This window comes from Neopelma chrysocephalum, unplaced genomic scaffold (assembly GCF_003984885.1).
Source record: "Neopelma chrysocephalum unplaced genomic scaffold, ASM398488v2 Primary Assembly neopelma1_60, whole genome shotgun sequence".
Taxonomy (NCBI): domain Eukaryota; kingdom Metazoa; phylum Chordata; class Aves; order Passeriformes; family Pipridae; genus Neopelma; species Neopelma chrysocephalum.
In genome coordinates, this window is record NW_020897715.1 from 7064310 (window position 1) to 7125257 (window position 60948).

General features: G+C 38.9%; 1 protein-coding gene across 1 annotated transcript; it reads right to left on the bottom strand.

Moving 5' to 3' along the window:
* Nucleotides 1–30853: 30853 nt before the first annotated feature.
* CUNH3orf85 (chromosome unknown C3orf85 homolog) lies at nt 30854–41223 on the bottom strand. The gene is made up of 4 exons (XM_027681434.1): nt 41092–41223; nt 33784–33932; nt 33501–33586; nt 30854–31709 (listed from the first exon to the last, which is right to left on the bottom strand). The coding sequence occupies exons 1-4, from the start codon at nt 41138–41140 to the stop codon at nt 31631–31633; spliced, it is 363 nt and encodes a 120-aa protein (XP_027537235.1). The 5' UTR covers nt 41141–41223; the 3' UTR covers nt 30854–31630.
* Nucleotides 41224–60948: the final 19725 nt, after the last annotated feature.

The following is a 60948-nucleotide window of genomic DNA, read 5'->3' on the forward strand; positions in this document are numbered from 1 at the left end:
ACAGCAAAAATAATACTTGCAGCAAAGGATGGACTTAGAACATCTAACATATTTAAAAGAGGAAGTGTCTCCCACTGGTAACTCTAATGTTTTCCATTCTGAGAATATTAACCAGGTTGACTCAAAGCTTTATTTTATCTCAACCATGTCGCAATGTATTATGAGATATGTGTTATTTTTCATGTAGTAAACTGGAGCATGCCTATGTATGAAAGGAAACTGTCCATCAAAACAAAATTTATTATATATTATTCTCTTATTTTCTGTTTGAATTATATTTACAAGTGTTCACTTGTTTTGAATGATCAAAAATATAGCAACAGTTCATAATGACTCTATTAATTCTGTTAATGAAGTTATATGGAATAATTTTTTATTACTGATTAGCTGAAACAATTACTAGGAGGAAAAATAAGTACCACTGTTCTTAAAAAACTGCACAAAGATTTCAATCTGATTATTTTCTGCATTTATTTTTATTATCTTACCTGTTTTCACCATTTTTGTTCCTGTTAGGTCAGTAAAGGGGGGGATGTCTAGCCTAGCAATCAGGTCTTACTGGCGAAGTAGCTGGGAGCAGCGATCCTTTACATCATAACTGTCTTTGGCATTGAGAACAGGGGTGGTATTCTCAGTTTGTGGCCCCTGTCTTGGGCACCTTGTCCTCAGCCAGCATTTATTTAGAATATTTTGGAGATACTTTGGCTTTCTTACTGAATCCAAGCAAGGGGGAGCCTGATGGACCCCTTCCTCACATACAAGTTTCTAAGATTAGATTGAATTTTCTTAATATTGAGTGCCTTTTATGTTGCCTGAAGGCTTCCAAAACAACCAAACAACATTGTCTGATGTGACACAGAGCCTAGAGAAGAACCTTGCTTTCCTGAATCAGCAGATGGAGCAGACATAGGGTTTAGACATAGTCCATGTTGAGTATTCTCCATACTGATTATTTATGATTCCAATGCTATTTTATTAAACTTGGTGTACTTTCCTTACTGTATTTTCTTATCCTGCCGACTTCAGAAATATTTATGTAGGAGATGTAGATGTCGTTTTTTTAGCAACAGTTTTCTAAAGACAACAGGTAGAACCAGATGTGAACATTGGGATATCATTTTTTATTTAATTGGCTGGCATAATTTGGAAACGTAGACAAATTTTCAGGCACACAAGCCTTCCTCAGGTCTGAAACAGAATTAGCAGACTTCAGAGCTAAGCACAAAATGAAAGCAATTGCTCAGGTATGTAGCAAGCAAACTGTCTCTGACGGCAAGTGTAGTTAGTATGTGCAGAGTAGAGAAAGTTGATAAGGCATTTACGTCTCTGAGGGAAAGAAAGAAAAAATAATTTTTAGTCTCTGCAACATGGAAAGGTTAGTGGAAAGGAAAGGAAATTATACTCTGCCATGAAATCAATATCTCTGTTGAATCTCTGTTTTCAAGTGACCAATAGAGTTTAAACTGTTAGCTCTAGGCTTGTCTTGGAAGGCATTTTGGAGACCTTTAAAGATCAGGACTGTGAGATCAGCAGTGGCATGGTTGTGAAAAGTGTTCTTTGTATAAAATGGGGATATTAAATCTATGTCAGGAGTCTATCACAGAGCTGAATCTCAGAAATATTTCATTCAGCACTTCTAGACCTTTGAGTGTGCCATGCTGAGTCCCACGGGAGGAACTTTTGAGATCGGAAAGGATCTTTCAGGTCAGATGTATGTTTGCTTTTGTCTGCACTCTAGCAGATAGTGTAATTTATCTTGTTAAACAGGATTTACTCTTGCTAAGTCTATTGACATCTCCCTTTCATCTGTGAAACAGCTGTACCTAAGTGCTACTGCTGTTGTGTTCAAATCCTCAAGTCTCTACTAAGTTTTTATTGGCTCGTTTCTGAAATTCCATGCTGTTCTTAAAACTTAAGTCAATCTACTTCACTGTGACAGTACATTACAAGTGGGCAGGGGAGTCCTAGAGCACACACTGCTGCCCCCAACATGAGATCTGTCCCTGGTATGCTGTCCTTGCTCTGGAAATATTTCAATAAGAATAAGGACTTCTTGACCCCCTGAAATTACCTTGCAGTTGCAGCCATACATGACAAACCTGGTATCTTCTTATTCTGCGAAGTTCCCTGCTAGCACTGAATCTGTTTCCCTTGCCTCCCTTTAATCTTGACTCCTTAAGCCTGAAGAAAGGCCAATATATCATAGAAGACTCATAGAATGGTTATGGTTGGAAGGGACTTTGAAGGTCGTCTCGTTCCAACACCTTCCACTAGACCAGATTGCTCAGAGCCCCATCCAGCCTGGCCTTGAACACTTCTGGGGATATTAATCTACAGCTTCTCTGGGCAGCCTGTTCCAGAGTCTCACCACCCTCACAGTGAAGAATTTCTTACTTATATCCAACATAAATTTCCCCTCTTTCAATTTGAAGCCATTCCCCCTTGTCCTATCACTGCCTGCCCTTTTAAAAACTCCCTCTCCAGCTCTTTTGCAGGCCCCTTTAGGTATTGGAAGGCTGCAATGAGGTGTGCCTGGATCCTTCTCTTCTCCAGGCTCAACAACCCCAGCTCTCTCATTCTGTCCTTATAGAAGAGCCCTGTAACCATGGCCCTCCTCTGAACTCACTCCAACAGGTACATGTCTTATGTTGGGGACCCTGGACCTGGATGGAGTATTCCAGATGAGGTCTCACAAGAGCAGAGCAGAGGAGGAGAATCACTTTCCTTGGCCAGCTGGACATGTTTGTTTGGGTGCAACCCAGGATGCAGTTGGCTTTGCTGGGTCAGTTGGAGCTTCTTGTCAAACTGCACCCCCAGGTGCTTGGCAGTGCTGCTTTCAATCCATTCTCCTCCAGCCTGTATTTGTGCTTAATGGGACTTTCTTGCTGCTCAGGTGAGTCCCGGTCTCTTCTCCCTTCCAGAAGTTCCATTGCTATGGTGGCAGGTCTGTTATTACCACACCTTTTCTGGCCCCGCACATGCAATGAACAGTGGGGGAAACAGCCACCACATCTGTGACACCAGATAAATCATCTCAGGATTATGACCTTACAGTTGGGTGACAGTTAGTGAAAGATCTGAATAGCTTTTCCTTACCGACACTCCTTCAGGAGTTAGCTGTCAGGAAGGTGGGATGACAATTCTCTTATTTCTTCTTTTCTTCTCCCTAGGAATCTTCTTGGCCTGTACTGTTATTCAAGAAGGTGTGCTTACCTTAAACTAACATCATGTCAGCAGCCAATGTCAGATGTTTCAAAGGGATGCATAGAACTCTGAGGGTAGATATTTCAATGTGGTTCTGCTGCTGCTGTGTGGGACAGGCATTTTACTGAAACAACAGCCAAGGAGCAGTGGCAGGGTATTTCCCCGAGCAATAGTGAAACGAGACTACTGAAGTAATTAAAAAGTTGTTTTACTACTCTGGTGGCCCCTTGAGAGTCTATTGCCATTTTCACATTAAATAAGGCACAATTAGGTCTGACATATTGTCTTTATTTAGATCTCCTACCTGAGCTGATGACAGGGAACAAATTAATCCCAGTTGGATCTAGTTTAATTAAACCATCTCAAAGGTGTTACAGTGCTTTGGGTGTTTTGATTTTGTTATTATTTTTATTTATTGCAAATAGTATACCATTCTTTGTCTGCCTCTTGCCACAAATAGGATTATTAAGTCAAAGTTTATATTTTTAAATAAGAGTATGTGATACTTTAGTTGAACAGTATTGTTGTGTATAGATGGTATAACTGAGGCTGGTAGAGATGCTTCCAGTCTAGGTTTTCAAAGATTCTCAATCAGTCTGTTACTATTCTGTTCCTTGGGAAACTAAGCTTGTGATAAGAATGCCACACATGGAGCATTTCTTGTTCCTTTATTCCAGACCTTTTGTGAGCATACCTGATTATTCTTTCATTACTGCAAAACTAGTGTTATTACCTATTCTTTAATAAGTTAGATTGAAAGTAAAAAATTATTTTATTGAAATATTTTATATAATTTTGCGAAGATGGAAAGCTTAATAATGAACTAATCACTTTGGCACACTCATACAGGTTAATAATTCAGCAGTGCATTAGCTATGCCCATGTTAAAAGAATTTTTTTCTCTTATGTAGCAGAAAAGCCATACTCTGGCCAACTTTGTACCTTTTATATTTGGTGTTTATATGGTTATTATAGAGCCTGTAGTTATTGTAGTGCCTTATGTGGTTGCTGTAGTGCCTTATGTAGTTGCTATAGTGTCTCTGAGTGCCTTGAAATCAATACTATCTGTTTGCTTTGATACAACTCAAGTGGTTTTGTTTCCATTTTATAGACTGAAAAGTGAAAAATGGCAAACCTGTAATTCTGAGGTGATTCAGCCTCTGTCCATCGGTTTTTATCCATCTTGATCTGTGGCTTTGGGCCACTTTTGATGACACAGGATAGAGAAGTTGAAATAGGTCTTTATTTTGTTTAATCCTACTTACATGTTGGACGTCCGCAGCAAGTGTTCTCACTGAGTGTATCAGGTAAGTCGCTTGCTGTTCAAGCCAGAAGCAGAACTTATCATCTCTGAAGACACTGGTTCCTTCATAAGGCTAATGAAGGTGCAGAGAGTGAAGTTGCATCCCAAGAGTTATCCTTGCACCTCGATTTTGGAGAGGTCCATAATCAGTTTCCTTACTCCTTCTTGCAGAGTTTTCCTAAGTGCTGTTGAAACTCTGTAGTCTGCATTCCCTCACTCAGAGCAACACAAGAGCTATGACTCAGAAGTTCATTCCAGTTTGTTTCAGTTACCTTAAATCAATGTATCTCACAACTAAATTTGGTTTGGAAGTGCAAAAAAAAGGTAAGGCTGAATTATTAAAACAAGTCCAAACACATTGTTTGACTAGAAACAAAGTGTTTTGCTCTATATTAAAATTCTAAGGTTAATGTTGCTTATCCTATTTTCTAATAATATTATTTGACTTCAACAACAAAACCAAAAAATATAATTTCTAAGCACAGAATTGCCAATCATAGCACTTCATTCAAAACAGTTATTCTGAAATATATTTTTTAAAAATTTTTACCCCCACTGCTTCCTGTCCAAGAAAGGTTTTGGTCTGTTCAAAACTGCATGTTTTGGAAGACTGTCAGAAATGCTTCTCTCAACTCAAATTATATGAGTCTGGATATCTTTTTCCTTAGCCCAGTCTGGACCCAGTAAGTGAAATACTTTGCTTCTTGTGGTACCAGTGGTGAAAAAAGTGACAGTAATAATGCATAACTCTGTGATGGGAGGGCATTGGCCAATTTCTACAGCCAGTATACCCCCTTTTTCTGAAGCTGTCAACTTCATCCAAGTGATTTCTAGATCCATCTGTGCTGTTTGTTTCTATCTGTTCAGTATCTTCTTCACAACCCTGTAGAGTTTTCTTTTAGTCCCACCACAATAACTCAATAAATGCTCTCTTCCTGCACAAAACCAGGTGATGCTTAGCTTTTAGATGTTGCTACCAAATTACACATATTCTCATGGCTTTCAATTTTTTTTCTGAGTTTGACAGGTTTTCAGCTTCGGTAGGATGTAAGTATTCAATGAGAGCACTATAGCTCCATCTTCATTTTTCTGTGCTTTCCTATCTCTCGTCCTCTCTTCTGATTTTCTGTTTCAAAAATCAAGTCACTTCCACAATTCTGTTGTAATGTGTTCTGTCCACCCCTTGCTCTGCACCATTTCTAGGAATTCATGCTGCCTTCCTAATTGACCTGTCATTTATGGAGTGTATCTGTAATTCTTGGGTGGATACTTGGTAACCATTCTGAATTCTGATGAAAAAAGCAGAACATTTCAGATCTGCAATACTTTGTAGACAATAACCTGTCTGCAGGCAAGATGCAATTATTGTTATTCAGACTGGTTACTAAGCTGTACTTGCTCACCAAACATAAGGAGCTGTGTGTTTTGAGTGTGAGTCTAATTTGGTCAGCTCAATCTATTACATCAATGCTAGAGCTAAATTAATCTTTTTGTGCAGGCAGCTACATTTCGAGATAAATTGAAACTGCGTTAGTCAAGGGCAAGAAGCTGGCAGAAAATGCTGGCCTGTCTCATTGCTTAATTAAGTTATAAATATTTATTTTTACGAAATTAAGACAATGGTATTGAAGATCTTAGTCCTTTCTCACTCCTATGAAGTTGTAATCCAAGCTTATCTCTCATGAGTACAACCACCTCTTTTTGTTCCTCTTTCTCATGCATGCCTACTTCTTCAACTCTAGGTTTATAAGCAGATCATTCTAAATGACTGGTCTTAAAAAGCAGATATGTAGGTGGGAGTAATTGCTTCTCAGAAGCTGAGATGGTTTGCTAAAGCATGTGTTTTAGTTTTTTGTTTTACTGTGTATGTTACTAATGTATCATTTCTATTTAGTACACCTATTGACAAGTTTTCTTCCAAACTTAACATTATTTTTATGTTAATGTTGCCTACAGCATCCATAGTTATAGTATTCCTTGCCTGACCATAGTAAATAGGGCTGAAAGAGTTGGTATGTTAGGTTGCAGGTGCCCAGTTGTTTTATTAAAAGCAAAGCTGATTAAGAATCAACATTTCCCTGACATTCCTTCGCTATAGTCATTGTACATGATCTGTCAATAATAAATTTTGCTAGATCTCTACCAGAATACTCACTATTCATCCTTCTTTCTTCCCTCAAAAAGAATATGGTAATATCTGTTCAAAGAGAAACCTGCACAAGTTCACAGGAGGCACAGTTACCCACTGGAGGCCCTTAAGAAGCTATTTGCTTGCTAGTGTTCAGATATTCCCATTTAAAGGATCATCACAATGCTATAAGGAGTGCCTTGCTGTCAAACAAATACCCAGGAGTTATCCTTAAGTCAGACCAAGCTCAGATGGACGAGAAGTTTCTTTACAGTGGCCAGAATAGACAGTATAATTTAAAATATTGAAAAAATATGCATGTGTATTAAAAAGGAAGCTGTTCTGTTAATCTGTTCACAGTAAAACCGAACAGAAAACAACCTCTCCTATATTAACCAACTTGTTCATACAGGGGATTTTTTTTACTCAAATGCTCAGGAAGGCATTATTTTCCTGTGTGCTCATGAGTACCAGTAGATGCAGGACCTTCCAAGTTAATCGCATCGACTTTGTATCTATTTCCCTGGAGTCTCTTGAGTTTCCACTTGTATTCAAATTTGCCTCTCCTTTCCTTCCCCATCAAGTGCACACTAATGCAGCAAAGAAAGAATCTAGCCCTTTTTCCAGGAAATGATTACTAAACACTTACCCCGTTTAGAAAGACTAAAGCAAACTTTCGACATATCAGGTGCTGTCTTCTAAACGTGACTGCCTCTACTGCCCTGAGTAAGGGCATAATACCTGCTCCTGGCTCACCCACTCTCACAACCTCTCAGCAAATACATTTCACTGGGAAACATCTCAGGCCATTGAACACTGCCTTATCAACTACTAAATGGACAGACGTACTCCAGGCAAATAATACCCGTTAAGCCTTCCATGACTGGTTGTTGATTTAGAACAGATACTCTATAAATCAGTCACTTTAGAAAGACACTCTGTGGGTTTCAGGCAGACAGTCTTACAGCTGGGGAAAACCATAAATGAGGTTTTCATACAGGGGGAATTATAATGCCAAAAGACAACTGTTGAGAGAACTCCAGTGATCTTAAATTGCTCTATCTTCCCTTCATTGGGAGATTGGTCAACATACAGAATTGGAACATCACAGCAAACTATGCAGATTTACGCAGTTGCAGAGGCTGTAAGTGCAATGTCCCGCTTGACAGTTGAGGCAGAAATGCCTGTGACTTTATGATTCCTTTCACTCCACAAAAGTGGAATCATATTGACTCATAAAAACATAAATAAAAATAAAAGGATCATTCCAGTAAAGCGTGCTCTTGAAAAAGTCAACAAAATTAAATACTGGTCTCGTCTTCATGCTGAACACTGAAAGATTTCCAGGTTCTCCTGTTTATGAATTGAAGTCTTGGTTCTGGCTGTGACTCTACTCTGTGACTCTGCATTTGTATAAAAATGCCTCCAGCAGATGATTTCACTGTAATTCCTAAATCAAAACAAAGTGGGAAATACACTGCTGTTTGTGTTGATGTCTAACACTACACAGCATGTGTGAGTGCGCAACATTATTTTACATGCTGGCACTAGCAATGAATCAGACTACAGAACAATTACCTTTACTCTAAAATTGTGTCTTCTTTTATAGTGTCTTCAGTTTTAATGAAGATCAACTGTGACAAAGCTACATGGAGTAATGGAAGTACCAGAGAGAAATTGCTTTTTGAAAACAAAAAGCTTTTTAAAAAGTCACAAAAGGACTGGGGGAGCCATGATTGCATTTTCTACCCTAATATTTTGGCATTGCTCCGTGGAACCTTCTGCTATCAGCAGGGAATGAAAAATTGCAGTTGACATCTACACCTGGCATTTTTCTCCATTAACAGTTAATGCAGGGACTCTGTTCTCCTGGCTTAGTCTCCACCTGTCAGCTACTCTTCAGGAGAAAAGAGAACAGAGAGAAACCAAATAGATTTAGGTTTCCTTATTTTGAACCAGGGTTTCCAGGGGAATGTATAGGCAAGGGTTATATCCGCATCCTTAAAGAAACAATTTCATGTTGGTCCTGCTCGTCTCATCTCCTTCAGATCTGCTGTTCCGTCCACTCGTCTACTATGGAAATTTTCTGCCTGTCTTTTTATATCAGGAGTTAGAAATCAATTTTTAAACTTGGCCCATCATTCAAAGGTTAAGAAAAGTCTGTGGCATGGGGGTGTTTGATAGAGAGAGCACAATTCTGTGTCTCTGACACAGGAGGTAAAACAGGGCTGGAAGACAGAGCCTGAAGAGTGCTTCTGTCTGCTATGGGAACAGCAGCTTCTTGGTGGAGACTCAATGAAAAAGTAAAACTGGAAGGTGGTTCCTCTGCATGTTGCTTCACCCTCAGAGAAACATTGCACACTCTGCCAGTAGTGGGCCTGGTGTGGATGTAACTGGTTTCAGATTCTCCGTCTTCCCCTAACCCAGGGGATAATGTTCAAGAGCTTTGTCCTGAAAGCTGGTGGGATTTTTCTTGCATTGAGTACAAATGACTGCAACTTAAGAAGGCAAAGCAGAAGTATCACACCAACTAGCTTGTAAACACATTGATGTCAGAGGTTATCCATATCATCTTTCTGGCATGCTAGGTGCACAGACTCAACCTCTGCCTGTTGTAGCTCCCAGGAGCGCTCCTGAACTCCGAGAATTGGATGCATGCTACGGCAGTATCCCAGCTCTGTAGTAGTTTTGGGCAATTATCCCCACCATACAATGTAAACCTGGGCTCAGTTCTTCCAAGGGTGCTGGGGGATGCTCTGGTCCTCTTTCATGGCTGAAACTTATAATTGTACAATGAAAGGTGATAGTTTGCTGTTCCATTATGGTCAGTTGAAATATCTTGGAAGAAAACACAGAATGCAATAAAAGAAATAATAAGACTAAAATCTGGGCCAAGGCTGTTGTTGAGTAGAAAAGCAAGAGAGTTGTTATAGCAACAGATGAAGATTTTTTTTTTTAAAGAAGTGCACACATCTCAACCTTAGAAAGCTAACATAGCTGTAACTGTGAAAAAATCTAAATGGTACACCTCAGGCTTATGTGTGTTTGCTGTGCTTGCACTTCAAGCTGACCAAAGCTGAGTGCCTGCATTATTGTTGTCACAGGTCCAAGCTTTTAAGACCTGTTGAGGAGCCAACCATATTTAAGCCCAGCCCATGGTCTGCTTTAATCAGGACATGCATCTTTTGGACTACTCTGGAGAACGTGTGGACCAAGCTTGCATCTGCCCACAAGGTACTCTGCAGGCACACCCTGGCTGAATTTGCTTTGTTTTGCTGTCAGCAGAAGCACTCCAAAGATCACAGTGATTTAAAGTGGAGTGGCAGCTGCTGTTTCTCACTGTGCCATCTCTCACTGGTGCAGGGCTAGTCTAACCCACTCACTAATAACCAAACACGAGCCGACTGAGCCCCTATTTGAACTAGCATTCCTGCCCCTAGTGATGTTAAAAAAGTAGTTATCACAAGACTAGGAGTTTCTCTCGCACACACAGAACTAGGGGAAAGAATTAGAAACAGCCTCAAACAAGGCATAGATGAATACACCTACTGCTAGAAGCCAACCAGTTATTTGACCTCAGGTTTATATTTCTGTAAACATGTATCTTGGCAACGTATCATTCGGTTTCTCTATACAATGCAATGAAAGCCCTTTCTCATTTATCTTGGCTGTCTTGTTGTGTTATGTTACAAATTATTACTGTTAATTCTGTGTTTAATTGTGCTTAGCATAATTTATTTGTATCCAGTGATTCTAATTGTTGGACATAGCAAAATATGGTTGATTTCTCTTCTGCTTCCTTCTGCTTCTCATTTGTGGATGCTGAAAGCAGCTGGACCTGTTCCATGTGAATGGGAATAATTATGGGCATGTACAACAAATTCATTAATCTCAAGAAGGCATCTTGTGTGGAGCTATTCCTGGAGTATTCATCATGAATTATCTTCCTCTTTCCTGCCCTTACAAAATTCCTTTCTTTTAATTTTCCATCACAGATCTGCTCTCTGAGACTCTACCTCCTTCCTCTTACTAATGGGGATTGAAAGCAAAATACATTTCAACTAAAATTGGCAAAAATGACATGTTTCTTAAACCAAGACGCCTGTCCCAGATGTTCTGGAGAAAAGAAAAGCTGCAAGTCTTTCAAATGCAATTGGAGCACTGGGACCATTTTGTACAATGGGAAACCAAAAGAGAGTAATTTTGTTCCATGTTGTTGTCCCTTACTTTTTAAATACATTTATACTGGGTTACAATGACAGAGTAGTTTAGACTCATATATTTTATTTTGTGAAGTTTAATATTCTGAAAATAACGCTTTTTTTTTTCTGCTATACTCACTTTTATTTTCCCCCAGGTTTGCATTTTTAGTCCCCGTGAGCAATAGTCCTTTATCAGACTAGAAATAAACCTTTTTTCTACTGGTGCCTAATGATACTTCTTGCCCTTGAAGTCACTGTCTGATGAGTCTTTCAAATCTCACCCTCCAAAGCTCCTGAAGTGCTTGAGTAGGAATCCACATGTAAAACCAAATACAGGCCAGAGTGCTGAAGCCAGGCAGCAACTGTGAAATGAGTCATGATGGCTTTCAAGGAGGATAGCAACCATGCAGCCACCACAGCAACATGTGTGTACGTGTTTCATTACCTACACATTTGTGTACATATATCAAGAGGTTGGTTGCCCGTACCCTTTCAAGTCTGAGCACAGGGACTTGCGTACATAAACTTATGGTATGGTTAGTGAATTTCCTGAGATATGTAGATGAAAATTGCTCCTCGGTCTCAAAATCAAAGCTGATAAGGCCTACATCATTGCCTTTTAAATAAACTGTGTTTGATCCTATCAGGGAATGTTTCCAGCTTATCCATGATCAATTTGAGTTACTTCTATTTCTTATTTACCGCAAATACACTCGTCTGTGTGAAAGAATGAAGTCAGCACTTGATCAGCACTTAGGGGATGGGAGCTTTTGAGGATGTCTTAGCTATGGTTCACTGTTATCTGCCAGCAGAATAATGACAAAGTAGAAGACAGTGCATGCATTGTATCCAATGTTATTAGTCTTCTTATGCTGAGGACGGAGGGAAGAACACAGTCAGCAGGTAAAATACACCTCTGGGTAAATACATAAAGAGTGCAAGACAACTCTGAAATACAACCCCGTACAAAATCAGCAGCTATAGATTGAGAGTTCATGTACATATAGTACCAATTTACCTTGAGGAGGAGTTGCAGTGAGATCACATGGAGATGGAGTATCAGGAGAAAGAATGTGAGTTTGGTATGGGAAGTTATGATTGAATATTTACACCAATTAGATTTTGCAAGGGTGTACTTCTGGTAGTAATCAGAATTGTGAGAGTTGAATGGTAGTAGAAACTCAGGAATGTATATATCTTATAATGCAACATAAGGCCTACCTGCATCACATATAAAAAAATCCAGCCAAAAAACTAAAGTGAACTCAGTTAAAAGATGAGTTATGTCTGCTACTCAGAGTTAAAAGAGCAGTTGGTATTTTATCTGAATTCTGAGTTCTTACCCACTTTTCTGTGAAGGGTTTGGTGTTGGAACATAGAGGTTTCTGTTTGCTTTTGTGAATGGGTTTCTGATCTATGCACTGAACCCATTAGATTGTTAGTGCTTTTGCAGGCATGACCGGGAAATGGATTTAATAATCCAGAAGGTCCATTTGAAGTCTATATAAGTAAAAAACCCAAACCATAATCTACTATCTGCATATGTAGACTGATCTTCACATTTTCTGTTTCACAGAGGATGCTTCTTATGTTTTCAATTTGTCACTATAAATAGGGCTGGTCAGAAACATCTCAAATTTTAAATTATTATAATTTGCTGAGGTTTTAAAACCTCACCTAATTTTTTTTCCTGAAATACTCCAGTATTAGTGCTATGGATATAGAATTATCAGCCCATAATGGAATTTTCACTTGAAAAAGAGACGGGCACAATAGTAGATGTAGTCTGGGAAATCAGCAGACCTGAAGTTTGGTAGAGAGGGGTTTCACCCTCTGTGCTATGAATTGCTAGTCCTTGGTCCAGGTACCTGCATGCAGACTATTTTAAGCTGTGCATAAACATAACCCCTATCGTTCCTAGTGCCCCCTATCAAACTGAAAAGCTGTGCAAAGTCTTAGGTTTATGGATTTAAAACCCTCCTCATCTTACAAATATTTGAGGATGAAAAAGTTCATGTTTGGAAGCAAACTTCAGCTGCCCTTTCCTGACCTATAATCCAACCACTGCTTACAACACTGAAACACTGCAACATGATTTTAATTTGAAAAACTTGTTTATTAATTGAGTAGCTTTTCTAGTGTCATGCTTCTTAATATACCTCATTTTTGGAACTGTGGAACTAGCTTCCTCCACACCTTCAAAAACACATGGAGAAACTTTGAGAGTTGTTTTCTCAACATTTTGAATTGTTCTGGTGTCTCTTGTGAGCAGAGCTCACTGCAAGATCATAAAAATCATAAACAAGTTTCACAGAAACACTTCAGTACTTCATTCAACATTCTGTATTTTCAGCCTAGTCCAAAGGACAGATTTGATTCATGGAGAACAGAGCTGTGTTGGCATTAATTTCTAAATTAAACCTGAGGATGGCAAACTGCGTGTGTGTGTATAGATCCACACCAGGAATTAGGGCAATAGACTATCTTGTAAATTGTCCCCAGTCAATTATAATTTTCTTTAAAAAGTCCTTTGTCTCCACGAATGTGGTATCTTTGGCTAGGTAATATTTTGCAAGCAAGGAAAAAAAATCAGCTCTTTCAGTAGGGACACACATTAATTTAATTGCTGCTATTGTATTTTTCCATATCAGCAAAGTACAACCTGCATTATTTTTCTGGTGTTGTAATTTTTTCTAATATTCTTTCCAATTCAATAGCATTTTCCAAGGTGAAAATCTCAGCTGTTTTCTGCTACAGTCTCCCACCTAGGAAGAACATTTAAAATCAGTTGTATCAGCAGTTTGTTCTTGCTGGCACCAAGATTATATTTTCTTCCCCCTCCTGTGTATCCTAATGCCACAGCTCCGCTTATGAACCAGTCAAGCAAAATTAAAGCTTCCAGGCTTTCTAGCAACAGGAGTCTCCCAGGCAAAGGAGATTGTGTACCCAAACAGCCGTGTGTTACGGGCAGAAATCTTCCTGTCTGATTATGGAGATCTTTGCATAAATTTGGTTATGGCAGGATTTCGCGCTAAATCTGACACACAGTGAGAAAGTTATGTGGGGGAAAAAAGGGTGAGTAACTGCTTATGTGAATGTAGCAGACTTCATTCTGGTTCTTCGCTGACTTTAGACCTTATGACTTGAGAGTGTAGAACTTCATACTGTCCTAATTAGGCTGCCAGGGGAGAGAAATTATTTAGATCTTTGTTTAGTATTCCGTAGAAGTGGTAACTCCTACAAGAGTGTCAGCTAGATCCATGGACCTCTCTAGGGAAGGAGGAGAGCTAAGGAAGCATGATGATAATTTAATGCATACAAATGCTGGACAAGAATATCTAATCAAAATGCTGCTGTTGTGATCGACGCTGTTTTAATTTGTCTCCAGTTATGGATGATATTTCCTGTATTTTCCCTCTTTGTGGGTGTCTTCTATGGAGTTGTAAACGTATAATTAATGTGGTATGGAAATGTACACTAGCCATATTATTAAAATTTAGCATGGCACTAGCTTTCAAAAATGAATAGCAAGTTGAAGTTAAAGCTGTAAAAAAACCCCAAAACACTGTTCAGTGAAGAGCTCCATCATACAAAGAGTTGAAATTTATCTCAATATTATTTTATTAGAACTTTTTAATTACTATAGCAGATAAGCAGGTCTGGCCATTATCTTTGCAGAACATTTGTATTAATAATGTCATACAATTTACAATGATGGCTACAAAGTATTCTCCTTTAAGGGCTTAGTTTAAGCTGATATGCAAAAGCTAATTTTCTGCAGGGCAGAGAGTTCCCTGTTCTCTTCCACTGGGCTCCTAAGTCACAGCTACTTTTCTCAACTGAACCATAGCCCTCCCTTAAGCAATACAGCCAAAGGAAACACACAAAATCCCTCCCTGAGCACATCAGTAGTAACAAGTTTTGAATGCATGCATGGTAGACAGAACATTAGTCACCTTTTGTATTTTAAAACAATCCTGCTGTTTAGAGAATGTAAGACAAGGTCACTTTGCAATTCAAAACTATAGTTTCAGTTATCTTCCAGATACTTTTTTGGATTGTGTTTTCTCTTTTTTTTTTTCTTAGATCCATAATATGAAGCCCAACAATTTATTTATTTCAAAGTGCACCTTTGATACTTTGCTTCTTAGTGGGATATTTGTAGCTATGATAAGGAACGGAAGAAAGAGTTCACATACCATATATTCTAGCTTACCTATCCTCTTCAAAAAATTAAGTGTCAAGTTCTAACACTGGATTTGAATTTGAAGTAGTGACAGTCTTTTTGTAATGTTACAGAACTTACTAAAGTCCTATGCATGCTGTTCATGCTTTGGAATGCTATCCATATTTAAATATTTCAGGTAGGAGTGATATTTTTGGTGAAAAACTAAGCAAATAATTACTTATGGATATCTTTCATGCTACTTTGTTCTGTATTTTATCTCTGCGAGATCCCCTCTCTGTATTCAGAACACACATAATGAAACAATGAAGAAATTCAGGGTTTGCAGTAGCACCACAAGAAATAATACCCATTTCAGCTTGTAATGGGAATTTTAAAGAACTGCTGAGAAGATTTCAAATGTCTGTATTGCCTGCAAACAAGTTTTTGTCCTTGAATTATCTTGACTTCATTTAATTCAGGACAGTTCAATGTTTACATTATAACTTCACAGTGCTCGGAATCAGACATAGAAAAGGGCCATTAAGATACATTGAATTCCCTCTTCTTTGCAGGTCAAGTCAGTATTGTTCCTTAAATAGCATTTTTCTGTCATTTGCCTGCCCTGGATAAAGATTTATTGGGTTGATTTTAAAAAAGGAACAGCTACAGGAAACAAGCCACACAGAATGAAGATAAGAAGGCTTTCAATTCTGAGAGCTGATAAATGTGGATCCTGATATTCATGCTAAAATACGGCAGGAGTGTCTTGAAAAGTAGTTTGAGGGTGACTCCTGCCAATAAGTGTAGAATTGTAAGTAAGGGTGTCCACTTATGTCTTCAGGGCATGAAAATATAAGTACTTTGTGAAACAATCAAGTTTACAACCTTAAGATGCTGCAGTTGTGTGCTGTGAGGAATGAACAATCTTTTAGGAAGCTGATACAAAAGAGAGAGAATACTAGGTTGAACTTATAGTCGTATCTGTTAGGACTTTTTTCTTTGAACTCTGAGTCTTAGACACTAAGCAGCCAGTGAAAAAAAGTACAAGATATTATTCTCCTAATTTTAAAAGTAAAATAGATTGTAGTTTTTATATGGAAACTTCAAGATTTACTCTTTGTCTGCTGACTACAGGGAAGTGCTTTATCAGAGGGAGAAGTTAGGAATTGCTCAGCCAGCAGTAGAATGCTGGAAAATTGGATTTATGCAACTGAGGATACCTTTCCTTTCCAATTCTACTGCAATTATTAACAAAATAATAAGCAGGAGTATAATTTAGCATTTACGAGAAATAGCTAATATGATAAGTGGTTTGCACAAATATCTGTTTTAAAAAGCTTTTGTACAGCTCTTTCTGGTCACAGTCCATGGGTCTTATAAATAATTTGCAGATCAATGTGGAAAATGGCACAGTTTAAAAAAAAAAGAGATAGCAAATGTAAGCTGCAGAGTTTGGTGATGTTAGATGGTTTATCATAAGATATGACTAAAACAGGTTGGGTATTTGCTAATTAGAATGTCTTTACCTAAAATTCCCTTCTTTCAGTATTTTTATTATTATTATTATTATGTTAAATTCTGTTAGCTAGTTTTGCAATATTAGCAACATTCTCCACACTGCCCTCCAAATTTTTAAAGCCACAACTTCTTCAGTGAAATGAAGGAGCATCTCCTACTGGCATATCCGTTCATGTGAGCATTTTATTTTAGTCTTATCTTGTCTTTAAAAACTTTTTCTTCTTGATTTATGCATCCTTTGTCCTCCTCTTCTCTGTAAATCAAGGGCCCCTGTAGGTCTTCATGATCATCTTTTAGTCCTTTGATAAGCACTAGAAAAGGGAAAAAGACTTAAAATACTATCTAAAATCATCACTGATGGCACGTGAGGTAGTGATTTTTGAAATGAGCAGGGCAGCTCAAGGTTGAGAGTTACAGTCCCTGATCAAAATCCCAAGGAAGTCTCTCCATAGCTGAAATCCCTCTTTGCAACTGGAGGAGTTATGGACAGCAAACTGCAGCGTAGTGGGTTATCATGCTCCAAGTTACTCCATTCCAGCTCTGCTGAGGTAACTGTCCTTGTGCTTACACACGGCATATGTGAAGTAGTGCCACTTATTTTGAGGTTTTGTCATCTGGAGAATCCTGGGTCCGTGTTTGCTGAGTTTCTTTGTTTTGCTTTTCCTTGACAGAGAGATTGGCTTCCGAGAACAGGATTCACACTAGTCTGTTAGCACAGCACAACATTCCATATGGCCACACACTCCTCCTCACTGTTTACAAAAGGTTGCCACAAATGAGTTGATGTGTTCATCCATTTCCTCTGAAATCCTGAGAAGAAGAGAAGCCCTCGCCTGGGTAGGATGGACATGAGATACAGCTCCATGATGCACAGCTTCTGAGAAAGGGAGTGGGGCAGGGGCAGAGGCAGAGGGTGAAATGCAACCTTGAAATAGAGCTATTGTCACAAATCCAAACCTCAGCACCGTATGGACTGCCGTGAAGAAAATTAACTCCATCCCAGCTAGACCCAGTACACACACCAGGGATGTTCAATTCACAAAGAAAATAAATAAATAGCTCGTTCCCCTGACCTTGAGGCTGTCTACAGCAGCACTACTAACACCCCTGTGAGATCCCAAACCAACTTGTCCACTTTCTCTGATATGTAGGGCTGGACATTTTCTACAGGCCAAATTCTACCCTAATTGGTGACACCTGTGCAAACACACTTCACAGTGGGGACTGAATCAGATGGGACTGATTTCCTGATGATGTTTACCTAGGGTCATAAATGGGCAAGAAGCAACAGCCTCCTTCCCTCTGCAATGTGGCCTCAGTTACTTGGCAAGCTAGAAAAAAAATTACAGAGAAATTTCTAGTCATGATAGTCTGCTACTATGATGGTTAAGAGGGCATGGATCTGCAACAGTAAAAATAATGATCATAAAGCAGCTCTTCAGAGAGACAGCCTACTTGGAATAATTTTTTTCCCTTTTTTCCCTGTCTCCACAGGATGCCTTACATGAAGAAGCATAAAAATACTAAACACATGTAAACTCGTGAGCTGGAATTCTCTGGCTGCAGTTAGGCATGTAAGTCAAACCTGAAAATAAACCATTTAAAAAATAAGGCCTGTAGGGAAGACAAAACAGGTGTAGAGTGGCCACTGAGAAAATCGTTTGCCTCTTGTTCATCTCCTTTTACACCTGATATTTCCTGTGGGTTTCCTGGGATTCATCAGGTTTTCCTTCCATGGGGACCTGCTTTCCAAAAGACTTCAATGTAAGGATCCAGAAAGAGGAGCTACATAACATGAGTCCTGCTGGCTGCATGTAGAAGGATGCTCTGTATTTTTTCTTCCCCTGCATTTGAGAGATAACAAGCACTAGTTAATATCCTGAAGCTCTCCTTCAATATTAATTACTAATCAACTTTAAAAAATAACATCCCTGACTAGAAAAGATAATAGTGTTGTGAAGACCATGTTTGGTCCAGTGGCTTACAGTGAGCCTTTTTTTTGTGTGATTTGGATTTTTTAAGTTATTAAATACTGCATCAGTAGCTTCATTACATCTCAATTTCAAGCTGCTCTCAGTTCCACTATTTTCTGTAACTCTAGAGGTGACATTTGCATAGAGCAGGATGAAGAATGTTACTCACAGGGTTAATTCTCCTTTTATATGCTTCAATGTGTCCATTGCAGGGGAATTAGACGAGGCTGGAGGAACTGCAAACCAAAGCCAAGTGATGATTGATCTCTGTCGCCTCTTTCCTGCTTTTGTCTCATGCTCTACAGATGTTCAGCTGTGTAAAAGCATCTTCATAACTTCTCCAAGGCCAAGGGTAAGCCTGCATCGAGAACAGCATTACTTCACTTTCTTCACCTGCAGCTTTATTATACAGGTGTACCTAAACACGTATTGTTGAAGTCATATCCCTGATATGTTATGGTTCAGGGAAATGCCTCCTCCAGCCTGCTGTGGACTTGTGCCTGCAAAGATCCTCAGAGCTGGGAAACACGTCAGGGCTGGATGGGAGTTCAAGGGTGAAGTGACTTTTCAGAAGAAACAGAACACTGTGAATTAGTCTGGAAAGTGAATAATTTGAGGTTAGTTTTCTGTATGTTCCTGTGTTGTTGCTTGAGACCATCTTTCTGTGAGGTCTTGTGAAGAAGGATTGTGATTTCTCTGCAATGAACATGTGGTTTGTTGAAGGAATCATGCATCAGGAGTTTCTAATGTGACAGCAGAGATCCAGGGTGGGGTGAAGAAGTCCTTTGAGTTTGGTGGGGGTTTTGTTTTCCTTTGATCAGTTGATCCCTTCAAAACAGTATGGGCTGATTTATTTGTCTGAACTGATATCACTGGTGTTCTGTTTATCTACAGAAAAAGTGCAGCTGAAGCTGCCACAGGTATAAGAAGAGCTTTTCTATTTTAAGCACCTTCCCATCAATGTATTACCATAAAGTCATTTCAAGTATAGAGATCATTAAGTGACACCTTTTCATCACTATCAAATTAGATTTGGACGAAGAACATTGACATAAGACTCATTGATTTTGTCATCGCTTCTAAAGCAAACACCTTTCCTATCTCTGCACAAAATTTAAGGCAATACAGCTGTGTTCTCAAATATAAAATGGTTTGCTTTTTTTAAAAAAAGAAAAATCTGAAGGTTTGGATGTCAGCTGCTCTTTCTCTGTCTGTGAGAAGCCTGCTTATCAACTGGAGAAAGTAGTTAAAATGGCTCTTGTGCGATGGAGATACTGATCTATGGTGTCTTTTATAACTGCTTTTAAAAAAGGCTGGGAAGCCCAAATAATCTGTCAAAGAGCAATTAGTGCTGTGCAGGATTCTTTCTTCACCTCAGACATTAGTTTTTGACAAAATGATGATGGGACTGTAGGTAACACTTGAACTGCAGAAGAAACACTATCATTTCCCAAACAGGGCACGGGGAATGCAAATGGCAGTCTAGAATAATGAGCAAGTGTTAGCTAATTATATTTTACCTGTGCATGCTTTATTCTGATTCTTTTTCCTGTTTTAGATAGAAGACTAAGACATGGATGAGATGCTTAAAATTAAAATAAAAAATAGAACCAACATAGTGCTTTCATCTTCAAACTCAATTAAAAGTAGTTACCATTTTTTAAAAACTTTTTCAAGGCAGGGAATTGCAAGATTACACTTTGCATGTTCTTACAAGTTCCTTTCTCTTGGCATGCAAGCAAGTTGCCAGTCATCATAGAAAATGTTTTGGCAGTATCTTTCTGACATTTTTGTGTGGGAAGTGTAAGAAGAAATAGGGAGTTCACTCTCTACTGTAACCGTTCTTTCAAGAAGTGATTTTTGAGGTGGAGTTGCTTTCTGAGAGCTAAGCAATGGGAGTTGTCAAAGATTTCCAAAGGGAAGAATTGCAAGTGTTATAAAATGGCCTTTAAAAATATATATTTATGTAATATTTTTACTACCTGAGCAATAGCCTGTTGTGAACACTTATGTGCTGTTCATGACCTTTCTTCTACCCAACTCCAGTCTCCTAGGACACAAGTTCAATGCCTCAGATGCCTTCAGTGGGGCTTTCCTGACTTGTGCATGGGTCCTTGGAGCCCTTTGGGTGGGGAACAGCAGGGAAGCCAGAAGCAGAAAGGAGGAGTGATGCCACCACGATGGATATCTCCTTCATGAGGATACCTAAAAGCCCTAGTAAGATAGATTTCTTTGGAAACCAGACTCTGCACAAATCCTGCAAGTTCCAATGAAGGGTGGGTGGTCGCCACTTCCTCTGACATTGTGGGGCCCCCAGCTGCAGATTGAGCTGCCTCTACAGAGCCTCTGCTGGCTTCCCCCTCTCCTGTCTGGGCCAGTGGTAACATACACCAGGTGATCACAAACACTCTGCCTCTTGTTTAAAAACCACAAACCCTGATTTGACCCCATCCCAGTCTCCTCTATCCATGCTGGCATGAAGTCTGGTTTTGCTCAGTCTCAGGCCTGCAAATAAGTGAAATCCCACAGCCCTGCCCCAGTTCCATCATCAAGTAAAGCTCTAGCATGGGGTGATGGCACTACCCATTTCATGGCATAATTTTGGGAGTTACCCTATGCAGGGCCTTGATGATCCTTGTCTCTTCCAACTCAGGATATCCTGTGATTCTATGACTTCTTCTTGCTTCCTTCTGCCAGGAAGGCAGATATTTACAGCAGTGGCCGTGGCCACACCTGTAACCCCAGAGCATGACCTGAGCCCCTTTTCGAAAAAAAACTGGAGTCTCTTCTGTGATCTCTTTCCACCAGGCTTACCTTCTTCCATTAATCCTACATAAGGAAGGAAGTAGCACAGTGACACACTGTTATCATTGCTTGTGTAAAGGTAAACACTACTGGGTGACTAAATTAGTCGGTCTTTCTCAAGTTAGCTTTGAGCCAAAAAAAGAAAAAAAAAATAGACTAATGCAAGTCGCAAGAGGTAGGAGGAAAAAAGGCTTTTAGAAGGACAGCATGCAAACTAATTTCTGGAAAAGAGTGTGCAAGATCCTTAAACTGTGAAGGTTTTAAAGGGCACTGTCACAGTTCTGCCATTGAGGAGTGGTTGGACTGTGGGAAGATGCAGCCCAGCTTCAGTCAAAGGAAACTTTGAGTCTTGCTTCAAACTGATATGAAATTAAATGCCGAAGGCCCAGGACTGTTTCACTACCTTGGAAAGGAATAAATGGAGTTCAAATGCGAGAAAGTCTGATAGTCATGAAACAGTTGACATGCAAAAGAGATTAGTCCAAAATCCAGCCACTTTTTGAGAGAAATATTTTCCAAGCCTTCTAGTTCATTCATTTTCCCTATTTAGTTTCCTTTGTCAGTCATTGTCAAATGATAGTACAATAATAGATTATTAAGACAGTTTCAGGGGAGCACTGGAGCATTTTTGTGTATGTCTGTGTTTTTGTTTTAACTGCAAGCTAAGCATTGGTCTAGGGAACTAGAAGGAGAGTCAACCTGGATCTGTCTTTCATCTACTTTGGAATCAAAACAGAGAGCTGAAGAATAATATTTGTCTTCAGACTCTTGGACTCCAACTGACTTAACATCCTGTGAAGGGCTTTGTCAATTTACTACCCTCCTCTTGGGCAAAGTGAAAGGTGTTTCTTTACACTATAGTGCTGTCAAAGGCAGGAGAGTCCTTTTTTGCCCTGTTCGGTTTGATGCTGTTATACCTGAACTTGGTACTGCTGGAAGCTCAACAGCAAATGCTGCTCATCTGGTTTTATTGAGGTGAAGACAGACGTGACTAAAATCAAGCAGACATATATAGATATGTGAATCTCTGTCAGGGAAAGCAAGAAAACTGGGATTAGGTCATTCTTCTCAGACTTGAGCCCAGATGTTAGACATGTTATTGATCTTATACTCTCATGGTAGGCAGGACTTCTTTGTTTAATCATTACTTTTTCCTGAACAGAAGCTAGTGTGGTCATTTGACTTCTACCATGCTTTTGCCAAGAAAGTTTGGATCAGATGATCCTTGAGATCCTCTTTCAGCCTGCTATTCTATGACTCACCACTTAAGCTATAATATTCCTGGTTTTAACACCTTAAAGCTACTATTTCACCCTAAAAAGTGATTTTGTTTTATTTTTTAAGGCCTTACTCGGCAGCCCCTTTGTCACCCTCTCCTTTACTCCTGGATGGCATTTGAGCCTTTCCCAGCTGTGGAAAAGTTCTTTCCTTTGCCATCATGTCTGTCTTGAGGCCCTGTGAGTTTCCAAATCCCATGAAACAGGATCAAAATCACAGCCTTTGCTGTGACCCCCATTCCCCTCCACCTGCACATGCTGTATTTTGTCTTTTCTCCTCCCTGCCCTCCTGCTCACTGTGCCCTTTTGCATGGGGTGCCTGGACACTTGGCTTCTTTCTCACAATCACTTTCCACACAAACCATGTTCAAATGAACTCTGAATGAAAGAATTCATCTGCAGCATCCAAAAGGGAGAACAATGGCGCAATTATTCATTAAAGTCAGTTCTGGGGAAATACAAGGAAATTGCTGCAAATCTATTAAAATTAAATTTAAAAGGTCACCCTGTGCTTTACTATTTCCAGCTGCCTCATACAGACACTTCCCCTTCTCTGTGCTCATATGTGCCCCAGCAGAAAGCTGCATCTGGCAGAGAGGAGCTCTTCCCAGCCCAACCCACTCACTCCCATGGATGATCTGCTCTCCTGAAAGGAGACACGCTTACTTTTCAATTCAGTTTTTCTTTCCAATGTGTTCAGGAAGCTGTGTTTCCACTAAAGAAGGTCTCACTCTCCTTTTTGGAGAAGAAGCTCCAGGAATATTTCTGTAGTACATTATGTCCCATATTTGGAGTTTAACTAGCTTATTTTACTATTTCTGGAGCTATCAAAGAGTAACACCTTCGTTTTCCTCTGCTGTTTTCCCAGACATAGCAACATTAACCTCTCAATGTGAAATGTCTTTATCTCCTGAAATTTCTAGTACTGGATTGGATACCAGCTCAAAAACTGACCACAACACTTGTCCAAACCCCAGCATCAGAAGAATACGTGCAGCTCACTCTTGAGACTGGGCATGATGGTAATCAGTTGATTCAGGTTGACTATTGGCTGACACTTACTTTGGAGGGGCTTTAAAGAAGGTGTAAGTAATGGAATTCATGTTTTATCAAGTGATGTGTAGAATGACTTTCAGGACTGCCATCATCTTGCAAGAAGAAATTCTTGAGTACTGCTGTGTAGTTTTTAAAATTTTAGGCTCTTTTGGTAAGAATCTTTCTCACTGCTATGATAAAGTTAGTGATTTTAATTCAAACAATCTGGACCTTTATAGGACAAAATGAAGCTCTGTCCAGAAGTCATTATAGCCTGGAGAACCACTGGTTGTGGGTGTCTCTTTTATAGGCTGTTTCAACAATTCATTTTGCAGATTTAAGTTAATTTCATAGCCTTTTGACTAACCTGATCGCCTTTGAAAGTGCTCAAAGTATTTATTGCGTAAATGTGCCAAGTGTGGCCACAAGACTGTGGGTTATTGCTAAAAAACATCTCTACTAGAACAAAAAAGGAATTCAGGTAATTCAGATGGCTATCTATGCATATGTAAGTAAAAATTCAAGTAGCCTGCCTTCATTTTCAAATTTCAGCTGGAGTTAAAGTGACATGAGTGTCCATGCAGGAGTATTTGTGTCTGAAAACTTTAATGGTTTTTCTGCTGGTCAGTAAAATGTGAATGTCCTGTAGGAGCTGTGCTCATTCCACATAGAAGCAAAGACAACAAAATATGGTCTGCTGTAAAAATTGCAGCTAGGCACTCTAGAGTAAAATATGATTCTATGGTTTCCCAAAACTGTAATATTAAAAAAAGGTGTAGAAGCTGTCATCATTGTCATCATCATCATCATGGCTGTAGAAGCTGTATAATTAAAATAAATACATAAAACCAACTGAGAAAAATAATTTTGATTTTCTTGAAGTTATTCAAATCTTCTTCAGTGATGTTGAGCCCCGGAACAAGATGAAACTGGAAAACTGAGCTTCATTCCCTAACGATACACTGCCAGCCTATTAATGGATCTGTCTGTTTTATCAATCATTCTATTCTACCTGTGCAATCTTTGCGTGGCTTCATCACTCTCCAGTGTTTCTACTGATTAAGTACCTGTGCAACTGCTATTGCTAATTATTTCTGGAGGCATAGTCTAGCACTACCATACCAAATTAGCAGGACATCCATACATGCTGGAAAAACTTCAGATCTCATTTCCACCTTCTAATTTATGACACTTTCCAACCTTTTTTGGGAAATCCATATTCTCACTGTGAACTGTTATGCCATCTTAACAACCAAGTTTTCTGTGTTCAAAAAAAAAAAAAATCTATGGTATATATTTACTTGTATTAATGCAAGTTTGAATAACTCTAAAGCCTACAGTTTAGCAATCACTGATTGGTTACTTCTATCTAGGACACTTGTTTTCTGTGCAATCTAAGAAATGGGAAAAAAAAGAAGAAAAGTAATCAGGCATATATGTATAGCCTGTCCTTGAGGAGACTTTCTATAAAACTGTTGTGTAGTCACAAGTTAATTACAATCCTGTCACAAGATAATGAGACAGAAACACTTATAATCCATTATTTGCATTGGACATAACCATTGGTAGTGCTGTTACACATTGTATGATCTTGTACTAGAAAGGTAATGAATTCACATCTGTATTCTTCAGTGTTGTAAGCCATTTTCTGTGAGCCTGAAACATACACACTTCAGGATGCCCAATTTTAGAGCATGGTAAAATCAACTCTTTAACTTGATTGAGTCCTGATTCTGCAGGACTTGTAAGAGATGACATATCAGTTGTATCAGGGTCAAATGCAAAGGACAGATCCAGTCTTTGCCAGCCAATTTATTGACATAGATGAGCTACTTTCAGTCTTTGCTCAGAACTAAAACTGACAATTTCAAAGTATTTCTCTGAGAGTTCCCTTTCTGGACTAATAGTAGCAGCAGTTTCAAGATAACAGATTTCAGGGCAGATTAGTTCAACTTGAAAAAGATTCAGAGAAAACTTGGCTTGCCCAGGCTATCCAGGGAGCTTCTGAGACAAATACAGTTATCTGTTATTGGTTCTCCTGGAACTCATTTCTTCTAATCACCTGGCTACAATGCAGATGATTGCAGTGTTTTTCTGTGTTAATCTCTGCTTATTCATTAAGTGTTCTTCCAGAAGCTGATTTTAGGAGCGTGCACCTAAAATTTTCAGCATGCACTGGTGACTGTCCCTTCATTTTTAGACATGCAGTTTTAAATGTTGGTTAAGACCTGTGAAGGAAGTCTTTGCCCATCTCAAATAAGTCTCTGTGCTCTGTTGACACTGCTCCCACTAGTAATGTAACTTCAAAGCTTTCACTGTGGGAGAGAGGGATCTGATGCACAAGCAATTCTCTGAAAACCCTCAGCTTCCATTTCTGGTTTCAAACTAGCATGCCTTAATTACAAAGTCCATCATTTCAGAGAAAGGGACTTTTTTGTAATTACCTTATTTTGTAATTGCTGCTGCATATGCTGTTCCTGATACAATTGACCTGATAGATCAAGGCAGCTTGAACATTTTAGTGAGGCACAGAGTAATCTTTGGTTGCTATAAACAGTACCTGTAGTTGTACTTTGGCTAGATCTAATCCTTTGGCAATTATTGAGGGAAAGAAAACAGACCTTAGCCTGGAGCAGAGAGGATGAGACAGGAATGGGCCCTGAGTAACGAAAAGGGAGGTTATTTTCTCATTTGTAGAAAAAATATTTCTGTAGTCCACAAAGTAAAGTATCTCTAATTTAATTGTTTGTACACTTAGGAGAAGGTAATTGTTCCAAATGACACATGAGTAAAAGCATGGGGGCTTTTTTTGATTTTTGATCCTCTTAGGTTCACTATGGTAAATGTTTATAAATAGTCCATTCCTCATTACTGCAAGGTCTTAGAAATTATAAACCAAATGTCAGTACAGGTAGCTTTGCTATAATGTAATGGTAGTTGCCTTGTGAAGAACTATGGCAAAAATCAGACTGCATCCTGCCCACAGTGTAATGTGGGGCTGTACAGGTCCCATTCCATCAGAAAGCTTGTGGTAGATCTCTCAACACTGAGCCTTCTACTTGAACTCCACAGCAAGGGTAACACCATAAATACTTCAACATAGACAGCAAGAGGAAGCAGCACGTTATAGTTCTCAGTGCTAGGTTCAACCAAAGCCAGTTTAAAATTGCAGACAAGATTCTTTTTAAGTCATTCTTCTAAATAACTACCAAATCAGTTATATTTCAGTGCCAAGCAGCGACCACCAACACCCATGGTTGTCTTTTTAAGCCACTTCCTTCCTCTGGTTGTTTTCTTGCCCTTAGATAGTCCTTCCTGCCTTTTGAGGATGCTGACCTCATGGCCTTTCTCATCGTACCTTGCATAGCCAGGCCTTGGATTTATGCTAATAATATTGACAGCAACTGTAAGGATGTTTTTTAAGCTTTCCTTGAACGAGCTCTCTGCTGCATAGCAGCTTTCAATCACAACCAGGACATAGCTGAATTATTCAGATAAGATCACACATGCTTATTCAGTTCTGCCAAGGAGGCAGTGACTGGCATGAAATCACCTTAGCAGCGACTGCTATGACCAGGAGTAAGTAGCTGAATAGAAAGTGTCGCTCCAAGCTGACTATCTTGTAATTGCCTCATAGAGAAAGAAGCTTTTACAAGTTGACCCTAGAAGGCTGAAATACACCAGGCAGTCCCTGCTTCCTCCCCCACCCTGTATGGACTGACAATGGCATAGGGAAAGCTCGCTCCCCTAGGGAGGTGATGGTTAAATTCTCATTGCAAGTCTCAATGAGTATTTGTTTTTCTCTAAGGTAGTCAGCCACAGCATTCAGCCTGCCTAGTGCTGTGGGAGGATGTGACTTCGGTTTGGTCTCAAAGGGGACAGGTGTTTACTGATCACCTTTAGAGATATCCAGCTTAATACCACTCGCCTCTCATAAAAAAAATTGTTCCTCTTTTTTCCAGCCAGTGGAAATCAGACTCTACAGGTTTGATGTCACTGTGTTTGAAATACATATCTCTTAACAGCTTTGGGGGTAGAGCAGTAATTATTGATGTTTATATTATTAACATAATAATCACATACAAAGAATGCTTATTTCCTGGATGAACTTTTCTTTTTTTGGATAACTTTCTATCTTTGCATTCTAACTACTGATCTCATTGCTTCCTACGGATGATCCAAAACACAACAATTTATTTTCCACTCTACATGAAGTGGTTACAGTAACACACCTGCCTCAGGTGGGTGGTTTGTATATTTAATCAGCCAACATAAAATTGATTTGAACACAGCTCACTTTTACTGGCCACTAGCAGCAGGTATACAATAGATGGGTATTTTGTCTCAGCTGTTCTGGCTTAAATTAAGACAAAAGAAGATCAAATGCAAAGGAGGGACACAACAGTAGTGTGATGCATTAAAATCATTTGGGACCAGGTTCAATCATATGAATTACAGCAGTGATGAATTAGTGTGTAGAACTTTCATTGAATACCAGTTGCCAATGTTCTGTTTGAAGGAACCATTTCAGATCATAAAATAAATGGTTCTTTCTCATTATATGCTCACCTGTCCTGCTGAGTTTATAGAAAACAGTGTATTTTAGTACTTATCCCCTATTCAGCATTTTTAAATGGTTTTGTATAGGTTACTTGGGTTCTACGGTTGCCCCTACTTGCTCTGTTCAGAATGACTTGTTTTTCTCGTTAAAAGAAAGCTCGTGGAGTACTAATCTTTTTCCTCAATTATTATTGGAGAGATGGGTTTTCTTATTTCTCCTGTGGCATCAGACTAAACTTGAATCTTTCATCTGTTTCTCTCACAAAGCAAGGCTCCTGCAATCATGTTGTCTCAGTAGGTACCTGCTTATCCCCTGTGTTTAGCCACAGTAATTTTGTAACCTGTGGGCTGTTTTCTGTTCAACTTGACAGAGTAGCAGAGCTTGCAAAGGTAGTTTGGTTCTTCTAAACTTTGTAAAATTAGGGATAGAACAAGCTGAGGGAACCGGCAAGTGCTCTGACAGAAGAAGAGGCTGCAGCATAATTCAGATCTGACTTGGCACATCCATGGAAGTAAGGGCCTTGCCTGGCAAAAAGTTTCTGCTGAAGCTAGAAATCACCTATGAGATATTTGGACATCTTGATTTCTGTCATTATGTTGACCTATTCACATGACTCAGAAAACATTTGGAAACTCAGACTGCCTGGCAGATGTTCTCCTGCATCCATCCAGTTAGCATCTATACAGAGACAAACATGACTGCAGCTTTCTGTAAGTCCTCTTCCTCTCTTCCTATTTGCCCTCTCCCCCAGGACCTCTGTTGTCTCTAGACTCAGGGAGCTCCAGTGTTTGTGTGGTTTAGGGGCTTTTTTCCTCAAAAAAATTGCAGTACTCAGAAACTACTTAGAGAAACTGCTCTCCATTGCACCAGAAGCAAAGATACTGTGTCCTGAGGCCTCTACTTCTACCTCCATGACCAGCATAGATGTACTTGAAGTTCTCTTTAGTTTAGCACTTTTCTTTGATTTTGTCACGGATAAGTTACTGCCTGTGTATCTGTGCTGTGTAGAAAAAGCACAGAGATAAAACCTGTAGGTGGCAACATGAAGATGTGTTAGAAAAGGCATAAAAGAAGGGTCCAAAGTCACTTGTGTTAATGTGCTGAAAGAATATGTGAAGATAAATAGGGGGAGCAAATTCACAGGGTAAATATTTTTCCCAGTTATTAATAAATGCAAATGGAGGTGTTTAATATTCAAATGCTGTGAAAGCCATTTGTTCATTGTCATGAGTGGCATGTATTTCATAACATGAAATAAGCACCTCATCCTCTACCGCTACTCATGCATGCACAATCCTTCCCATTTAATTCAGCAAGACTAATTATCTGAATTAGTGACATTAGCTTGAAGCTATGGATTTTCAGATTGAGTCTCTGGCTTTCAGAACAACTTCTTTAAAGGAATTAGTCATGTCTAAGTACAACAGAACTGTCAAATTGCATCCCCTGGCTTTGTCTGATGTTTTTGTTGCAAAGCCAGACTTATGCAAGACTGTCCTCGTGGCAATAGGCAGTGGTTATTCCAATTTTATGGCTCTGACAACCCTAAAATGGCTCATAAAGGTTGGGCAGTTACCTCACTAGCTAATAGCAGATGATAGCTGATAGCGCTTCATTTTACCTTCCACCTCATTATGGACTTTGTCATCCACACTCCAGGGATGTCTGCTATCTGTCTGCAAAGCAACTCCTGAACTAATCCCCATTTTGGTTTAACTTACCATGCAGGCATGAAAACTGCAGCTAATTCACAAACAGGTCACAAACCCCTGCCTTGGCAGCAACATCAATCAGAGAGGCAGGGCAGAAAACGGCAACACTTCAGGAATGGGTGCAAAAGTGGCTTGGGAATCACTGCCTGCAGAGCTGCAATATCCCTGGGACTAGCAAGGTGCACAGCTGGAGCAGGTGCATCTTTTGAGTTTTACTGGATATCCATTAAATAAAAGGGGATGCTTATCCTTACAGTCCTGCATTTTGCTATAAATTGTAGAGTTTCAGTAACTCTGTCATGCCTGCACTGTTACTGAGGAAAATATTGGAAGGTTTAGGATCTGGAACACCAGCTTATCCAAGGTTGAGCAGCACAGGGAAGGGGGACAGAAGAGACAGGCCATGACTGTGTTTAACCAGTGAGGTCTTTAAGTCTATACATCACTTGTCACCCCTTATCTTTGAATGAACTGTTCATAATTAGGTAGTGTGACTGAAGATGTAAAATCCTACATGGCAAATACTAAACTTGCACCTCATTTATCTCTTTCAAGGGTTTAATGAATTTTCAGCTTCAGCTAATGAATAATGGCAATTTCAAGCCCATTGTCCTGTGCAGGGAAATTAATAATGGCCTAAGGAGCCTAGGCCTAGGAGCATGGTAGAGATTGCCAAAAAACCAGAATGTGTGTTTCTTTTTAGAAGATCCAACATTAACTTCAAATTTTTTCCAGTCACTATACAGTGCATATTTGCAAAGAACACTGAAATCACAATATGCAGAATCTTCTCTTGGGGGGTAAAAAGTGAGCAAAAGTTGCCTTCCTTCACCTACCCTGTTATTATAAGGTTACCATTATAAGGTTACCTTGTTTTACCCAACAGGTCCTCCTTGTTTATGCAGAAATTTTGACCAGGGTGGAAAAAGCTTTTAGTTGTTACCAAGATAATAACACACAAAAGAAATATGGCAGCCCAATCCTTTATTCAAAGATGTTCTTAAATAAGGTACAATAATTAATAGGAGCCAGGAAAATTCCAAACTCAAGAACTTGGCAGAAAGAACATTTGTCATCACCATTTTTTTTAGAAAAGGAGTAGTGAATGTTTCCACGAATTCCTAACTCCAAGGAGTAAGACAAAAAACAGCTCACAGTAGTAGCTGTGGATTCAGCTGGTTTGGGAATTCAAGACCAGGTACAGAAGTTTAAATAAGGAAAGCAAAGCATGGACATGAATGGATGTATACTACACTTCCTACTATTAATTTGCCCCCAGTACTTGAAAGAACAGAAATGCACCTGAAGTACAGAACTGTACATGAAGCACACATCTCTTACCCACCCAAAATGACTGATTTTCATTTCTTACTTGCCTCTCAGAAATGTAGCTAAAGGAAATGTTATGAAATAAAAATGTGGTTTTCAGTCACAGAAGCAGGAATGTACATTTCAGAACAATTGTGTAGTCAAAAAAAATTGTTTTACCTGAAAACACTGTATTTTTTTAAGCTCAATCTGCTAAAAGTTCATGATTGTTTTTGTTAAGCTTCTTATTCAATTTACCATGAGTTAGATCTTAGTTCTACTTATGAATATAAAATATGTAGTATTTATGCAGAGAATTAGTGTATTAATTTTGGGTTTAGACAGTTGGGTGAGATAAAGTCGTCTTATCAAATACATAATGGCAAATACATAACATGCCATATCCTAACATGGCCAGATACAAGACATGTAGGATTTAATAGCTTGCCCTTGTCTGTTGATGGAGGTGAATCCCAGACTGCTGTAGCAGGTCCACGTAAGATGGGATGTTGTCACTAGAAAAGATGGAATAAATTGCTTTTAGAAAAAAAAAATCACAAAATTAATTTAAAGATCCTATCAACAGCTTCAGTCTTCAGATTTGCATGCTTTTGCAAATGTTTTCTTCTGGAAGTACAGAACCAGATTCCTGCATATGCTGTATAGGCTTGCCATCTCAGAATTATCACTAATCAGGAACAATAAGGTTAAAAAGAATTGTTCTACTTTATCCATAATGGTTTTTGTAACTTCCGGCTTGATGTCTTTGCTGCTATATGCCTTCATAAAAACTCTGGATGCTAATTTCTGTCACATTAGCACTGGAAAATTTATTTCAGTCTGGGAGTTAACTAGCCTTGCTTTGAAATCATAAACATGCTTCGGTGGGAGTGCCTGTGAATGTGATTCTGTAAACTGGCTTTAATCCTGTCATACGGCAATTGTTAGGATTATCATTCTGGAGGCATAACTCATCTTGGAGTATGCCTGGCAGCTGCTGTGATCACAGCCTTCAGACACATGTATCCAACAACTAATAATTATACACAATTAGGTGTTTTCTATCCGAATAATTTTTCTGATGGAAAAGACAGTGGGTTTTTTTCCAGAAAACTAAGTGTCTTCAGGTAATTTCAGATCTTTCATAAGGCAGAAGTGAGTGCTGCTATCCAAGAAATCTCCCACCCATATCAGTATCAGAAATGATAGGAGAATAACCTGGTGCTTCCTTCAAGTTGCCCAAGGTTTAGCAGGAGGGTAGGGAAATCATGGCTTTCAGCTATTCTTTCCTACTTTGCTTCTGCTCAGAGTGAATGAAACTGGTGTCACCTTTTAGGCAGAACAGTCCTGCAAAGCTCAGTCTGAGACTCTCCAAATCAAATTCTTATCTTATTTAAAAAAAAAATCTTTTCAAAAGCCGCATTTCAAAAAGAAACTCACTTTCAAAAAGAATGTTACTTTTAAGTCAATTAAATTTAAACCACATTCAATTCAAAGTATATTATGAGAAGTTTACCTATTTCCCATTGGTAGTTTCAGTCAGAGTGATCAGATTGCTGTCTTAACAAGTATTTTAAGCACTGAAACTGTGTGAGTTTAGTTCTGCCCACTCTTGTCCATTTCAAGGGACTGCAGTATCTTCATATGAAAAGTGTTTCACGGGAATAATGTGTGTATTCTACCTCACACTTGTCCAACTAAATAATCTAGTAATTGTTCCTTAAATCTGACAAAATTTTGTCCCAAAAATGTGTACAATTTTAGCACAGTCCTAAACAATTTCTCTGTGACAGTTTGAGACACTTCATTTCATGTACTCTTGTGCAGATCTATAAATACTGCTTTTACCAACTGCTATGTCTAGTTCTCTTTTTGTGTTGCTGAGGTTTTATTCTACACTGAATAGAGTTTTGTTACTGAAATAGATGGAAGTTTTTATCTTTTATTTTTCTCCTCAGGAATTGCTTTCTGTCTGTTTTTTAAATCAACTATATTGAGGCAGTTTAGCTTCTGTGGACTTTTAAAAGGATATATATTCTTTAAGCTTTTACTGAGTTCTCCAAAGCACAATTAAAAAAGAACCTGTCACAATAAAAATGACTGCCTTTAAATAACTATTAAACTTGGACAGTAAAAACAAATCTTCTTTAATTTTTCAGGACACCTCTTATAATTGGGTCTTTTAATGTGTCGTTATGACACCATAAACCAATTGCCAGCACTGTTATATGGGTCAGTTTTACTTACTTAGGTACACACATACACTCCAAGCCTATGAAATGCCCTGCTGAGAAACCCCGTCGTACATGGATATCGAAGGTTTGAAGGCGAGAGGGTCCAAGTCCATGTAGTACTGTGCTGTGTCTCTCAAAGCTGCCCATGATTCACTAATCTGAAGTAGATAAAAACAGGAAAGAATATTCTCAGCTTCGATACTGAACAAATGCAGGGTGTGATTAGTGAGCAGACAGGAGTTACAGACAACTCCTGTGTTGATAAATCAGACAAATTTCCTCTTTTGCCCCAAAAGGATTTATGTGACGTGTTTCTTATTTTTAATAGATGCTGAAAGATGATGGAAGAAAATACCTGTTCAGCCACAGTGTCTGCCCATGAATTCTGGCTGCTGCTTGGGTCCCAGGAGCTCTGAGAATATAGTATGTGCCGTTTAAGTCGTAAAAATTGATTTGCTGATTCTTCTGTCAGAAAAGGTGCTCCAAGGACACCTGAAACAGAAGCTGAGAAATACTTGTAATATTATAAAAATATTTTGGAATTTGCACTTCAAAAAACATGCTTATATCCAAGGTACATGGGCTTGGACCTGTAGTTTATTTGATAGAAATCAAAGATGGTCCTACCTTAGGTTCTCAGAAAGAAACTTATTTTTTTAGGCCTGAAGTTACCAAAACAGATGCTCTAAATCATTATTTTGCTGTTGAATCCAAAGTAAATAAAGTTACAATCTAACTAAGGCATTAATTAATTTTTAATACAAGATTTTGTAACAAAAAATCCTCTTAGACTGGAATTGCAATAGTCTCAGATATACTGAGAAGCCTAAAGTTTTTTAAAAGAACCCTAAACCTACCTATGAATTTAACCACAGTTTCTAAACATCCTGGCTTATATATAGTATTTATTCTTATTAGTATCAGCATAGAAATTGCATACATGGAAATTACTTTATAAACAGAAGGTATTGCAATTCTAATCTTGTTATTGCATTGCTTCAGATAGCTTCTGATGTCACCACAGATGCAGAAGTACTTCTTGCAGATCTTCCTGAAATAACCATTCTGCCCAAGAAAAAGGTTTGAATTCCTTGTCAGCTTCATATGAAAGGCCCTGGTACAGGAAAAATCTTTTTTTTTTATTCTCATGTGTTTGAGATGTAACTTAATTTGGGGCTAAACTGGTTCAAAATAGCATATCAATTCAAATCACACCATTTTTAATGAACCATGATTAAGCTGGAGCTCGATACCTCAGCCGGGCTGAGACCACTGTCTGTAAACAGCTCTGCTCTGATTTAGTGAAGTTTTAAATGGACACCTGGGGGTGGCCTGCACATAGTTGGTAGAGATGGGCCAAGAACTTGTACTCCTGTCTGTTAGATCTTACCATAGGAGCTCAGCAGGACAAGCTATCACCTCACTCACAGCTCTCTAATGACCTTATTTCTGAATTACTATGGGGAAAATCTAACTGAGGATGTCAAATGTCTGCTTTCCTGTACAATGATCAGCTGAATCCAGCTCACTTGTAATTATTGCTGGCTTTCCTGATCACCCACAATATCATTGCTCATTAGTTTTTTAAATAGAAGAAAATGTATGCTGAATGCATAAAGGTAGAAGGTATGTGAGCTAGAGTGTTTGCTGTTCTCTTTCCCTTTATTTGTTCTCAATGCCAAAATTGCTATAAAAGAAGACAGGGAAAAGCTTGGTTATAAAGTAATGAACAAAAACAAAAAAAAGGAAATGAATGTGCTTGTCATCTTCACTCTTAACAGACATCAAATGGTACTTCAGAAAATTTACTTAGCAAGCAATGAGAGTCCCAGTAGTTCCTTCCTACTTCGGTTTCCTCATATTCCAAGTTACTATAATCATAAACTAGAGGTAGAAGTTTAAGGTTAGGAAGTTTTCAAGGAATACCATGTTCAAAAATGTTACCAACTCCATGGAAAAAAGTAAGTTCAGACATTTGGTGTGAAGACTCATGTGTGAACTGCTCTCTCCCTTAGGGAACAGAGGAATAGCTATTTCTGTACTTCAGAAAACAAGATTTTGGCCTGGGGAAGAAGAAAATATATTTCATGCATATGTCTATTAAGCTGCTATACTTCTATTCCAGAGCTGCACAAGAGAAAACTAAGCTTGTGCCAATTTCAATATTTCTCTGGCAATTTACTATTTTCCAATAGAAAAATCTATGATCTGTTAACTTCTCTTTAGTGAATTGTGACTTTGGGATTTTTTTTTTAATATTAAATATTTTGTAAGCTCATGATTACATTTCTAGACTGAGATAACTGAACTGGGATCAGAAATTGGCTCAGTAACAGGCTTCCACTTTTGTTTAAATGTCTATATAGTTAGTAAGATCCATTAAACATTAAATTTTATCACCAGTGTGTGTTCTGGCCTTCCAGATTTAAAGTAAACTGGAAAAAAAAAAGAACATTAAGCAGCTCTTCTTCTTGTGTTTCTTTTCCTCACTGCCAGCATCTTCAAAAAATGAGCTTGTAAGTCTGCTGATGGGACAGTGAGGTGTTGTCTTCACTACCGTGCTGCAGAGCTCTGTGTCTTAAGGGTATTATCTTTCAATTTTTAATAGTCTGCTCTGGCTGCACCTGTATCCAGTGAGAAATGCCATTCCCAACTATGCTGAGTATTCACTTTGATTAAAGTGCACTTGCCCACTCTGAGGAGAGGCAGGTGTGTCAGCTCTGCTCTTGGCCTCTCTTGTCACTGTTGACACCCAGTTCTTGTGCTCCTCTAGCGGCTCTCTCATCTCCTTTCACCTCTCACATTTAGCACCTGGGAGTAGTCTCTGTAGGACTTGTCCCCAGCTGCTGGGGCACTCCAAAGATGCATAAGTACCAGAAGAAATGAGGTAAGTGCCTTTATATTCCAGCTGATCCTTGAGGCTTAGCTCATTCTCTCTTCATTTTACTGTAAAACTCATTATAAGACTCTGAACAGGACAAAATTCATTCATCTACAGAAAAACTCTAGTGAGACCATTTATAGTGAAACCAGAAATAGCCCTGCTGGTCTTTCCCTGTGGCTGTACGGACAAAAAAGGTTGCATGTTTGCTTGTGTTCTGGCATAATGTAGACCTGGGGGCATCAGACCATATGTCCCCATCTGAGTAGCCCCTCTGAATACAGTGCATAGTCTTCATCAAATAACCCATGTCTTGCCTCAGTTTAAGTTCCTTGGACCGGGTGTAATTTTTCCCCAGCTTTTGAACATCTTAGTAAAATACTGTGGAAGGGTTTATTGCTCAGGTCAGTGTTTTATAAACACAGACTATTTAAGGAGGACTGCAGCTCTCTGTCTTGTAGAAGATTAGCACACAAACAAGGAGAATGGAATCTCAGAGCATCTGGATGTGAGACTAGAGGGAGTTAGGAGCAGGTGGGTAATGTTAATGAAATGGCTCACAGTGCATGAAGTTGAACTCCAAAAAGATGAAGAATTTCAAATTGTTCTGAAACAGTTAACTCACTGTGAAAAGCAATCAGAAATATTGTAAGTTAATGTTTTTATTCAATACCATTTTCCCTCTTTCTCTTAGATAAATATGTTATTTGAAAAGCACATTTAAGGGTAAATGGCCCAGTGGGAAAATAGCAGGAACGTGTGTGGAGGGTGAACTATTGCAGAAGTTGTATCAGCTGTTACTAGTTAGAATGTTTCCTTTTATCATCTCTTGAAGATTCATTCAGTGTTCTCATATGAAAAGCAAATTATAGAAAAATTGGCTGGTTTTAGCAAGCAGATGCTTAGCTCATGCAATTATTGCCTTCAGCAGATAGTTTTGTCTATCCTGCACACCTAAAGAGATTGTCCAGAGGGAAAACTATTAGTAATCATTTCTGCTATGATGCCTTCTGAGTATCTAATTTTGGATTACTGTGATCTGATATAAGACTAAACTTGAGAGAAGGGAGATGGTGGTAGAACCTTGGTATCTTTGTCAAAAATGAAAATGTTTATGTAGCATTGACTATAAAATCTGATTATGAAAAGCAAAACTGATTATGAAAAGGCATACTTGGAATGTCAAAATAAAAAGTATTACAGAATAGCAAGCAAACTGTATTTAAAATATAAAATCAACTTGGATAGATCTTAAATCATTGTGCATTAAAATCTCTTCATACTAGACTCAAATGGAAGCATAACTGTCTTGTGTAAGGATAGGTTTCTAGAAAGCAAGCTATTTAGCTGGGTGCAATCTTCACAGGAAGACACCCATTTCTATTAGGTGGATGTACAATGATCCACTTCATCACACAGTCAAAAAGGTGAGTATGAGATTAAATTTTGACACATTTTCCTGCTTAGGATCCTATTTAATTGATATACCTTTTCTTTTTTAAAAGCTAAGCAGCATGAGCCCTTGTGTACTTAGCAGTCTGGGGAGAGCAGGCAAGCCACTATTTACACGTCTAATGGTGAAGTTAAATGATAAGACAATCCTTTAAACTTGCTTTAGTACAGGATATGCTTTTGCTTCTCCTCCCCACCCAAGAAACTTTTTTGTCTAGTAGTATTTTATAAGTTTTAAGAATCAATCTCAAGGCTTGGGACCAAAATTTACCACTAGTGTGCATCTACCACAGGGAAAAGAGGTTTATCTCTGATTTGCTGTGATATCAAAAAAAAAAAAAGTGACAATTACTTAGCAGCACTTCAGTTACTCTCTGTGCACGTTGTTATATAAACTGAGACTATTTGTTTCTCCCTGGTTTCTGAAGACTATTGCAAGTTTCTGACAACCTGAAAATCTGTTGCTGAAGTTAATATCAATGGAATTTAAATGTCAAAAGTTTGCAATTGTTCTGGCTCCTATTCTTTTAGTCTCATAATTCTTCTTACTATCGGCTTAGGTGACTGCTCAAAATGTCAGCCCACAGGGCTAAGGCTGCAAGTCTTATCAGCACTTTAGGACAGAGCTTGGACAGAGACTAAACTTGGACAGAGCTAAACTTCAACCTTGCTGAGGTGGCAGGAGCTGACGTGTTGGGAACTTTGAAAAAGTAAATCAAATGCTGCAGCTCAGGTGTGTTTCTTAAGGTTAGCAATGGGGCAAAATGGACCACCTCCCCTTCATTCTTCAGCTATCTAACTTTCTAAATTTAAATTCACAAAGCCAGACTACAGAACTTGGGACGAGAACTCAGAATACCACAGCACAACAACACAAGTGCTGAAAAACAGGTGTGGAATTAGCTGGTTTTCTCCTCACTCAAGTATTTCTCCAGGTTATGTGGCACTTCATGGAAATCAAGATATGGTTCTCTGTCAGTACTTTGCATATATAGCTGGATTGCAGAAGGAATAGACTTTTGGATTCTGCAGGCCACATCTGGCCCAGGCACCACCTTTTTTCAGTAGAAAAGTGCAATTACATAAAAGTCTAACACCTGCATATTGCTTTTTCAAATGTTAAAAAAAGAAATTTGTGTATGTACGTTGGCTTTGTACCCCACAGTGTTTGGATGTTAACAGGCCTTAGAATAGAATTAATTCAGTCAGATTTGCTAATACCTACTGATTTAAAGTCACTGATTTTTAAGAGCTTCAACACTATTCATATAATCCAGTCTGAAATTTTGGTCTCATCTGTTTATTGTCAAAGCTTGAAGTAACGTAGTTTTTATTCTTTGACAATTGTAATTTTACATCACAGGACACAAGAGCTCTATGGTTCAAGAGATGAGAGCTCAGTCATTTAAAAGGCATTAGAGCTACAGCATCAGCCTCATTCCCTCATCAGCAAAGGCAGGCAAGTTACAGACACTTAAAGCAGAATTAACTATCGAACACAGTTCTGGTGTGATGCCAGGGGTCAAGAAAGTTGTCACATATGGGTAAATAGCAAGGCAATTTGGCAAAAATCCTAGATAATCCTAAGGAAGGAACTACTTTCACTGCAGCAAAGTATATTAGAAAAAGCATTGGTCCACTCAGTGGGTCCTGTTGAAATTTCCTTTCTAAACCCATATGTGACTATCAGTTTAACCTTGAATGAATGGGCAAGACAACCCCATCAGACACCCAAGAGACTTTAGTAATTATCCCAGTGCCAAGAGATCACCCTCATACTCCATCCCTTGCTGCTGCACTCTGTAGAGGCTAAAGAAAAAGGTCCAGAAAGCCTATTTCCAGAGATGTGACTGTGGTTTACTATGAGGAGTGATTTATAAAAGCTGAGTTGAGGGCATGATGAAGAGTCAGATTCTTATTGTTGCTGAAAGGATTCACCATTCATGAAAAACTGAACTGTTTGTGATCAATGAAACTTTTAAGAGTTCATTAAAAATCAGTAATAAGTAATTCTTCCTGCCTTTTGAAGAATAGGAACCTGGGAAAGATGGAAAACAAGACTACTTTAATCTGCCTTATGTCTCTTGTCTTTCCTAACAAAGTCTTCCAAAAGGAGGGGCAGCAAGCTGCTGTACTCCCAGCGTGGCTTCAGGTGACACTGCGTCATGGCGGCTTTCAATGGAAAGGAGGTGAAGTTCAAGATAGATAAGTACCCAGGAATGGTCCAAGTTCAGGTGCACAGAAGATCAGGAAGCACAAATAAGGGGAAAAGAAGGTTTCTAGGTTAACTCTAACTTGCAGGAGAGAGAAAGTCCCCTTTCCAACTCCTTACCTTCCTACAGAGTTTCACTGCAGCCAAAACTCAGGGTCACGTGACAAGGAAACTAATTCAGCCCAAAGGAGCGATTACACCTGGCTGTGATCCCAATTCAAAAAATACCTTTTTCATTAATTCATAATTAATCACTGGCTAATTCTGTCTCCCTCATTTTGCCTTAGCCGTTCACATCATTTATGTGCTGCATGTGTATTGGAGCACTCAGATCTAAGAAATGCTTTTAATGCATGCATGTGGATGGAGCATCTTTCTATGGTGCAGGCAATCACCTGAGAAGTCAACAGTCACTGCTTTGTTTGTTCTAATTTAGTGAGAAATAAATTAATCTCGCAGCATGTGCATCACTGATCATTGACTGTACCAGTGTGTGCTGCTTTGGGAAGAGCATGTGACAGCCCTGCCTCATCCATTTTCCCTCTGGTTCAAGTTTTATAGGTTGAGTCTTGATTGTAGGTGCCCTGGTTACAGGGTACTATGAAGGATCAGTGATCAGACAGCCTGAGTGCTTTAAAAAAATAGTCTCCTTAAGCCATTCAAATCAGGCATCCCAGAAATCACTTGCAACATAGATCATTTTGGGTCCTTATAAATGCATGTGAAACTGTTTCATGTAAACAGTAAATGTTGAAATCAGAATAATATTTAGGGAAGATTCCATAGAAACAGCATTAAGCTCTTTTTACAATTTTAACAATTCAGGAAGTTATCCTGTAAAAATGCCTTTCAGTCAGAAATGCATCCTCGCTCCTTATACATGAGGGTTGAGCAGTAAAAGGCTCAAAAGTAGTCACGAAGAGCAGAATCAAACTGTATTTCACAGAATTTACCATGCAATCTTGTGCTCACCCACTCTCCCATATGTCCCTGCTGCAGTGATTTCCAGTAAATTCTCTTCCATCAGTGCTGTTCTGGTGGTGACACAGAGGTTTTTGCCAGTTGACTATTTAACAAGCCAGAAGGGAATGACATGAGATAGGATGCCAGGTACTTACCTGTAAACAGCAGAGCAGACACCAAAATTTGAAACATTTTCAGAGACATGGCAAATTATTCAGAAAGGGTTTCCTTTGTAAAGTGAAGACACTGACACAGTTTTATACTTTGTTATCTTTAGGTTTATAAATCATTCACCAGATACGTGTAAACCATTGGTGCAGGCAGAGGGCAGGGTACAGTGCTTAGCTCAGGTTTGTCCTATATGCCTCTCTTTGTACACTTTGGACTTTGCAAGCTGAGCCTCTAATGAGCCATAATGTCTCATTATTGTGTGGATGCATTTACTTCTCCGTAAGTTTTATGATGCAAAATAGCCCATTAGGCTTGTTCCATGAGCACTGAACAGGCGAGCTTCAGTGTATCAGTCTTCTGCATGATTATTTCCCCTCATCCTGGTGGGTTTATAGTTTGGTGTGAATATGAATGGCATTTGAATCCACCTGCTCTGAGAGCAGTGCCAGTTTTTAGCTGTATAGTGCTTAGGTCGAGGAAATAAACATATGATAAAATTGACTGAAAAAGCACTAAGGTAGAAGGAAAGAGGGAGTTGGATTTCTGTCCTGAACCAGGCAGAGGTCCCAAGGTTTCTTGTTGCCTTCTGCTGGTTCAGGACTCTGTAATGTGGGACACTATGAGTTCATGCTCTCTCACCTTTCCCACCTCTCCAGATAACTGTTGCCTTTTTATGTACAACTCACTTGTTGGCAGCAGTTGTTGTACTGCAGACCAGTTTATCTTCATAAGCTCACCTACACTGATGATAACAGACCACAGAAAAGCTGAGCTTTATTGCACATTGACGTGAGTGATCATCACAGGCATGGGTGTACCCAAAGGGCTTTCCATGAGGAAATTAGACTCTGTTGACGTTACAGGTCAGGGACCAGACTCCACGCTGATGGGCAGTAGTACTTTATTCTTACATTCACAGTGAGAACCGTCCTGTCCAGACAGCGGATGGAGTAAAGGTTTGTTGAGAAGCAAAGGAGCATTTAGTTATGTAATTACAAAGTCTTATAGCTTTTTGTTATTACATATGGGTGGCCAGGAGGGGAGACTATTGAACAGCAGATCTAACAGTGTAATCCTTAACCTTGATGTAGGTCATATCACCACTTTAGTATTATTTTAGCTTTGTTCTAAAAAAAAAAATTAATCCATCCACCCCAGGTGACGAAGTACGCATGGAGGCAGGTGCTCTGCATTCTGGTGCCATGTTAACAAAAAATATTAATTATCCAAACTAATGATCAGTTTTCTCACCTCTGAGCTTCTAAATTAAATTTTAGATGTCAGCATTTTTGTGCACTAGCACAAAAGGTGTAAGGACTGGGACATTTGCCAATAGGTGACACAGATGGCTATGGCAGACAAGCTCTCAAGAACTGTAGATTTCCCAGAAATAAGTTCCAGGAAATCATACAAGTTATCCTTTCATCACACACGCTTTGTGGGCCATCTTCTCCAGCCTCTTACACACTTTTCTCTTATATGGACCCACCTTTCTACTGCAGTTTCCCTCCCACAGGGAGATTTTTCCTCACAGTTCCTGGTATAATGACTGGAAAAACATGTTGGTATGTCATTTTATTTTTATTGCAGTTATGCCTTCTTTAATGTGAAGCCTGCTTATAGAGAACAGTGCTAGGGATATGTCATAGGTAGAGAGACAATAGCAGCCAGTAAGACTTCACTGCTACCTGGAAGCAGATCACAGGAAGTTGTGCTGGACTGACAACACAGACCCAAGTCACCTACTCCTCCTAATTCATCTTAGGAAGCAAGAGAAAGAGATAAAGTTTTTTCAGGAACAGGATTTGAAAAAAGTGGTAAAACAGTTAAAGGCAACAGATCCCAATCGATCCTGAGTAAACTAAGTTCAGGCTCCCAGAATGTAAAAACAACCTTGCTCTTGCCATTTCCAAATGAAACTTGCCACGTGCTAGAGAATATGACTTGTGTATATCCCTTACTGATGAAGCCTTGACTCTGTTATAGGAAAAGTCTTCACAGAATGTCTTCAGGTGGGTCACAAAACATGGTGGGGATGTTGCAATGCCTGGATTTAGACTCTGAGTTCAGAAGAACACAAGGCTTACCCTTCTGTAGAGTGGAACAGCAGTCAGTCAGTTTAGGTTATGATACAAGATCTGTGAAGAAGTTAAATTGCAGACAGCATGTCCCCTTGGACATATAGATCCATGACACGTGAACACTCTTCCTGGTTTTCTGTGTTTCATCCCTTATCCTGTCATGTTTGCTTCTTTGTCTGATTTAGGCCTTGTTCCTGGCCCCTAATCTTGCTTGTCTAGGCTGCCCAGCTCTGTGTTCTTCCCTTGAGACTTGTCTTGCCTCTTGTTCTGTGCACTTCAGTTTTACATAAAATGATGCTGTGCCCATAAAACCCAACATCTTTAGACTGAAGAATTTATAGGTCTCTTATGAGGAGAGTGGCTTCCCAGTGTCATTTCCCTTTCCTCCTTTCATATGTGTCCTGCTTCCCATATACACATGGTGTACAGCCCTGAGGTTCATTCCCTCCCTGCCACCTACCCCAGCCCTGCTATTGCTGAGTCTCATTTCTGCTCAGAATAGTCAGTGTTTTTCCTGAAGCTCTGTAATGTACGTGTAGTTTGGGGGTTGCATATGCCCCACTGGCTCACATACAAAAATTTTTAGAAGACAGATGATTTCTGAGCTGTTTTTTTGAGGCCATTATATAGAAAATCTGGATATCTCTAAAAACCCATGAAAAGCATGATTTTTTTCATTGAATGTAGAATTTTAGCTGTTAAACACTAACAGATATACAGGCTGCATTTTTTTGGAAGATTCAGAGCTTGGCCCAATGGCTCAAATTTTTATATGGAGTATAATTGTATCATTTCCATATGATGCCCTGCCTCTCTTGTGAAATTTCTATTCCCTACTTTAAAGCACGGAAAGCTTAGTCAAAAGAGGTTGTCATCAGAATATTCAGTGCAAGTTAAACTTCACACCACACATCCTCGTCTCACCTGGAGAAATAGCCAAGATATTGGTTAAAATGGTTCCAAAAATATCAGTTTGATGCAGACACCTGAGATAGTAAAAATAATTAAAAAAAAAAAACTCAGACCAAATTATAAAAGTTTAACTGTGTTATAGGCAAGTGAAAATAAGATTATCTGAAGGGACATTTCAGGCAATCTTCAAGGGTACCAGCCTTATCAATAAGGTGTAAGGTAGAACTTTAAATTGGCTATACAATGAGGCCTCTGTCTTCTTGAATTATTTTTTATTGTATTTTTCACTAGTGGAGGAGTTGTAAAATATCTAAGAGGGGAGCTGAACGTCCTTAAGATTGCTTGTTGCTTCAAGTTGATTGAAATCAGATAGCATATAAAATTATCGGGAAGGAGAAAGCCGGTAGGAAATCTTATATATAGCCTGGGTTTGGGAACAAAAAGACAGATAAAGTTGAACAATTTGTGCTGGAAAATCCACATTCTTTTTCTTCCTTGATGCCAGCTTCACACCTGCACAGTAAAACCTAATTCTTTTAGTCAAATTTCATCATCTAAGTATAATGCTAATCCCTAAGATTTTGTACACCACTATGTAACTGTTGAAAAATGTAATCTTCTTCTGGTGTATTTAATATCAAATTCCTCATTTGTTTCAGCTTGTCTAACTTTTGCCAGTTTTGTTTGTTTATCTCTAAGGAATCTTTGATTTAAGTAGATGTGCCTATACCAGTGTTTAACTTTGGGTTTTGAGTATCTGAAAATACTCGTTGTGTTGCTATGATATCTTTTTGGAATAGAGATGAGACAAATGCAAGGTAATATTTAAAAGGAAACACACGGAGGATGTGAAAAACCTCTCTCAAAACAAAGGAAACATGCAAGAAATTGTACATGGGGTACAATGTACAAGCACTCAAAGCAGAATGTGTATTAGCAGCATAGAAAGCCCACAAGCTTCTTTTACCTTGTCTTGTTACGTTTGGCATTCTCTTCCTGGTTTAGTCTAATTAAACTGAGTCAGAAGGCCGTGCAAAGGCAGACTTCAGCAAATTAAGTGAAGCAGACCTCTTCCAGGAGCACAGCATAAGACATGTTGTACTGGGTTAAACTGAGAACCTGACATCCTGTGCCTGACTTAGGCCAGCAGCAGAGGACTAGGGAGGGGGAGAAGAAGACAGTGGCCATTGCTGTTGCCACCAGCACACCTTCTGTACAACCAGCACACCTTCTGTACAACCAGCACATTGTGGCTAAGGACTTGAAGTGAGGGGCAGTAGCTTAGTGTTTAGTATTTCTGGATGGATTCTCAATACCTTAGTTTTGTAACCACATTTAAAATCCACAGATGAACCAGGTGCAATATTAAACCCTGCACCTGACTATTATTTGAGCAACATTTCTTCTGTTACTTTTGTCTCATGGGAAGAGCCTGGTTACGTAATTCTGCATCGTGTTTCTTTTCTGGTGGAAAGGTAGAAAGGCTAAAGTTGGACTGTTTGCAGTGTGGATGCTGCTGCAGTTCACTGGAAAAGACTTGGCAGGAGTTTTGAGAAAGTACTGGGGGATTTACAGCATTTTGGGTCAGTCAGTGATTCCAGTTACTGTTTTCTATATTCTGCCCTGCTGCCTCTGAGCAGTGCAAGTCTTGGAAGACATCTGCCATCATCCTGGCACTAAAGGCATGTATCCACACACAACCTTGGGGCAGCACTCTCGTTCCAGCCACAAGCAGTGCTACCAGAACTCCGGTTCAAGTCACAGGATGCCTCTCCAGAGTCATCACTGTTGACTGACCTGCCTTTACAAAATTTTCCCCCTTATGAAAATTCACTATCTCCTATTTTTCCAAAGTGATGATATAAAGGCAGTTTGTATAAATCTATGTACAGTGGAATTGAGCTAAGACTTACAAGGAGATCTAATGTGAGCAAGTTAGCAGATCTTTTATTGACCATTACTTCAAATACCTGTCATGTCTTGAAGTAAGCCTACTGGCACATGGTGAAGTATTTAGCACAGCAGGACTGTGCACTTTACACCTTCTGACTTGGAGGTGTGCTTTAGTTCAACTTTTTATTCCAATGAGCCACAGCTCTTGATAAGCCCATGCTTGCCTGTGATGAACGGCACCACCAATCCCATCCTGCTGCTCTTGTGCACAAGCACTTCAGTTCTTTTTACCTTTATGGCTCCCAAGGGCACAAGTAACTCTCTCTTCATGGTGGGAGAAGGCATGAATGCTTTACCTCGACATGTTTTCCCAGAATTGCACTGTCTAAAACTCTTACCTTTCAACGACAGGTACTCCTCATTTTGCCAATTCCAGGAGCAGGTGCACTTGTGCCCTGGCATTTGCACAGCATGGCTGTGTCTCAGGTAGAGTCCCCATGCTGGTTTGCACTCCCTCTGTCTGGTTTCTGGGGTGTAGATGGTAGTCAGCAGGTTTGTTCCTTCCATGCCTCCAGCCATTTCATCAAGTCCCCTACAAGCATCACCCACAGGCTCAAACCTTGTAGTCCTTTACTGAACATGTGTCAAGTGACCACCACAACTAATGACTGTGGTTTCCTTCCCTTTATCACTACAAAGTTGAAGAAAGTATTCCAAGATTCATACAAGTGGCCTAAAAATTTAGATAATCAGCACTTTAAATGGTTATCTAGTTCACAAACTCATAACCTTCATACATGACTGTAATGTCTAAGAAATACATTTCCTGTTGCTGAGATTGTAATAATTGAACTTCTAACACCCTTTGCAGAATATTTACTACTTTATGAACAATGTTTTTCTACAATTTCAGCAACTTCCTTATTCTTTACAATATGTCTGACTTGGTGCCTATTCAGTGCCTTATTTTCATGGGATAATGGGTGTCTTCAATGCATAGTGAAGATAGAGGAGCAACAAGCACCTGGATTGCCCAGATTTTTTCGAACCTTTGAACTCAAGTACAGATCCCAAGGTGTAACTAAGTGACCTACTCTGTCATCCTCACTGATAACTTGGACACTGGCCTTGTTCTCAGTTCATCTGAATGCAGCTGCCCCAGTGTAACAAGAAAATATAGTGACATCAGACTGCACAAGAATGTGGAGCATTATGCAAAATCTCTGACTACCAGTGCTTTATCTTCTGAGTGCTTACTTATTCTGTAGAAGATTATATAGTCTGGGTGCCTTTTTTATTTAAATTTGAGGTTTCTACTTTAAAACCTCTCATGATAGCATGACCTGCAGTTCTTGTGGTGGCAGCCAGAAATTGTCACAGCATTCCAAAGAAGTTGCTGCTGTCTGATCTTGCTGTAGTATAGATATTAGCTGACAGCTCTTGGTGCCATTCTAATCCATCACTCCTGATCCACAATAGAGCAACTCTGACTTGCAAAGGCACATACCATCATCCTCTTGATGCAGCATAAGGCCACATCCAGAATCTTCTGTATGTTTTTCTTGCCTTTCTGCCAGCAGTGATGTAGGAACTGTGGTAATTTCAACTTGAAACAATTTTAAATACAGAATTCTTTAAGACCCCTCCCTCTCCCAAAATTAATATATATTGCTTTTCCACTACAGATTTGGAATGGTGTTTATGAAGTTGGGATGATCTAGGCAGGGCAGGACCTGATGATTCTGCTTCCTCTAACGTGATCCCTTGGAGGCAGGGTGTGGGGATACCATTTCTCAGCTAAAACAATAAAGCTGTTGGGAGTGTCTTGTGCTGTCACTCCCTTTTTACTTACATAGTGCAGCAATTTCTAACAGCTATAAACAAACAAATGTTTTAGCTTGTTGTAGAGTCAATTTTTATTACTTCTTCTGAGAAGCTAGATAACATAAAGCCAAAAGATTTGACTTTGATGTATAGGGCTGAGCATCAAACCGCAGCCTGTATTCTCATAGTCCTGTCATACAACTGGGAAAATTAGTGTCCCGATGAGAAACATGAAAAATTCTATAGCTAAAGCAATATGAGAAGCATTTAAGTGCTGTCACAGACTGCAGTGGGAATTAACTGCTATTGGTGTGACTTATGCCACAGGTGTATTTAACACAGTCAAGTTAAATCCTTGTTCTGTGAAGTCCGTTTGTTAATCTGGCTTCAATCCTCCTATTACCTACTGCTGCTGAATGTGGGATGTACACTTGGAAGATAAGACCTGGGTTTAAATCTCATTATACTGGTAACACAGGAATAGATTCACTAGGAATGGAGCTATACAGCTGTGAAACCTGATTAGATCACCCTAATTACAATAACACAAGTCTGCATAGCACCAGTCTTCACAGATCACTCTGTCACACTATCACAAAGGGATGGGGGTTTAGTACTAAATTCAAAAATATCTATAGGAGCCTTATAACAAAGTAGAGAACAGCCCTGATATTTGCGTTGCACTTAAAGTGTTGTAAATGAATGTGCAGAGTACAATATAGAGTACAGTACATAGCTGGAGGAAAGGGATTAGATGACTTGGTCACCATTTTGCTGTTTAGAAATCCTTAACAGAACCTTTCACAATTACGTGTTTGAATCATCATACAAAGTGGTTTTTACTTGACTCTGTGTCTAAAACTGAGGATACTAATTTATTTATTTTAACTCTAGTCATTACTTCCTTTTCAGTGACTGCAGAGATGTTTAATAATGCCTAGAATTACTATGTTTTTAAGGATGTAATACTTTTCATTTTTGTGGAATCTCCAGTGACCATCTGAGTGAGGAAGATAATGACCATCATCTAGTCGATAAAAGCTTTAACAAAATCAGCCGTGCTTTACCAAAGTGGTACAGGAAATGGCAAATGACATGTGATCTGAATGAAGTAATGCACTTCAGCTTTTTAATTTTTTTTAATTTTATTTTTCATTTTTTGCTAATGAGAAAAAATATCTTATTGACCAAAACACAGATGATTGTGTTTCCCTTGCTATTTCAACAATGACTGACATCTGTGACTACTCCATCTCAAGAAAACACTAGAGACATTCACTGTATCTCATAGGAAAACAGATCTTGGAAAAGTGACTGCTGCAATGTTATTATGATTTATCTGATTCATTGAAATTACAGTAATTATCAGCACTAAATCTGGGAAGCTATAACCTATGTTGGCATGATGGAGACATAGACTGAAGTCCCTGAGCCTCATGTCTTGAATTCTGTGTTCCTGTTTATTGTGTATGTGTAGGAAATCAAAATTTCTCTTTCATGTTAATTAATGTACCATGTTACCTTGACTAGATTCAACACTTCCAAATGCAAAAAATGTGTTGCAATTGGCATGTTACTTTAAGGCAAAAATGAAATTTTGTCTATAATCTGTAACAATTAATTGTTTCACTAAAAAGTTCCTAGTAGTCGTTTCAATTAGTTTACAGGAGACCCATTTTTTAGTTGCTAGTTAATGTTGACTTGACTTGTCCTCTTAGCACAGTTCCTCAAAGAAGAAGTTCTGGCTGACTGTGTGTTTCCCATCTCCAATGACCAAAGAGTATATAGCTCTAAAACTCCCTTATTGTGCATGCTGATTTATTGTCTTCTATTTTGTTATTATATTAGATGAATACTTTAAAATAACTGCCAAGAAATGAGAAATCACACAGCGGGCAAGTTGCTAGCTGAAGTTAATTCATATCATGAAAACACAATAGTTCAGTAGCAGTACAGAGGAAAATAATTTTTAATGAGCAGTAAACAAATATTTTGTAAAGTCATAAGGTCTAAAAAGTTACTCTTTATAATTCAAGCATTTTGAAAGTGTAAAGTGCCTGGATGCAAGACTGAAATAGTATGTCAGGATGACAGAAAATGGTGAGCATTATTTAATTTTCACGTAGAGAATCTGTACTTAAACAGGAGGTGAGAGAAATTTCTTGTAACTGAGTATTTCCAGAAAGTCATTAAATAAAATGTGCCATGAAAACATGGTATAACAGAAACAGTATATTGACAAGGTGTTAACTCATCAGTGTGCTCCATGAGCTCAAAGATGCAAAATATATTGTCCAAGTTTCTTAATGCATTCCTGGTAGGCTGAAGGCAGGGGAGGGAAACAAGGTTCATTTCAGAGGTACTTGTGAAATAAAGGGTATTCAAAGCAATGTTATACTTAACTCCCTCTCTGCTTTGCAAGAAACTAATGTTCTTCGAGTTGCCCATTGTCAGACTGTGTCTTGAGGTTCATAGTGAGATTATCATAGTCTAGAAAGAAGCAATTGCAGAGAGATTCCTGCTGTGCCTTGCCTCTTGACGCTGACAAGGCTCCAGAAAACACCCGGGCTTGCCTCTGCCTTGTTCCTTTGGTACCAAATACATGCAATGTAAAATTCTTCTACACTTTTTCCCCCAGACTACCTAGTCTTGACGGCAGTGAGATATAAGGGAGAAGATCTGTTAAACCACGTCATTAGAGGATGAGGTAGGAAGAGGTAACTGTGGGAAGGAGTGGGTCTTTGGGAAATCTCTTCCCAGTTTGGATCTCACCAGACTCTCGCTTGTGAAATATGAAACTCCATCCACATAAGTAACATTTAGGTGTTAATAAAAATGATCAATAAAGCGACAAAGTATCAGCCCTCAGAGGCACTCTCAAATGTCACATCATTCCTTGGATGCTGTAGATGCGTCCTGGCAAATTCCCTTGGCACGTGCTGTACGTCACTGATGCACATTCAGTGAAGCACTCACCTTGGTAAGAAAATCAGATCGAAATATCAGGATCCTAAAAGCTGCATATCAACATCTGGAATGCCTAATAGCTATTTTATTATTTCTTAACTGTCCCTGAGATGTTTAAGCTTTCTGACCTTCCCGTTGCATCAGTGGCACTCTCAGCTTCATTTCTTGTGAAATATTCAGTAGCTTGCCTTCTAAAGCTTTCCACCTCTTAATCCTCTTATTGTCTCTCTTGATATCAACCTTAGCTGCTGACATGACAGCTTTTTCTAATATGTATGTGAGCTAAAAGGTTTGGATAAAAGCCAAGGAACATCTTGCCTCTTGGAGAATTGTAGTAAACAGATATTGTATTAAGACCTTGCTACCCAGACTTTAAAAAAAAAAACATTAAAAAAAAAAAGCCTAGCAAAGTATTGCCTGAACAACAACTTAATTCTGCAAAGCTTGTGAAGGACACACAGTGTTCATTGCTGTTGGTCAGTCCCACTTGCTGAGGAGTGCCCAGCATCACTGAGCTTGCCACAGATGAATAGAAATGGCTTTGAAGTTTAAATTGCATCTCTTCCATGGAGTGGCTTTATTTCATCCCTGCAGATGAGTTGCTAAAGTGAAAGCTAAAGCTTTTTGCCTTTTTGTTTTGTTCTGGGGTTTTTTACATTTTTTTCTTTTAACAGAGGCTTTTATTCAGGAATCCCTCCCCTCCTGGAAGAGTCAGCCACAGGGCTTTGTGGCAATACTGGCCGCAGACAGCAGCCACCAGGTGCTGGCAGCGTCATGCTGCAGGGTGGTTTGATTTGCCAGACATCCCTGTGCATCCTGAGGCTCAGCTGCTCCCTCTTACCACTGCCCCTGGGCAAAGTTGGGCATGTCCCTGCTTGTCTAAGGGATGCCATCAGTTTACTGAGGGCAAGTCCAGGATGACGCACTTGGAAGGAAACACAACCTGTCTCCACTGCTGCTCCCCTCTTCCTGAAAGGGGAGCAACCCAATCATCAGTATTGGGCTTTAAAGGAAGAAACAACTTTCTTTCCCCCACTGCTGGCATCTCAGGAGGAGAGAGTGAAGGGGGAATGAGTTTGTTCTCATCACTCCTGTGTGGGGGAGGCCTTCAGCTCCAACTTCCCCTGCTAACACTTTGTTAGTGTTGCCATCTACCCAACTCCTTGGAGGTGATGTTTGTCGTAAGTAAGGGATTTCTAAATAAAAATAATTTAAAATAGTTCTGTGGATTGCTGAGAATTTTAAAACCTTTGAAGCCACGTACCAGTGCATTTGTGCAGCACAGCACTAGCTAACAGCTCCTCCCAGCAGCCTGTTGTCAACTAGTGCCCCAGTCCTCAGGCACTCTGGGGGCTGCAGTGAGGAAGGGGCAAAGTCCCGGCATCCCACTGGCTTGGGGCACATCAGTGTTCAGTTGGTGCTTCCAGAATTCTCAGGAGAGGCCTCTATGGCATGGTGCTCATGTGTTTGCAGGAAGGGCAAGGTTTCTGCCCCTGCGTCAAGAATCCAGCTGTGCAACAGGAAAGGAGGGGATAGATTAGGCAGCCCAAAAGCTGGCTTTGGACAGTTTTTGGCTGAATATGTTCTGCTTCTCTGTCGATGTCACAAGGGAGTTTCTTTCAAAGCACTGTTCAATTAAACTTCCTTTTTTGAGACTGTATGAGTTAGAAGGATTCATTTTTCAACCTAAAGGTCCTGTCAGTGACTTTGTAGTGTTTATTTTCAGAGACTCATGAGTGACCAGACTTGACATATTCACTGGTAAGCACAGGTAGCCCCGTGATAGGGGAAGTGACACTAATTGCCCCAGGGAAACATATGGAGAGTGTACTGGTCTGTGACCAGATCTTCTATTTAACACTCCTGCCGGCATACTGTCTCAGGATTTGAAAGCTCAGCTTCAGAAATGTCAGGTGATGACATTTTCATTTCCCTTTGAAAACTATCCCATAGTCAAATGCATATTGCCTTTTAGGAAGCTTCCCCTCCTCCCTTTTTTCTCCCCCTAAACTGTTTTTATCCTTCAAATAGAAGGCTTGCAAAACAGTATGTTTTGCATTTGGGTGCGAGAGCCTATTTCTTGTTATTATCGACACCAATAAGCCTGTTAAAGTACTGTCAGCTCAGCTTCCTTGCAGAAAAAGGTTTTCATTTTTCCAGGTGAGCTGTTTTCAATTGACCTTTCTACTCTTGGTCATTGACAGAAAAAAATATCTGCGGCACAGACCTGAGCATTCTCAGATTTTTTCTGGCTGTTATCTTGCTAGAAACTGGAGTTGAGCTGATCTGATTCCCCTAACAGTTTCTGATAATAAAGTTCAAAACCATATTTTTTGTTTTTACTATTATTATTATTATTACTACATGGGAGACTTCTAAAATAGCTCTTTTTATAGTGCTGTGATGTCTCAGAAGCTAGCCTTCACTTGTGCTCCTCCCTTCTTCCTCCTTGTGTGTCATTTCCTTCGCATGCTGCCAGGAGCATCAGATGTGGCCTTGAACGAAGGCCAGCATTTGCATAGCTCTCATCAGGTTTGAAAGGGATGCCATGACAAGTTTCCTTTCTGCACAGCTTGGAACAAAATAAAATATGCCCATATGTAAAACACAACTGCAGTAAATGGCAAAAAATGGAGTTAGAATAGCACATCAGAACATTTTATCAGCTCTCTTCTGTGGGTGTGAAGGAAAACTTTTAACAAAAAGACTGATAATTTCCTGATACTTTTTTTTTTAATTTTTTTCCAGTGGGTGGAGGTGAGCTGAAAGCAAAATGCCTACTGTGCTTTTTGGGCAATAGATATGGCATGACCCCAAGTAAGGTATTTATATAAGTGCTGAGCTACATAGTTAAATTTCTTTAAATTAACAGAATGCCATACATATAGAGTAATTTATTATAAAAGGAAAAATATGTCTAGATCAATAAACATTTGTACATTATTTAATTAGATGAAAAAATTAATATGAGGCTGGGAAGTTTGCTTTTTATTGTTTCTAAGATGACTGTGCATTTTTTTAGAGGAATGAAATGTCAAATTGATCTTTAGAGAAGCCTATCTGACTTGCTTTAAGCAGTAGCACCACCACATGTCAGGAAGCAGCCAGAGGTCCAAAACACAGTATTAACTCTTAATTCTGTGATTAGAAAAAAAAAATCAAGAAAGTATGCTATAAGGAAAATATTCAGCAGTTTTTGTTAATTCTGTAAAAATAGGATATTAGTCACAATTTGCAAGTCAGATTAATTTTCCAGCTAAATATCCTTCCTACAATTCTTCTTCCTTCTTTTCTCAGCTTTAAGTCCTTCCTTATACTGTGGCTAAATTGTGTAAGGTCGCAGAGAGTCCTCCCTGACTGCTGCATTACTCTCTCTCCAGAATTCACATTTCATTACTTACTTACTGTAGCCCTTGCTGCATTGTCCTTTAGGTTTATCTGTGCATGTTGGGATCCTCTGGCACATGAATTAAGGTGAAAATATAACCGAAAAACACATCTGTGTAAAAATTAAGTCTGGGACTCTCATGCTTCTTAGAGATATAGCCACAGTGAGAAATCAGAAGAGCACTTGAGAGTGCTTTTTGTTCTAAATTCTCCAACTCCCTTGTAATGTATAGTTAGAGCCATGGAAAGCTCACCTGGAGCAGTGCAGTTGTAAGGATCAAAAATAGTAGTGGCACAGATGAGTGTATATGACCTTTTTTTTGAAGCTAATGAGAGAAGAAGCTTGCAAGGGATTCTCATTTATTTTTTGAAAAATATGTGGAACTTTAATTAAAATATTATTTAAGCAGTAATTAATGTGCTCTAATTGTTACAGAGATGTGGCTGGCACCTGAATTCCCAGTCCCTGTATCGTGCTTAAGCCAGGTAAATTGTAACCATTGAAGGTCAGTTATCTGCCCAAGGCCATTTATCATTGAAATCCAATATTTTAAAGAAAACTCCTACTAACAACCTCTGCTTGTGAGAAAAGAGTAAACATAAGCTCACAGCGCTGCATATGATAATTTTCTACATGGTCCAACACAGTTTCCTAAAAGTTCTTTACTACAAGTGGCTGTCATGGTGGTTACTTTCATTGGTTTGGAGGATGTGTGGTAAGAATATGCACAATTTTGCTATTGTGTTTTGCAAGCTCACATAGGGATAGCATTAAAGCACTCTGGTACAACAGAGCTCTCATTCATAGGTTGTTCCTCTCCAGGGAAGAAGCTACATGCTGTTGTAGTGGGAAGTCATTAGCTGTCTAAAAAGTTTTTTCTGGCTTTCTCTTACTGTGTCTTTATTTATATATCTCTTTTCAAGACAGCATTCACCCTTTTTCAAGTAGCCAAATAGCCTCGTAAACAAAAAAGTGTCTTTGTCATTTGATGTCTTGGTTGTTTCGTACCAATGTCAAGTAGATAATGCAAAATCTGTCTGCTGGTATCTTTGGGTTTGACACAGGCTGAAAATAAGCTGTTCCCAAAATGGGGTTGCCAGGTATTCTTACGAGTCAGCTCTTTGTATTTAAGCCTTTGAAAGACATTGAGTATGTGGGTTTTCCTGAGAAGCAAACCTCTTCATTGGCTTCAGCAGGTATTAGTGCCTATCAGAGCTTCTGAACCTGCATGTTTGTGTGTCCTTTGCCACGTGACAGCAGATCACAGTCTGGTCTCTGATGTGGCCAATCAGTTGTCTGATCTCAAGTATAATGCCTGCTGTTAAAGGTGTTTCTCCTTGAACTAGAAATGGGAATACCTGCAGCTCTTACCTCTTCAGAATACTGAAGATCAGCATACTCATGCTACTGAAGTATCCAGAGCATTGCATCAAATATGATGCAAATATTGACTAATTCATAAATAAAGCTTAATATTTATGGGTTTATGTGAGTAGAGAGCAGTTCAGGGCATTGGAATTCAGCCTGTTGTCTCTGAAATTCATCTCTCGCTGCTGTCAGTGACATGGGACAGGTAGAGGAGTGCATGTGTTTGCTGTACTGAGTTTGCTGAGCAGGGGGAAAATGTCTTAGATGCCCACCTGGCTGAACAGACAATATTATACACTTGAGTTCTGATGACTGTTTTGTTCTGAAGTATCGTGAATGATAATAGTGCTGAGAAAAATGCTTTATGTATTTGAAACTGTGTATTGCACAATTCAAGGTATTATCTAATGAATACCTCATAGGCACAACTCAGTAAATGAAAAGGCTGTATGTGTTTCAGAGGAAGCAAATTTCTCTGGAAGGTTTTCTAAACTGACTTGAGGTTCCAAGATTATTAGCTACTGACAACAGATTAAGTCCAAGGACTTGATTTTAAATCATAGCCTTGTTAACCAATTGTCTCTTGTCTTAAAAAGTTGTTCATTTAATGACAAATTCAAAAAATCAAGCAGAATGAAGTTATATGACTGTGAGTAGTGAAAAACTGATGAGTTATCTAGTTCAGTGTTTAGATTAGAGTTGTTGCTAATAATCAGCTGAAGCTCTGGAGTTGTATCAGTTTGGCCTGGCTCTCCTGCCAAGTCCAAGCTGTCTCCTCCCCCCTCCCGCTCTCGCCAAGTGAGGCAAAAAATGAACCACAGGAAAAAAAAACTGAAAGAAGTCCGAACGAAACAGAATTTATATCAAATATATATATATTACATATATTTACAATTACATATAAAATTTGAATATATTATACACAATAGGGAGCTCCCGAGGGGGAAAAAGGGAAAAGGGAGGGGGAAGCAGGGATAAAAGAACTAAAAACAAATATCTTCTAAATATACACCTTCAATAGAAAGCTAGCGAATAAATACAAAAACGAATTAAATACTTCCCTGAGCGAGACAGCAGAACTAGCTGCCCACGCCTCCCGAATGGAACGGAGATAACAGCAGGTCTGAGCAGCAGGCTTTGGCCTATGCAAGCAAAACCCTCTGCGAGAGGGACTTGTCGTCTTCAGCTACCGGGAGAGCGAAGAGAGTGAAGGCCTCTTATCTGCACCTTTTATATGTTGTGTTACGAAAAGGGATGATATGGAATACTTCCTTAGATTTCTGACCCCATTGCTAAGGAAGGCCTAAAAAATCCAAAAAACCAACCCACTACAGGAATACTTACTTTCTGGTTATTTCTAAGGAATGTTTCAGAAATATATTTTTTCTAATCATCCTGCTTCCTATTGTCTCACAGATTTTCAGAAGAATTCTGTCAATTGTTACTCATATTGTTGCTTCATATGGATGTAGTTTCTAACTGATCTAGGTACAAAAACTAGAAAATTTCCTTGGTACATAAATTCCACAGGGCAGCCCTTGGACTGAAATAGTTATTCCTTTCTCCAGCAACTTAGTTTATCCTCAAATTTTCATGAACACAACAACACTAGTACTCCAAATTTATCCTGAACATGTTAGAAAAGGGGCATCAGATATGCTTCCATCTTTTTTAAAACAAAGTAACATCTTGATAACAAGCTTTTGAGAGTAATCATCTCTTTCCTGATTTTATTGCATGTAAATAGGAGAAGATTTCATATTATTCACTGAAAAAGAAGAGGCAATGGCATAAGCCCTTCTCTTACACATTTTCTCAAAAAGGAGATCCTAATAAGGCAGTTTGATTTTCTTTAGTTGTCACATAAGCAGTTTGGGTAAAGCTTTGAGTTAACTTCAATCTGATCAAATTTAAAACTCATAGATATTTAAATGATCAACTGTTTATATTGTTTTGAATAGTGCTCTCATTATGAACCCTTCTCACTCAAAGGTTGGTTGATCCTCTTGCTGTTCAAGAAGGGAAAAACAAATGGAGTAAACAGGATGTGTCTGATCTTTGTGCACAGGCAGGTAGATGTATACTACAGTAGAGCTGCACTCTAATATTTTCACAGGAAGTTGTGAAAAGGACAGGAGAGAGCAGGTCTGTGTCCCTGTGAAAACACCCATGGAGCAGAAATCTGGCAAAGAATTCAATCTCCGTGTAGATGAGACTCAACATTGTTTTAAATCCTGGTAGTTCATATGCTGGTGTGTTTAAATGCCTGTGAATAAGAAGTGACCACAACAACTGATGGATATTTTCTCATATCCAGGCCTGAAGTAAGAAAACCAAGCAATTTTCAGCATGTGCTCTCCATCTGTAATTGCAGCTTTGCATCTGCTGAGGAGAGATGTGATCCCAGTACAACAATAAAAAAAAAGAAGTAAGTATCATCATACCATAAGTATAAAAAAATAAAAACCTCAAAAAACATTTCAGGCGTGTTAGGGGAAAAAAAACACAAACCAGAAACCCTAAAATAAACATCATACTTCTGTAAAACAGTTACCAGGGAGAGGAAACTGTGACTGCAGAAGAACAATTTGGTTTTAGATGTTCTGTTTCTGCCCTGCTGCATGCCATGTATTGAAATACACCAAAGCATGGATTTAAATTTCAGATGTGTTTTTCATGTGGTTTTGTGTTGCCTCTGGTAACATTACTACTCCAAATATATAACTCGATAATAAGGTTATTGAGATAACAATCTCTCAGGAGAAAGGGCTGTGAATAGCAGCAAGTCTGATCTGGGGTGTTCCATAAAATTTAGGTTTATTAATAATTGTAATAACAGCTCATGACGACAGCACTGAGAGGTAAACAAAGATAAGGAATGTTGTACAAATTCCATTTGTGATTGATATTTTCCTGGAAGCATATTGTAGTTTTCTTCAGTGTTTTGGGGAGTTTTTTACGTGTTTGAGTTTGTTTTTTTTTATTAAGAGAAAAAGGTTTCTTTTGTTGGAAAAGTAAATTTTCTCTCTCAGCTGTTTAGTCATTTCTCCTTGAGATAATGAAGCAGTGCAACTGCTTCAAGCATTCCAGATCTCCTTATCTTAGTTAATGTTTTACTTATTTTGAGAATTTGGCAGTGAAGGCCAAATAGCACTTGAGTGCATCATAAATTTTAGTAGAACCTTCCAAGACAGCATCCCCGTGAGAAGTACAGTGCTGTCAGCAGATATTTAGTTCTGCACTTGATTTCTTATTGACATTCAGTCAATGAATGTGTGGTAGGGAACAGATCTGAATCCAGTTCTTTAGGGTACAAGATTATAATAACAACAAAGAAGTTGGGGCATTCCACTGTAAGTTTATGGCTGATTTCCATAGGTTGGTATCTGGATGATCAGCCAATTTTGTACCTTTTTCAGGTGTAGCCCTTGAAAAGATCTCTGCAGAAATAGGAGTCAACAACATACATTTCAAAACTATTGATCCCATGTCTTGAAAATAAAATGAAAACTAACTGCAGATTCTTCTGGGTTTAATTTCCCTCACAAAAACTCATTACAATTGCCACTCTTCTCATTCTTTCTTTTGTGAGGCTAATTATCTTGCAAGTAATTCTTTCATTTATGATTTCTCACAGAAAAAAAAATCAAGAGTAAGAACATTTCTTTCCTATTCTTAGAAAATAATGTAGGGAGCATGTTTTTTATTATTTCAGGTAGTTGTCCTAATGCTTTTAGAGTGATCAAGTACCAAAGAACCAATCACAGATTATGATATTTCTGTGTGTTGTGGAAGTGCCACTCACTTCAAAACACCCTCTTTTAAATACCAAGGCTGAACTAATGCAGTGGTTGGGTATCTTTCTTGGTGTAAACAGTAAGTACAAAAAGCTACCATTTTAATGGTGATAGTTTTATAATGATCTTAAAACATAATCTGTGTGCACCCATGCTAATGTGCAGTTAACAGTGAAGTATCATTTGGGATTCCATGTAGTTGTTGTTTTTACTGGGTCCATTTGCTTAAATTTTTCTTCGATCAGGTTTAATATTGTTAAAACACTTCAGGCAAAAGCCATGCCAGGTAACTCAGGTTGTTACAAGAGAAATCAGCCAGACCTATTACATTTTGAGAAGAATTTCTGTAGATGCTGTGTAGACATTTATTTTTTCCTTCACCTGCCTTTGGGGCTGAGCTTTTTTTAACGTCTTTACATTAAAGGATGCAAGAATCTTTGTTTCTATCTTATGCATTACAGATGACACAGGTGCTTGGTTTGTTTCCCCCACTTTTAGAGTTCTGATTTTACAAATACTTTGTTCTCCATCATTTCTCTCAATTCCTCCTCTAGTTGACTTGGCCTGAATCGCCATAGGCTGTTATCCTAGTCATGATGTTCCAAGCAACTAAAAGAGGCAAGATTTGGAAATAGAGATCAGAGTTCATCCTCCTCCCAACTCTACTTTTGCTGCAGCTGCGGTAAATATGCATTTGCACCATTGGTGGCATTTCTAGCAGGATTGGGACCTAAAATTCTAACCAACTGAGCGAATCTTAGGGCTCTATAACTGAAGTAGACCTTAGAAAATAATAGCCCTCTGTGTGTTTGTTTGAAAAATGAATATTTTTCTCTAGGAACTTTAATTTTTATTTATTGTTTAAACTTTAGAGCAATGGAGAGCCCAGCTATATAGAGAACCACTTTGAATGCTGGGCAGGTGGCGTGGCTTCATTGGGCTACTGGGATAATTTCTTTAGCAGACACAGCAGGAACATGGTCTGTTATTACAGCAAGCTAATAACACCTCTGGAGGTGACAAATAGCATGGAAATGATTGTGCTATTTTTTTAATAAAAAGGAATATGGAGGCTTGGTTGTGGAAATGAAATGAAATATGGAGGCGGTAACAAGGCTTGGTTGTGGAAATTAAATGGGACAGCATTATGGTAATACTCAGTCATTTTTCAGTGAGGTTGGATGAACACTACAGAAAATGTTTAAAAAAAATAAATAAATGCACTGCCTGTGTTTTGGACAAGAACTACATAGGGGATTAAAAAAAGGCAAGTTCAGCTCTTAGAAAGGAGGAAGATACACTGGAAATAGGGAAAACTTTACTTAGTGATTAATCTTTGTATTTATTTTGGGTTTTTATTCACTGGTATTTTTGTGTCTTCAGACCCATAAGAACTGTAGTTTCAGAGAGCTTTTATAAAGCATCATTGACACACTATCACATGCACCATCCGGTAATATTTTTAGAAGAAAGTACAAAATTGCTGGGATTTTTTTTTCTTTTTTCTTAACATTTAGCTAGGGAGAATGCCAGATATGTCAATAAATGCTGATTCAAAATTTTCAGAAGGAATTTCTAAGAAATGTTGATCCTACAGAGAACAGAAGAATA

What these genes read in the sequence shown, in the direction of transcription:
- CUNH3orf85 (XM_027681434.1), bottom strand. Translation starts at nt 41,140, where the DNA reads ATGTCTCTGAAAATGTTTCAAATTTTGGTGTCTGCTCTGCTGTTTACA. An exon ending in GTCTGCTCTGCTGTTTACAG is followed by an intron (nt 33,933 to 41,091) that starts GTAAGTACCTGG and finishes AGTATTTCTCAG; the next exon opens with CTTCTGTTTCAGGTGTCCTT. An exon ending in CAGACACTGTGGCTGAACAG is followed by an intron (nt 33,587 to 33,783) that starts GTATTTTCTTCC and finishes TATCTACTTCAG; the next exon opens with ATTAGTGAATCATGGGCAGC.